Here is a 69,264-nt window from a genome sequence, read left to right on the forward strand (position 1 = left end):
TTCCCTAAACTTTGAATGAGTGAAACCTTAAAATATTCTTAAATTTTTAGATTTTTTTTTGGACGCTAAATTATATAAATTTATCATCGTGAATTTGGAAAGAATAAATTTAAAATTAAATTTTCTATTTTAGTGTTAAAATTTATTATTGCTCATTAAGAGAGTTTCTCCCATTCTTATTTAAAGTTTTTTATATTTAATAAAATATTAAAAATATTAAAAATTGTTAAGATTGAGGAACGAAATAAATGAATTAAAACTGTATTAAAAAGTAAGAATAAATGAATGAATGATTAGTTGAGTCACGAGTAAATAAATGATTTTATTACTAACGATAAAAATATTTTTTAAAAAAATTTCAAGATATTAATGATCCGAATTCATATATATTTTTAAAATGTGGTATTAACAATTTCATCTATATAATAACCGTATTTTTTATTTTTTTTAATAAAAAGAAATAATGGTTACTTTTTCAAGTTTAAAAAAATTAATAAAAATTTTGAAGTCCCCATTTTTACTTTTGAAACCGTTTTAAAAATTTTAAGGATATTTTTTAAATAAAGTTTAATATATATTTTTTTTTAAAGTTCAAGTATATTTTAAGAAAAAGAATTAAGATATTTTATTTGAAATCTCAATAATTATTATTATTATTTTTTGTGGCCAAAATATACTATTAACCTATTTTACTAAGTTTTATCAATTATCTCGTGGTTTAGGAAATCTTCGAGACCGTACCTTGATAGGAACTGACAATAAATCAGTGGAATTGGTCCTCACTAGTGATATCGTATGATAATGTGAAATGGGTAATTGTTATCATATGTGTCATTCATATTAATGTCTAAAATTTTGTAACAGATTGTTTTGTGTACATAGCAATGTAATGTATTAACATCATATTCACGTACAACATATTTTACGAAAACATGTCTAACCCAACCTTAAAGTTGTCTATTAAGAGACTTACTTACCTTAAAAACAACTACTAGACAAATTTGTCTTCTTCAATAAAGGTTCTCGCTCAACCCAAGAGTGATTAAAAAGGGTCAACTAAAAAGTTTGTCACCAAACACAAACCCTAATCCTTCAACAATAAGTTCAAATTTACACAAAAACAAAATGAGCTAAAACCCAAATCACATAATTTAATAAAAGGCACGAAGCTCGAGAACCAAAATTGAAGTAAGTGACTTGTTGATTTGACTTTGAAGATGTTCGAAACAACAAATTTAATGTCTAAAGTTTATGGGTCACTCTCGAAACCACAAGAACATTACGAATTCTTGATTGATAACATACTCACCTTACATAATAAGCAAAAATGTAGTGGCATAAAAAAAAAATATATATTGATGAACACTATGCTCACGAGTACCATAATTGCTGCAAGTAATTGTTGGAGAATCTTTGTTAGTTTGTCAAATTCAGATTCAGAATTGTTGGATGATGAAAGTCCCAATAATCATAGGTTTATAATCAAGAAATACTCTCTCCATTCGTATGAAGCCTTTTGGGGAAGCCTAAAGCAAAACCATCCGCACTTATGCTTAAAGTGGACAATATCATACCATTGTGGAGAGTGTCTAACAATCAAGGAATCCTCTCATTAGTACGAGACATTGAGAGTGTGAAGAGTGTCTAACATGGTATCAGAGTGTCTAAAAAATGACTAAGGCTCCAATCTCTAATAATTTTAAATTTACAAAAATATTATTATTTTCAAACAAACTATCTAAAAAAAAAGTAATAATCATTTGGTAAATAATTTTTAAAAAATAGTAATAATTTTTTTCCAAACATAATTAGTTTAAAACACAATAAATAATAATGAAAAATTACTTTTTTAAGGGGTAAAAAAAAAAGAAGGATAAAAAAGGATAAAAATTGATTAGAGATAAGAAGTGGGTTACTTTTAGAATGCCCATTTACGCCATGATTAGTAAAGACTAGAAAAGGCAATTCCTTTCACCCAAACAAACCAACAAACTTCATTGAAATTACAGTTTTACCAAAAGGGAAGAAGAAGAGAGAGAAAAAGGGGAAAGGGGAAATGGAAAACGCCATGGCTGGAGCTCTCAGATCTTGAAGCTTTGAGGCCTAAAAAGCAAAGGGGTCAGCCTGGTCTTCCATTCGCCACTCACAAAAAGCACCCATTGCTGCTACCTTTACCTGGGGAACAGACCAGGAGGGTCATTTTCGTCTTTTTTAGAGAGAGAAAATGATGAGAGAGAGATTACCAAACTGCCATTGCCATTGTTGAGTTGTATCTTGTTGTGGGTTTGCCAATTTCAGGGACACCAAAACCAACTCGAATTATTTCTGTCTCTCTTTTTATCTCCCCTTCTTTTCCTCCATTTTTTCTTACCTTCTTCTTCTTCTTCCTCTTTCTGGGTTTCCCTCTCTGTTAGTATTAACAACAGAGAAGGCTGGAGAAATTTCTTTGAACAATTTCATAATGCCGCCATTTTAGCACCTTTCAACTGGGTTTTCTGTTCTTCTTCTCTTTTACAGGAAACTTTGTCATTTCATCTTACGCCGCCGCCGCCATGTCCGCCATGTCCACCATGTCCACCAAATCTAAGTAAGTCCTTTGCACCAATTTGATGTGGGTTTTGTTTCTGAGTGATCGATCGCCTTTTCTGGGTGTAATTTTGATCCCCATTTCTTAATTTTTCATGGGTCTTCTGTTTATAGCGGTTGCTAGGGCTTATTTGGTTCTCTGTTTTGAACCGATGCTATTTCTTTCTCTGCGTTCTGGGTTCTCTGTTTTTTAGACGCTGTTGCACTATGTCCTGTTTCTGGATTTCTTTGTGTTAACATATTGTAGTTGATTCTACCGTGGTTTCTTCGAGATCTCATTCTCTGTCGATTAGATCTACTTGGAAGAGTGTTTAGGCTGTTTTTTTGTTTCCAGAGTTGGTGTTTCTGCTGCGTTTTCTTGTTTAAATCACCATTTCTGCTTGTTTCTGATTGGAATTGTTCTTAAGGATGCTGAATTATTTCTGGAATTCTGCTTTCCGTGGATGTTCTTTAGAAATTTGAGATGGGTTTTTGTGGATTCTTTGGTTTCTGCTCCATTTCTGTGCAGTTTTGATTAGTGCATTTTGAATGTTTTTGATAGATCTTCACCTGAAACTCCCAACAAGACATCCCCTGCAACGCCTAGGGTGAGCAGACTGAATAAAGGGATAGCTAAATCAGAGTCTGATTCTCATTCTCCTTTGCAAAAGTCTCGTCTCTCTGTCGATCGATCTCCTCGACCTGCAACTTCGAAGCCTGCAGTCGATCGTCAACTGCCGAAAGTCGGTACCCCACCTGATGTAAGTTTTAGTTCATCAGAATTGCCAATGTTGTTGTGTTGAAAGTGAATTCATGAATGCTAATTGTGATATCGTTCTGTTCTTCTTCAGAAAGCACTGCCTCGAGGTACAAAGATTTCAGAGGTACAAACTCAATTAAATGATGCGCAGGAGAATCTGAAGAAGGCAAAGGAACAAATAGATTTGGTTGAAAAAGAGAAAGAAAAGTTGAGCAATGAATTGAAAGATGCTCAAAGAGCAGCAGATGAGGCAAGTGAGAAACTCAGAGAGGCGTTGATGGCCCGAAAACAAGCCGAAGAGAGTTCCGAGATCGAAAAGTTCCGAGCTGTTGAGATCGAGCAAGTAGGACTCGAGGAAGCTCAGAAGAAAGACGAGGAATGGAAGAAAGAGATAGAAGCTGTAAGGAGCCAACAGGCATTGGATGTTGCTGCTCTTCTCTCTACTAGTCAAGAGCTTCAAAAAGTGAAGATGGAGCTAGCGATGACTACCGACGCCAAGAACCAAGCATTGAGCCATGCTGATGATGCGACGAAGATCGCTGAGATTCATGTCGAGAAGGTGGAGATTCTCTCAGCTGAGCTTGCGAGTTTAAAGGGATTGTTAGACTCAAAGCTTGAATCACAGGCAAATGAGAGTGGGGAATTGATAATGAAGCTTAAGTCAGATATAGCATCTCTGAATTTGGAGCTTGAGAAAGCTAAATCCTATGCTGAGAGAGTGAAGGACAAAGAGATCTCCATCGAGCGACTTAATCACGAACTAAACGTTGCAAGGATGGCAAAAACATCCTATGAGGAGACGATCATGGAGAAAGAAGCGTCCATTGAACAGCTTAATGTTGATCTCGAAGCTGCAAAGATGGCTGAGACGTACACACACGGTTTAGTCGAAGAATGGAAGAACAGAGCTGAGGAGCTAGAAACACAATTGGAGAATGCTAATAAGATAGAACGAGCAGCATCGGAGTCTCTACAATCGATGATGAAACAACTCGAGCTAAATAACGATCTACTGCATAATGCGGAGATCGAGATTGCTGCTCTAAAAGAGAAAGTTGGTTTGCTGGAAACGACAGTTAAAAGACAAAAAGAGGATCTAAAAGAATTAGAACACAATCTTCATGTAAGGAAGGAAGAAGCATCTGAAATGGAGAAGTTGACTGTGTCATTAACGTCACAATTGGAAACTCTCAAGGAAGAGAAAACTCAAGCTTTAAACAATGAGAAACTTGCAGCTTCCAATGTACAAAGCTTATTAGAAGAGAAAACCCGACTCTTAAACGAGCTAGAAACGTCCAAGGACGAGGAGGAGAAGAGCAAAAAGGCAATGGAGAGCTTAGCGTCGGCATTGCACGAAATCTCCTCCGAGGCCAGGGAAACAAAGGAGAAACTGTTGTCTTGTCGAGCCGAGCAAGAAAACTACGAATCCCAGATAGAGAACCTAAAGATGGCGTTGAAAGCTACCAATGAGAAACATGAAAACACGCTTGAAAGTTCAAACCACGAGATCGATATCTTAACGAGTACGATTGAGAAATCGAAGAACGAGCACGAGAAATCCAAGGCTGAGTGGGAAAAGAAGGAGCTTGAGCTGGTGGAGGCTGTGAAGAAATCAGAAGCAGATAACTCTTCATTGGAGAAGGAAATAGATAGGCTTGTGAATTTGCTTAAACAAACAGAGGACAATGCTTGTAAGATGAAGGAAGAAGAAGCTCAGCTCAAGGATAGCTTGAAGGAAGTCGAAGCTGAGGTTATTTATTTGCAGGAATCGCTTGGGGAAGCGAAATCCGAAAGCATGAAACTTAAGGAAAGCTTATTCGACAAAGAAAACGAGCTGCAAAGCATTCATCAAGAGAATGAGGAGCTTCTAGCAAGGGAAGCTGCTTCTCTTAGAAAGATTGAGGAGCTATCCAAGTTGCTTGAGGAAGCTTCAACCAAAAAGAACGATGAGCCAACGGATAGCGAGAAGGATTACGATTTGCTTCCGAAAGTGGTCGAGTACACCGAAGAGAATGGCAAACGAGATGGCGATAACCCGAAAGTGGAGCTCTCAGTACCCATTGTAGAAGAAAACAAATTTGAGTTTCCATTGGTAGAGAATGAAAAAACAGACTCACCACCAACAACAACACCACCTCAAAATGGAGACGAGAAAAACGAGAAGAAAGACAACTCGGTGAAGGTCGAATACAAAATGTGGTTCTCACAAGAGGGAGGAGAAGCAGAACACAAATCCATCGACAAGGAGGAGGACGACGACTCGAAAGTCGAGAGCAGGGAGAGTTTCGATCAGACGACGAACGGTGTAAGCGTGGAGAAAATAGAGGACGGGGGAAACTCGCCGTTAAAGCAGCAGCAGCAACAGAAGAAGAAGAAGGCATTGTTTAAGAAAATTGGATATCTTCTGAAGAAGAAGAACAATGTGAATCAGAAACAGTGATGATATATATATATATATAGTAGTGTGGGAAGTATATGGATAGTAATATATGGTTATATATAATGATTTGCTCTGGTTTTTCTGAATAGGTTGAAAAAGGATTTGTTCTTCTTCTTGTTCTTGTTCTTCCACTGCTGGGCAGATTGTTGTATGTTGTTGGGATATTTGTTTTGTTCTTTGTTCTTTGTTCATTGTTCATTGTTCATTGTTTAATGGCTGCCTTCATATCACTACTACTGATGTAGAATCTCGTGAAAAAAGAGTGAGTGATTACTTCAACTTGTATTATTATTCATTCTTTTGTTTGTTTATTATGCAAATCGGAACTGCTCTGTAAATTTTTTTTTTTATTGTTTATGAATTCAAACCGTTTGTTTTCCATCTTATAAGATTCCATTCGGTTCTCTCCCTAACAGACGCGTTTTTGAAAGTTCCACATCGAGTTTATTACAAAGAATGTTCTTTCCACTGGTATGAGGCCTTTTGGGAAGCCAAAGCAAAGTCATGAGACCGCTTAAAGTGGACAATATCATATTTGTTAGCCTGTTTTCCAAACACTATGCTAGATTTTCTAAGAATTTTACTAGAATGCATGTAAGGATAGTCTTCACTCTTAACAAAGAGTAAGCAACATGACGATGTCGTAAGAGAGTAGGAGAATGTCGGGCCATCAAACATCTAATCTAGATGCCAATCCTGGCCTAGAATTTCTACAAATTTATCATAATCAATTTTAAATTCACGGAGCGCCAAAAAAATATTTAAATAACATAAAAGAAAAAAGAATATTGACAAAGAGAAAAGAAAAAGTGAGGCTTCAATCTCAAGGCATCGCTTTTTAAACGCTCATTGGTGCGCCGCCGGTCCCAAAAGCCCTTATCTTTCCGTCTCCGACATTGCTTTTTAAATAATATATGATAATTCATAAATTATTTTTTATTTTTTATCTCTTTTTTAACCTTTTTTTTTTTGTTAAGATATTTGGTTATTTATTTATTTAATCCTTTTTTTGGTAATTTTTTAAAATTAAATTATAAATTTAGTCACGGTGTTCATATGATTGTAAGTAATAATTTGAGAAACTATTATAACATTCATAAGATCCCGCATTTTAACGTAAAACCAGATCGTTACTACATACATGTGAAAAAAATTAACTAAATTTAAAAATTATACTATGATTGATTATCCCCCGACCATGATCTCCCTTGCGCTGGCTTAAAAAAAAATCATTTGAAAAAGTTTGAATATTGAAAATACCCCGTACGTTACTCCACAATTGAGGTTGATAAATGCAAATATATGCAATATGACTATGACTATCGTGACTCGTGAGAGACTTAATTTATACTTGAATTTTATAAACAAATTATTTATTAGATAATTACGAGTACTTAAAGTGAAAAATGAAATTATATAAGTAAAACAAGTTATATCTCTAATCTCTAAGAAATTTTCTTTTTAGAGTCTCTTACCCGTCTTGATCTTGTGTTTGAGTTAGCTATAAAATTCAACCGTTAAAGTGAGAAAATAAAATGTGCGCCCTAAAATGAAAGTAGATTTTAATATTTTTTTCTACGTAAATGAAACATTCATTCCCGATAGAAACTTCCTCCATAAGATCTAAAATTTTCTTTACAAGATCTTTTCGATTATGATTCAAACACAGAACCGAGACTTATAAGAAGAGAGAATGTGCTGAGATGATTTTTGGCTCGATGAAAGCGCTTTAGGAGAACTTTTATCAAATTTTGAATAATATATTTGAATATATTTACGGCCCATTTGAATCTCATTAAAATTTTAAATATATTTTTTTTATTTAATTTACATTAAAAATTTTAATATTTAATATATCAATTACAAATAAATATATATTTTTTTATATTTAAAATATATTATACAAAATATTAACTTAAACTCCACAAATTAACTATATTTTCTCCTTTTATATTTAAATATTTAAATTTAATATTTTAAAATTGGTTTGTTTTCTTAATAAAAAATTTAATATTATTAGAATTTTTAAAATTTAAAAATATTTTTGAGATAGTTTTATTAATTTAGTATATATAAAAATATAAAAATTTAACCTAAAAAAAAATTGCATTCGGCGCTCTGCAAATTTTCTGGGAAAGTTTCATTTCTTTCACAAAATCATAGTTAGGAACTTCAAAATTGAGCGGAGCGACTGATTATCAGAAGAGCGAGAAACCCCTGTTCTTGAGCGGATGATTGCAATCTCTCTAGCTCGCTCTGCATTTTCCGGCCCCAATTCTTCACAGCCCTTTTTCCGGCTATCACGACATGTAAGTTTCTCTCTCTCGCTCTCATCTGAATCCTGCACTCATATCTTGTTAATAGAAATCGTTTGATAATCTCCGTCTTTGATTATTAATCACTTGCATTGGTTGGAAATGTTGGATGAAGAAAATCCCACCTCGGCTCATTTAGGGGCTAATTTAGGGAATGATCATGAGTTTATAAATAAAGAATACTCTCTCCATTGGTTTGAGGCATTTTGGGGAAGCCCAAAGCAAAGCCATGAGAGCTTACGATCAAAGTGGACAATATCATACCATTGTGGAGAGTCGGGTTCGCCTAACATGGTATCAGAGTCATGCCCTAACTTAATCGTGCCAATAGATTGGCAGGAGAGTTGTGTTCGTCTAACATGGTATCAGAGTCATGCCCTAAACTTAGTCGTGTCAATAGATTGGTAAATCCGCAAATGTCGAACAAAGGACTCCAAAAGAAAAGGAGTTGAGCCTCCTCGAAGGCAGTAAAAAATGACTAAGACTCCAAAGGAGTCAAGCCTCGATTAAGGGGATGCGTGCTTTGTTCGAGAGAAGGTATTGGATGATGAAAGTCCCACATTGACTAATTTAGGGAATGGTCATGGGTTTATAAACAAAGAATACTCTCTCCATTGGTTTGAGGCCTTTTGGGGAAGCCAAAGCAAAGCCATGAGAGCTTATGCTCAAAGTGGATAATATCATACCATTGTGGAGAGTCGTGTTCGTTTAACAGGGAACACTTCCAATTGGCTAAAACTAAATTTCTTCGAAGAAATCTCTTAATACTCTTTTGTTTTCTTTGTGCAGAGTCGGTCCTGGAGCTCCTATGGTCTTAATTCTGCTCTAGCTGGGAAAGGGATTTTGGTTCAGGACCAGGCTTTTCTAAATTTGAAGTCCACTGAACTATTCCAAAAGGGTGCAACTCTTGCAGGTAGCTTCTTAAGTGTTCTGTTCTTGGTACTTTCATTTTATTGCATTTCTGTTTCTTATATCGTTTCTTTCTCTTTTTAGAACCCTTATCAGGGCTTCCCATTCATGTTAGGGGCCATGCACTTCGAGGGTCTTCAGAAATATCCAAGCCACAATTCACTAAACTTTTAAAGCAGGCATGCCCTTTAGCTTTTACCAATCTTTGTGTCTTTTTCTTATCAGCTGGCGGTTCTTTTTAGGTGAGATGTGACGATAATAGATATCTTAAGAACCATAGTGTTGATGAGATGATTGGATTAGTATGGTTACAAATAGCAACACAATTAGGAATGCCTCTTTGAATTTTCTTTCAGAATTTCCTTTTGTCTCTAATTTTGGTGATCTTGTGTTAAATGGGGGGTTTTTTTTTTTTGTTTGGTTGTTCTTTGAAGATGTGTTTTTAGTAGGAGTGCCTCTTTGAAGAAGGGTGCCATTGGAGGGTTGGCTGTTAGCTTTGTTCTTCTATCCTGCTATGGGGTTTCCATGTTTTGGTAGGAAGGCCGAAGCTTCTATCTCGATCATAGCTTAAGAGAATTAAGAGTCTGGTTAAATTGGTGCTTTAGTTTCAGTTTGGGCTTTATGGCCAGTAATCTTGCTTTGAAGGTTGAAGTGATTTTGGTATACCATGGTCTTTTGTTTGTCAGAAGCTCTGCTATTTTAGCATCTACGTGATACAATGCCACTACAAGTGTACACACGTTACACTCGTGGCAAAAAGAAGCAGTCACTTATGAAACTCATTAGTTGAATTTTTCTGTATGCAGTTTTTTTTTCAGTTCCCGTATTGCAAGGAGTCCACCTTCATTTCTATTTTTAGTTATTTTCCTTGTTTTAGGAGGATGATTCTCCATGATTGGGTGATGGTATCATTGATGTAGCAATGATTATTATACAACATGCATAAATAATCATAAGTATCAATGAAGATGGTACCTAAAAATTTCCAATAAGGCCAAGCAAAGCTGAAACCTTATTTTGATCTGTCAGCATATTCAACTCTCATTAAAATTTGATTTTATTTGTCGTGTTAGGTAACGAGTCACATTTCTTCCATCTCAAATATTTATGTTCATGATGGTGCAATTGGATCAAGATCAAAATGTAATGTGAAAATTCGAATGATAAGTGATGGTCCTTCTTCAATATTAGCATTTTCAAATATTGTATGGGAGACTACAACCCGGGCAATTTCTCACGATTCTTGTCCTCTGACAGTTTATGCTGCTGAATCTATAAGGTACTTTTTTCTTTCCTTTTTTGATAAGTAACAATTTATTGAAACATGGGAGGATGTATTGGAGAAGATTGAGGAAAATAAGATATCCTCATCGTCCGAGAGGTTAAATAACAAAAAATCTCTTTTTAATGTTTATGAATGAAGAGGAATGATACAAAGGATGAAGAGTTCTTCATTTATAGCCGTTGAGTTTCACTTTTACCATGTAGCCCAGGGGTGGGAAATACAATTGGTCTTGGAGCTGGAGGAGATAATGGATTCATAGCTGCTGATATTGAGCGTTCAATGCTGATATTATGTGGAAAAGCTTTCTCAGATACAAATGGAACTAAAGAAACACTTGTTGCTTTATCCGAACCTGTGATATTTGCACGCGGAGGACTTCCTCTTCCTGCAAGGTAAGGTATACTTTTTGGGCAATTTTTTTTCCCTGCTTCACAACCTGGTAATTGAGAATCGATACTTGCACTCAAATTGACGATGAGCTTCTCGAGCCTTATTGGTTCAATTTTTACTTGTGTTCCATACCCTTTCTCAAAGAGATTGTAAATTTCAGGCTTTTAGTTTCTGGTGATTCTGTGGTTTTGTTGTTCGCCCCTGAAGACGTTATTCAGAACTGTGCTGCTTTTCTGGTATCTAAAGATGCTGGTGTTGTTCTTTCCTCCGAAGGTGTCATGCCATTTTTCCGAATAGGGAATACGAATACCAATGGCCCACATATCTTCAAATCACCTTCAGCTATTGTTCTTGTAACTTCTGATGAGTAAGTTTCATTTGAAATTTGTTGCATCATGACACCATAGAGTACAGTATCTTTCATTTATTGGCTCATGATGATTGACATGCCATTTTTGATACACTGCCATCGCCCTTTCTATGTTAGAGCACCACAGGTAAGGGCAAAAGGATTTTAAAGGAGGATGTAGAAACCTGGTGATCTCAAACTTGAAAGAGCAAGGATCCAACTTAGGAGTCCAAAGCACGAACTAATAGGCCAATGGTTAGATGTAAGTTTAGGACATATGCCTATCTAACCCCTGATAGAGGTTCATCGAACCCGTAGAGTGAAGAAACCCGTCAAAACGATAGAGTGGTAGAATTGACACTCAACTTAGACCGAGTATGTAAGATCCTATATCAGTTGGAGAGGGGAACAAAACATTCCTTATAAGGGTGTGGAAACCTCTCTCTAGTGAGCGCATTTTAAAACTTTGAGGGGAAGCCCAAAGAGGATAATATTTGCTAGTAGTGGGCTTGGACCATTGCAAATGGTATCAAAGCCAGATACCGGGTGATGTGCTAGCAGAGACGCTAGGCCCCATGGGGAATGGATTGTGAGATCCCAATTGGTTGAAGAGGGGAACGAAACATTCCTTATGAGGGTCTGGAAACCTCTCCTTAGTGGATGCGTTTTAAAACCTTGAGGGGAAGCCCAAAAGGGAAAGCCCAAAGAGAACAATATCTGTTAGCGGTGAACTTGGGCTATTACAAAGTAATGGGGAGCCATAAAAAAGATTGCAGTCCTTGAAATGGTTAAAAGACTCTCGTGGACCTGAAATTTTCCCATTGGAAGATTACCCACAACAAATCCTACAACCTCAAGTTTACTTAGCTAAGCCTCATAAGGAGGAAGGTCAAGTCCCAAGCCAAAGCCGATTACGTGCAAAGAGTTGGAAGGCCTGCAACTTATTTGGTCGAAACGAGGAGAAACGTTGAATTTGTTAGCTCCTTGCAGCAGTTTGTGGCCAATGACTATTTTCAATAAAGATAATTGTTATATTTTTCAGTTCTTTTGATATTGACTGTGTTGCAAATCAGAACATTCATAGTGTCTATTAGTTTGGTAACTTTAGTAAGCCATACAAAATGAAAATGATGCAGTGGTTTGTGTTAGCAGCTCTAGAACTATTCCTTCTGCTTCAAAGCTTTCTCCTGGTCAGGCTGCGTATCACTTTTTGGCTGGGCATCAGAATGGTAAATTTGTGGCAGCATTCCACAAAGGCCCCTCATCTATTGACCCATTGGAACTGGGCAAGGCTTTACTGTGCATGGTAAAACTTGAAATTTCTTGATTCTCTTTTTTACCAACCATTTCACCTGCCTTCATTACTATGGTGCAGTTAAAAGAGCAGCAAATCCCATCCTTTCTAGTCAATGCCAAAGGAATAGAAAGTGGTATGGAGAAACCTATATATTTTCTCTTGTTCTTTCTCTTCAAAATTTTATTGGTTATCACTCTAAATTTACCAGAAAAAACTTGACATTCTTGAAGCAGGAAAGGATATTGTCACTCTAGTGGAGTCAGCTCTATCCATGAACATCCCACCCTTTCAAACTGAAGGTAGCTCACCGATACTTTACCTCGTCCGTTGTGGCATCATCGTCGTCGTCTAAGTTATGCTATTTCATATTTTCAGGTGGTGAACTTAAGAGAAGGTACAAAAGCTTTGTAAGTGAAAAATATCAACAATTGCCTGAGGATTTTTCCTTCTGAAGGTGACCATCGCATTCCTTTCATGTAGTTTATAGTATTCAATTTGTTAGTGGCAAGCAATTGGGTAGCGTTTAGAATACGTGTCATTTTCGATGTAGGTAGTTATTGTTCACAAATAGGCATTGGATTTTCTCGATACATCAATTCATACTCTAACAGTATGTAGTTCAATAAGAAAGTGATGAATGAGAGTAAGTGATGAGTGAGAGTAGCTAGATTATTAAAAGACCATCGTCTTCTTGTATCAATCTCTTCTGGGTCATACCAATCTAACAACTTATACTTAAGTTAAGAAAAATATGAACAACTCATTTCACATCCTTTATAAAACAATCTATTCAAACGTTTTCATGCATCAAATAAGATATTAACAAAATCGTGTCATTTTCAACTCATTTCACATACTTTATAAAACAATCTATTCAAACGTTTTCATGCATCAAATAAGACATTAACAAAAACGGGTCATTTTTAAACAAGTTTCACATGTTATAAGCAAAATATCTCGACACAGTCAGAATCCATTTTAATGGTACATTTTACATACTTTATAAATAATGGATATCAACAAAAACAAGTCATTTTCAAACAAGTTTAAGGACATTACGTTGAACACCACATGTACACTAGATGTGGATAGCGAATAAGGATCATAAGTATTAATATGATCATACTCGATTATACTCGAGCTAGTTCACCACACATGTATCTCAAGAATAACATTTTACCACACACGTATCTCAAAGAATAACATTTTGGTAAAGAGATGGTCACTTTTATTTAACTTTTTTCACAACTTTGACAAATTTTATACTTTGTGATTAAAGTGATGCATAAATATTGAGAAATGACAACTAAAATGACAACATATATTTTTGTAACATATTTTAGATAAAAGTTTAAAAAGCTCTAAGATCCTTTTTTTTTTTTTTTATTCTCTATTTAATGGTAAAAAATAACCAACTAATTTAATTTAATTTCTAATAAAAATTTAAAAAGCTCGTCATTTTTCCCTTCTTTCTTCTTATCTTGGAAAGCTCACTTGGAATACTATGAATTCTTTTCAATCTTGTACGAATGCTGAATATTGACTCAATCTCGATGAAAAAAGTATGAACGTGCACAACTGCATCAAAAAAACCTCTATTCCTGAAGTAAATTCTAGCCACTCTTTCTCGGCTCATATAATATTCGAAATTGAAACAACTGTCAAAAGAATCAATGGTATACTCGTTTGCCTGATTTTGCTGAGCAACAATTAGACACTGTCAGTATAATTCTCTTATAAAAAAATCGTTCCTTCTTTAATGAAATCACATAATCAAAATCGAAAGGAAAGAGATGGCACGAAACCACTCATTTGATAGGGAGAGGAGCGAAACCACTTTAGAATTCAATTGGGTGAAGGAAAAAGAACCTTTAACCTATTTCCCTCGTGAAAGAAAAAAGATGGTTCAACCCTCGTTCAAGAAGTCCCTAAAGAAAGGAGGAGGTTCAGGAGTGAAGGAGAATGAATGTTTCCTTAAACCTTCCTTCAATCACAAAACACTTTCTATATATCTGCAATCTCAATCAAAGATAGTTCCATTCTGTCTTAAACGATCTAAGGTTACTCAACTCTCCAGCCCCTCAAGACACAAGGCACATTGGAGAGTTCACTAGGTCTGTCGCTCTCTTAATATCAAATAGAAGTTATTAAGATTAGCTGCTATTATTATAATATGTAATTGAATTTGCTCGAAGATAAGAGCAAAGAATCAAATGAAAGAGCTCATTCACCTATTTATTCAAACACGGTAAACTTTGGGACCTTTTCCTTCTTTCACAAGGGTTTTTTTATTTTTTATTTTTATTCAAATAGAAGTTCTCGCTCTTGAACCTATTCTTTATGGTCTGACAATTCCATTGCCTCCTTCTCCGTTATCATCATGGGTCATTTTGACATAACATTCTCAACCGCTTAGGAGTCGAGAGCCTGGAGGAACCAGGCTATTTCTCTCGATCTTTATACGCAATATCTTAAAGTAGCAGAGTGGTTACTTGTAGTTTCTCTCTTCCTAGTGTACTCGTGCAACACCGCTTATGGCACCTCATAGTTATTGTATGCATAAGGGTAACGAAATATTGATTGTACGGTTCTCTCGCAATTATGGTGTGTAGTGATAGTTGTGTATGCATGTGAAAGATTAGTTTTTTGATTAAATAAAACATTAAGCAAATGAGTAATTAACATAATTTAGGAGTAATTGAAGATTTAATAAAAATATTATAAAACTAGTTGGTAAGGCAAATAATTATAAACTAAGATTTATTATTATTATTATTATTATAATTTCTACTAAAAGGGAGTCTACCATGTAACATGGTAAAGAAAGTATATTAAATTTTAAAATGGATTTATGTTTATATTAAATATTAAAAAAAAAAATTATGGCAATTAAATTTATTTTAATCCTTAAACTTTCACATTTATTTTAATTTAGGTTTTAAAATTTTGAAATATTCAATTTATTTTTTAACATTAAAGATATTCATTTTAATTATTTATTCCAGAAATGAAGATACAAATTTGATGAAGTAAATATTAGATTATGAAATAATAAAAATGATTAAAATGTGTATTTTTATTTATTTATAAATTTAATGACTAAAATTGAGAGAAAGTTGACCTTTTTTTACCCATATTTTAATAGATAAAAAATTCAAAATTTTATTTAGTAAAATTCATTATTTTTTTTAAAAAAATGGTAAATATGTTAGGAACGTATTAGAAAAAAAAGATGAAAATTTAGTTTCTATATTTTTAATATTTAGGGACGTAATTATTAGATACAATCGAAAGTTTAGAAATTAAAAATGATTTAATATTAGAGACGGATTTTAAATATAAAAAAAATTATAATTTAATCTAATATTAATAGAAATTTTTAAAGGTGTGAAATATCTTTTTAGTGGTTTCACTATTTAATTATTTATGATGGAAAAATATTAATTTTTCGATATCGTTCTAAAATATTGATGACGTGATCTCATTACGTGACGATATAAGTTGACAAAAAATAATAATATTTATATAATTCAACGTTGAAAATTAATTATATTAGGAGGAATCTAAAAATACCACGAGCGGATAGGGAAGGCGGCCACTTTGATTCCCATTTCATTTTTATTGACTTTAAAATATGTATAATTGTAAATAAAAAATATAATTGAAATTTTAAAATATTTTCCAACTGAGCCTCCAAACAGACTCCATGCACCCGCGCTCCACCGTATAAATTACGCAAACTCGGAGCGTTTTTGGTCACCGGAGTTGTTCATTTTCTCGACTTCCAAACAGCATATCTGCAGCAGAAGCGGCAGCCATGGCTTCTTCTTCTTCATCGTCGTCGTCGTCGTCGTCGTCGGATGGCTTTCGTGTAGGCTATGCTTTTCCCCCAAACAAAGAGCGTAATGTGATTCGTCCATCTCTGATTGACTACGCAAAGCTCCATGGCGTCGACCTGGTCCGCATCGATCTTCAAACGCCGATTCTCCACCAAGGTCCGTTTCACTGTATCATACACAAGATGTACGACGATGCTTGGGTGGATACACTTCAGGATTTCGCCTCGAAGAATCCGGACGTTGTTGTTGTGGATCGGCCGGACCGGATCGAGCGACTCTACAACAGAGTATCGATGCTGGATGTGGTGAATCAGGTGAAGGTTTCAGACAGCGGCGTGAAGATCGAGGTGCCGAAACAGGTCGTTTTGAATCGGAAGGATGGAGTAATCGATTTGATTAGGGATTTGGAGGTGAAATTTCCAGTGATTGCGAAGCCGTTGGAGTCGAATGGAAGCGCGAAATCGCACGAAATGTCTCTGGTTTACAATCGACGCGGATTCAAGGATTTGGAAACGCCAGTGCTTCTGCAGGAATTTGTGAACCACGGCGGGGTAATGTTCAAGGTTTACGTCGCGGGAGAGCAATCGGTGTGCGTGAAGAGGAAATCGCTGCCGGATGTGGTGGAAACAGAGGAGGAATTGGAGAAAAAAACAGACGGCGCGATGAAGTTTTCGCAGATATCTAGGGCAGAGGAAAAGAGCGAAAAATGCAATTGCGGCGGAAAGAAGGAGGCGGCGGCGGAGGAGGAGATCGAAATGCCGCCGGAGAAGGTAGTGACGGAGGTGTCGAGAGGGCTGAGGGAAGCCATGGGGATTAGGCTGTTCAATTTCGACATGATTAGGGATCGGAATGGAACGTACTACGTGATCGACATAAATTACTTACCAGGATTTGCAGTGCTGCCGGATTACGAGGCATTTCTGACGAAATTCTTCAACGAAGTTATGCAGAAGAAGGTGGTGGAAGAGGAGAATTCCGCCATGGAAGACGAGAAAGCAAAACCACGGTGCTGCTGTTTCCATGAACGTGAAAGTCAAGCCTCCACGTTTGAAAACGACTTTTGTTCACGTGTGCTGAATTAGCAATCCAAACATGGACAAAAGCTTGATGGAATAGTTTAACCTTTTAAGTATGGAGCCACCATCCATCAAGCTATACAATATCAAAGGTAAATTAGGTTCGTTTTACGAGGGAGAAAGACTACGATGTCACCTTAAATACACATAAACGTACTAAAGATGATGTGCCAAATCTTGCTTAGACGACGGTGATGTAAACTCTAGTTTCATGACCTTCGTCGCGAAGTCAACCGTATCTTACCTTTATCTAAAATAAATAAAAATAACTCTAGTTTCAAACGGTATTGTTGGAGTAAAAAAAAATGCAAACACATGCAACATGATCCATCATTTTGAAAATAATATGACATGACTTTAGGTGGCTTTCGAGTTCGTACATGTAATACTTTTTTATACAGACACAGGCACGCCCATATGAATCCACTAGACAAGATTGAAAATATAGAAAATGAGTCCAAATAGTCCACCCAAGCCTGATAAGCCGTTTGGGACCGTCAGAGCATGCGAAGGCGACTACAAGTCTAGTGCAAGAATTCAAGCCGGACTGCGAGCCGCAATTTGGGGAGTGTTCGGGCATGCGTGAGCTATTGTAGGACGCACGACGTAGGTCTCGGCTTGGGTTAGTGTGCGGTTCGTGGGTTGTTGGTTAGTCGAGGCGTGGGTCACATGCATCTGTAGTTGGGCTTGGGCCTTTGGGTCGTCCATTCGTAGAGATGGAGCAGGCCGCTTCTTTGCGGCTAAGGCACAACCAAGGCCATATACTCTTCAAATGGCTTAGTCATTGTGACGTAGATATCATCATCGGTGAAAGCAATCTTGAAGATAGGATAAATAACAAAGACTCATAAGAGTTGAAAATTATTACATATACCAACAAAGTGAACCTTCATTTTCGGTGGTTCAATCATAGGAACTCCTACGTGAAACGTGCTTTGGTTTGTACAAGTTTAAATCAGGTGGCCTCTTGAAAATTTTCTTAGGAAACACGTGAGTATTCAGGAGATGTAGTTTGTGAATTTAGTTGGTTCATGGATTCTTATGATTGAGTTGGGTTGAGTCGTTTAAGTTGATCTACAGCCTAATGTTTAAATCCAACTCAATCCAATCCCCGAACATCGTTCACCCAACCGACATTGATATCACTTTACGAGAGATAAGTATGAAAGACATCCTAAAGCTAATAACTCGATCGACTTTTGTGTTGATATTTGGCAAACACAAGGAGGATTTCCAAGAGATGAGATGGAACAAAAATGGAGGGAATCATAGACCAAACCCCAACCTTTTCCTTGTTTGGAAAATTGAGACTAAATCCAATAAAAACAAGATTCCTCATTCATATCAAAAAAATGTATTTTGATCCTCTACAATATTTTGTATTTTAGTTTAAGTAACGATGAATAAAAATTTATTGTGTTATCGTAGTCTTAATCAATATTTTGTAGCGTGTTTCGATTGTGAGGTATGAACAAGTTCTCTTATCTCTTCGTCTTCTAACATATCGTAATCCTTCATCTAGCCTCCGTCTTTATCTGATTCTGATTTCATATTGTGGTCTTTTGGTTTGTGTACTAGAGGTCAAAGAAGTTTAGTTTCTACGATTGTTGATGTCAATTTCACTCGGTTTATATCACGTATGGTGACTATATCGTTTAGGGTTTATTTGGCACGTAGGTTTAATATTTAAAGCCCGAGTTTCTATAGTCTCGAGAGTAAATGACACGCAGGTTCGATACTTAAAATTTGCATTTCCGTAACTTAGAGATGATGACACGTACGTTCATTATTTAAAGTGTATTTAAAGCTTGAATTTTTATATTCGTAGAGCAGACTTCTAATAACTCAAAATTAAAATATAAAATAAAATAAAAGTTGTTCCATGTTGTATGTGTTTGCATTTTTCAACTCGGGCTATTTATTGAATATTTCTTAAAATATTCAAATCAATGTATTACTCTTACATTTCAGATAAAGGTAAAACATTCACACCACATCATGATGAAAGCCATGAAACCAGTGTTAGAGTAGTTGCATTTTGTCGGTCACAACATTATTTTATTTAAATTTCACTTTATTTATTTTTAAATCTGACATTGTTTTTGAAATACTTTAAATTAACGATTTCACACTTAATAATCATGTCGTGTATGTAGTGACAACCTTATTTTTAATCGAAAAATTGGGTCGTTACAAGACTTGAGGGCATAGTGTAGCTTGGGTTTGTAACTCGAGTTTTATAGCTTATGTTTGGTTATGTGTAGCACGGATTTGGATAGTCTAATTTTTATTATTATTATTTTTATTCAATTGTTTAATTTGTCGTATAATTTGGTTAAATATTGTCGTTTATATAATTTACTAAATATGTATATTTAATAAAAAATTATGCTAATATGACATTATTTTGTATTAAAAAGTAAGATCTTCATTATTTATTTATTTTATTTTATTTTATTTTGCAATTTTACTCCTATAAGTAATATTTATTATATTAAAACGTACCATAATTGAAAATGGTATTTAAATGCATTATTATTTATATCATTTTAAAATTACCAACCTCTAATTTTCTTACTTAAATTACCAACGTCTTTAATAACATGTACAAAAATTTAAAATAAAACCTTTTCAAACGAAGTCATAGATTTACCCGTTTAATTTAAAAATAAGAAAATAAAAATAACATAGTATTTGGTTTGAGATGCTCCCTCACGTTGTGACACACATATGTGCCACAAAGCAGCTCACTTAGACCGTAGGGTTCAGGAGTTATAAAGAGCTAACATCATGCCTCCTCGTACATTTTAAGCCATTTTCAATCCTTCTACAATAGACAACATTTTGGTTAGCAGTCATACGACCCTGTAAATCGTTCTTTGAATGTCCGATTGACACAAAATTTGGTGAACCTTCATCTTTCATACAAACGAACTCAACTCCAGAACCTCATGTCGAAACTCGTATCGCCAGCCTTCTTTGAACTTGTCTTCAACACTCATGTGACCTCGTTCTTTCAAACCTTGCATATGCCTCGACTTAACTTAAATGCATACTCTTGGTGTGTTAGATGATGCACAGTCTGCTTCGATCGCATCATCACACTTCTCAATTTTGGCGCCTCTTGTCTGTCATGCGTGTGGGGTCACAACCTACTTTTTCTCAATGATGTTGTGACACTCTCCTCCACTAAACCTACTATCGTCCTCGATAACTTTCTCGGGGTATAATCATATCATCGATTATGACATCGTGGATGACGCAAACGGAGAAACCGATCACTAATCGACACTGCCACTGCCATACACTTGTCTTCCAACTTTCACTATATAAACCTCCACTTCCCTCTTCCTCCCTCCGCCAATTCCTTTCAACTTTTCCCTCCATTTTCCCAATTCCCAAACACCCTTTTCCCATTTCTTCAATCCCTCCCTCCCTCCATGTCTTCCCCGCGCTTCCGAATCGGCTACGCCCTTTCCCCCAAAAAGGAGCGTTCATTCATCCTCCCTTCACTCATCGACTACGCCAAACTCCATGGCATAGACCTTGTCCGCATCGACCCTCTTCTCCCTCTTGTTCATCAGCTCCCCTTTCACTGCATCATCCACAAGCTTTACGACCCCTCCTGGGTTCAAAAATTACACGATTTCACTTCCCAATTCCCTGATGTCATCATTATTGACCCACCTAAGCTAATCTCCCGCCTTCTCAATCGTGACTCCATGCTTCAAGTCGTCAATGACGTCAAAATCCCTAAAGGGGTTGAGCGAATTGAGACACCCAGACAAGTTGTGGTGAATGATTTGGATATCATAATCAAAGATGGGTTGAATGCATTTCGCGATTTGGGGCTCAAATACCCTGTAATCGCCAAGCCCTTGGAGTCCGATGGCTCTGCAAAATCGCATCAATTGAGCTTGGTGTCGAACGATAACGGATTAAAGGGATTAAACCCACCAATTGTGCTGCAAGAATTCGTCAATCATGGCGGTGTTGTTTTCAAAGTGTATGTCGTCGGGGAGTGCGTGGTGTGCGTAACGAGGAAATCTTTGCAGGACATTTCGGCGGAGGAGGTCGAGAAATTGGAAGCGGTTTCGAGGTTTTCGCAGATATCAAATTCAGGGGCTCAAGAGGACGACGAGGGTAATGTTGAAATGCCATCTTTGGATTTTGTGATGCATGTGGCTGCTGGGTTAAGGGAAGCAACAGGGCTTAGGCTTTTTAACTTTGATATGATTAGGGATAGTAATGATCTGAATAGATATCTTGTGATTGATATTAATTACTTACCTGGGTATGCCAAAATGCCTAACTATGAGCCTTTCTTGACCAAATTTTTCTTGGATATTGTTCATAAACCGAGTGATGGGGTAGCCTTTAGTTCTTCCAATGTCAATGAAAATGTGGTAATGTTCTGTTGAATGGGAATGCAGTAACCAAAATAAAAGTATCGCTTTTGCTTTGATTTCATTTAGTGTTCTGAAATTTTCTAGTGAATCTCGTTGGCTGACTGCAATATCTAATATATAGTAACTGTAACATTCTAGGAATTTACGGTGTGTTTGTGTGCCCAAGTTCACCGCTAGTAGATGTTGTCTGTTTTAGCTTGTTACGTATCGTCACTAGCTTCACAGTTTTAAAATGTGTCTATTAGGAAGAGGTTTCCACACCCTTATAAGACCCCTCTCCAATCGATGTGAGATTTCACAATCCACCTCTCTGGCTGACGACAATACATAACAGACTAAAACAGACAATATCTACTAGTAGTGGGCTTAAATTGTTACAAATGGTATCGGAGTTAGACACCGGACGGTGTGCTAGTGAGAACGCTGGCCGCAAGGGGGTGAATTGTGAGATCCCATATCAGTTGGAGACAGGTCTTATAAGGGTGTGAAAATCTCTCCCTAGTAGACATATTTTAAAACCGTGGCCCGGTGTTTAGCTCTAATCCCATTTATAACGAACGGCTCAAGCCCACCACTAGTAGATATTGTCCGCTTTAGCTTGTTACGTATCGTCGTTAGTCTCATGGTTTTAAAATGCGTTTAGTAGGGAGAGGTTTCCACATCCTCAAGACCTCCTCCAACCAACGTGGGATCTCACTGTTTATGCTATCGTAAGCAAATTACAAGTGCCTTTCCCGCAAAACCCGTCTTTTGACTCCTCCCAAACCCTATGATTTCAAGGGAAAAATGCTTTTGGCAGCCCATAACATACCCTCATCCACGAATGTACCTCCTTATCAACTAGCATAGGTTAGCCTCATGGTCGGTCATAACCTATTGGTCAATCCATGGCGTTGCCACCTACCTAACATTTAATATCTTAGGTGTTTTCTAACCACCAATATAGTAGGATCAGATGAGAGTTGTTCTATAAGATTAGTCGAAAACGAAATCCTTAAACCAGAATTTGATCACTATGCTGTTTACCCGGTTCGTTCTTTACTGTCGAGAATATTACCCACATTTTTATTTATTTCCCCGATCGACCAAACCGCTCCCTAACAGGAAGTTGTTAGTTCCCTACAAATTGCAGCATCTTCCTTTGTTCAAGTAAATGTACAAAAGAAGCAGACAGATTAGTGGCCATCAAAATCTTGCCACTCTGGCAGAAAGAAATCATTTACAAGAAAAGATAGGTGACAACATGGAGATGACTGATAGCAATAAAGCATAGTTGTATGGTTTCCAATATTCATGCCAGATCAGCAAGGAGAGCATGAGCTGGAGGATGAGATCAGATATCACTTACTGTGAGTTTGACAAATTCCCTTTACCTTATTCATATGTACAAATAACATTAAATTTTCAGAAATGAATGATGATGATTGTTTGCTTATGGAAAAATGCGTGGAATCTCTGCCTACCCTTTATTACAGATTTGATTGCCATTTCCAAATCTAGGGAAGCTTACTACTATGATTGATTCTTGAAAGTTGTAGTGCTTCATTCTAAAGTCACTTTAGTTTCATTACTTCTCCCAAAATTATATGGGTCGTGTTTGTCTATGAGAATGAATGTAACAACTTAAACTCATCGTTAACAGATATTGTCTGCTTTAATTCATTACGTATCGCCGTCAGCTTCACGGTTTTTATAACGTGTCTATTAGGGAGAGGTTCCACACCCTTATAAGGAATGTTTCGTTCTCCTCTCCAACCGATGTGGAATCTCACAATCCACCCCCCTTAGGGCCCAACATTCTTGCTGACACATCGTCTGATGTCTGTCTCTAATACCATTTCTAACCGCTCAAACCTATCACTAATAAATATTGTTCGTTTTAGCTTGTTATGTATTGTCGTTAGCCTTACTGTTTTTAAAATGCGTTTGTTATGGAGAGGTTTCCACACCTTTATAAGAAATGTTTGGTTATTCTCTTCAACTGATGTGGGATCTCACAATCCACCCCTCTTAGAGCCCAACATTCTCGTTGCCACACCGTCTTATGTCTGGCTCTGATACCATTTGTAACAGCTCAAACCCATCGTTAGCAAAAATTATCAACTTTAGCTCGTTATGTATTGTCGTTAACCTCACGTTTTTAAAATGCGTCTGTTAGGGAGAAGTTTCCACACCTTTATAAGAAATGCTTCGATCTTCTCTTCAATAGATGTGAGATCTCACAATCCATCCCTCTTAGAGCGCAACATTCTCGTTGGCACACCATTTTATGTCTGACTCTGATACCATTTGTAACAACCCAAACCCATTATTAGCAAATATTGTCAACTTTAGCTCATTATGTATTGTCGTCAGTCTCACGTTTTTAAAACGCGTATGTTAGGGAGAAGTTTCCACACCCTTATAAAAAATGCTTCGTTTCTCTCTCCAACCAATGTGAGATCTCACACTGGATTCCTCTTCAAGTCAGTTGGATGGCGTGGATGGTTGCATGAATTTGGGTAACAACTACCAGGGAGAAAGAAAGGAAATTGCACCCGGTTAGGAATAGACGTAAACTCCAAAGTATAGAGGGTAGGGATAATCGTCTACCGTACCAGACATATGTTTGGACACTTTGATTTCTTCGATAAATAAAACGAGGAAAAACAAATGATAAAGACATATTGAAATTGATAGGTAGGCTAGATTTGGGAAAACATCATATATTAAACAACATCAAACTTGGGAAAGTAGGTGGATTAGTTAGATTTAAAGGTCAACAAGCTACCTACTGATTCAATTCATGGAGTCCTTTAATGAAGCTACCTCAGTAAACTTGTCAACTTTGTAATAATGGAAGCTCATCTCACTCTTTGCCATTGTTAGGAGTACAAGAATCAATTATTTCACATTGTTCAACACATGGGTATCATCAATTCTTTGAATGCTTTAAAAATAAGGCAACTACATATGAGCTATCTTCATTGTTCTATTCTTTACATTTGTGTGATGGTTTAAACGAGCTACCGTATGAGTAAATGAGACTACATTTAGATGAGAGTAATATCGATTATATGAAATTATGGTTAAGAAAGACTTCAAATAATTTGATAGTTGCTATCTGTGAGATCCCATATTGGAGATAGAAACGAAACATTTCTTATAAGACTGTGGAAACTTCTTTCTACTAGACGCTTTTTAAAATTGTGAGACTGATGGTAATACATAACGAGCCAATGCGGATAATATTTGTTAGCGATGGACTTGGACGTCGGTTGGAAAGGGGAACAAAACATTCCTTATAAGGGTGTAGAAACCTCTCCTTGACAATCGCGTTTTTAAAATTGTGAGGTTGACGACGATACATGATGGGCCAAAGCGGACAATAGATGCTAGCGCTGGACTTGGACTGTTATATTATCTATACCAACAAAGTGCAACTCTGTTTTTTTGTTACTCTATCCATGGTTAGATTAGAGCAATCCTGCGTTGAGTGGCATGTTATGAATTTTCCTAAAAAATACTTGAGGACAAAACATGTTCAAAGTTAAGAATCTGTATGGTAGATAATGTGATCATGTTGTGATTGGTGTACAAAAATTTCGGGGCCATCAGATACTCAATTTAAATTCTGAATCTTGATCAGAATCTATAGTTTTAAAAATTAGGGGAATACTTGTCCTCACAAATTGTCAAGAATTTGTAAAAATCGTTGAACTACCATGACACCGTCCATGGCGAAGGCGCAAAAACAGAAAACGACAACTAAGTAAATACGGCTTTAAACTCAAAATAAGTTAAAGTACGTATGATCAAATTACTATAGAACCCAAAAAAATAATTATTTATTCATATTCTTAAAACTTACTCGACCACATGTTTCCAGTAAGAATTTGATTCTTCATCGTTTATAAGATCTTCCCATTCATCTTCTACAACGGTTGGTATTTTCAAGCATTCAAGAGAAGTTGGAATCAAGTTCATAAGTGAGCTTGAACTTTGACTCATGTCATAAGGAGTCTCCGATTGATTGCTATCGTTTCGGAACCCTAACGTGTCATCCATCGCCCCGTCGCAGTCTTCACATGATAGCGGCTTCTCAGAGGGCTCAACGCTAATGGGTAAGGTTTGTAAAGAAGAGATTTGTTGTCCATTGAAGAGGCTATTGTAAAGGAAGGGAGAAGAAGGGATTGGAAGTTGCCATAGATTTTGGAGGAGCTGAGCCTTTGCTAGTTGAGTGATTTCTGAGTGTAGCCCTAATGGATTGTCCCAAGGAGCTGTGGAAAAAGAAAGCAAGTGATGAAGATTTGAGAGATTGTTGAGATAAGGGTTAGTTCTTGGCATGTGGGTGATAGGATCAATGCCCATTTGTAGAAGCTTCTTCTTCAAGTGAGTGTTCCAAAAGTTCTTAATCTCGTTATCTGTTCGTCCCGGGAGATGTCTCGCTATTATCGACCATCTATGCAACACAAAACAAAAACAAAAACAGAAAGTTCTCTTGACCTCGAAATCAAAAGAAGTTCATATATACATTTCACGATCATATTTAAAAAAAACTTACTTGTTTCCGAGAACTCCATGAAGATTGATGATGATTTGTTCTTCTTGATCAGAGAAATTTCCTCTAATGATATCAGGTCTAAGATAGTTTGTCCACCTTAATCTACAACTCTTACCACACCTGTTCAAACCAGCAAGGTTTGGAAGAGATCTCCAACTCCCGTATCCATGTTTCTCAATATAATCCACTAGTTTTTTATCTTCTTCTGGCGTCCATGGCCCCTTCTTTACACCATTCTCGAGCGTTGGCGACCTCAACATCATGCCCCTTTGAAAGATTTTGAGCTTTTGGAAGATTAGAAATTGACCATATGTTAGAAAAATGACTAGGAAAGTGCCTGTTTTTATAGTGTAGAAGGGAAAAAGTGGTTTGACATTTGATGCTTTTGATTAATTTTGTCCTTTTTGTTTTGACTAATTGTTTCTAATTATGGGATTTGTTTATCATTTTGGAAATGATCTCACTTTTAATCTCTATTCTCATTTACGAATAATCGTGTAAATCAGTTCATGTAAGCACACGTAAACTCATTTAGTGGACGTATATATATCCTCTATACCTGACTATGAGCTAGTTCATGCTTACGTTGCCAAAAACTAACATAAAAGAAAGGAGCACATATAATATCGTAGTGTACATGTTCGTATGTAATATATTAGAGAAGTAGTTCATGCTCGAGTGACATAGAACATGCATGAGGTTTAGTATTAAGAATCATGATTCAATGATATGATGCACATAATATTTCCTTACTTTTCATAACACAATCTTTTTAGAAGACGTATGCATTATATTTGTGATATTTAATTCATGCATAGTATATCATAGTGTCCCGCAGAGCATAACGTGATCGTATTCACATAACAAACATGAATCGAGATGCACTCCAACAATAATCTCACTTATAGTTTCAGACTCAATCTTTTTAGGCTAAATGTTCCTAAACTTAGTTTCACATGATCTAATTTTACCTTCGATATATCATTAGTTCAGAAAATCGAGCTTACAGTCTATCAGTGAGCCAACATCACTTAATTATCTTAAAATTAATCCTAAAACGTGCTAGATATTATAAATTGTCCAAAACAATAGTTATACTAACATTTTCTAGCATCAATTCGGTCGAAAATACTTCTGAAACGGGATACTTTTGTTATATAATGAAATAAAAGGGTATAGTTTTCTAATTTAATTTATATTTAATAATTTTAAGAAAAGGAAAATTATGATATTTTTGAAAAGCATATGGGGTAGGTTAGTTTATGAATTGATGATTAGTGATTTGTACACGCATAAAATTACTTATATTTTTCTTTGGTCGGAGCCTACCTAATTCTCACACACTTTAATACGAACTTTATAATATAATATATATATATATATATATATATATATATATATATGCTTCATTTTTATTTTTGTTCTTACAATAATGTCATAAGTCCACAATTACTTCTCAACCAATCTTATGCATATGATGTAAATTTAATCTAACACTTACCTCATTATTCTTATTTTCTTATTTTATGCCATGACGCCATTAATATAACATGATCTTGTGGGACCCGAACAACAGAAAAATCAACCCAATCCAACCCTCTATTTTCGGGTTGGGTCAGGTTGGATTGTCGGGTTGCTTTTTTAATTATTTTAAAAAAATCTTATTTATTCTCCGTACATATTACATTAATAACTAAACTCTCATACATTTCAAATATTAAACATTTACCCGTCACAATATGTTACTAACATAACATTGTTTACAAACATGGAATATTCTTAATCTTTTTACAAGTAGAGTAGGGTTGTGTTGTATTGTAACCTTATTTTCAAGTTGGTGGGTTGACATGGTTGAAAAAATGTCAACCTATAAATTGAACCAAATTTTTTCATTTTTCAAAAGTTGAACCCAACCCAACTTTTATGGTTTAGATTGAGTAGGGCAGGTTTGTAACTAACCAAAAATTTCTAGTTAACTTAAGGTCGCCACGGTATATATATTATGAACATTGAATGCATAAATAATTCATTTAAATTTTCATAAAACGTCACATTCATCTTAAGTAGAAAATTTTAGGTTGTTACAGTTGGTATCAGAGAAGAAACAATATGACTAAGGTACGTTCATGTAACGATATGACTGTGATAAGTATAAAAATGTTAAAACTATAATAAGTTAGGTCGTTACAAGGTTGATTGAGTTATCGGGTTATATAAACACCCCGGAGGTAGAATTAGGGTTTGTTTCTTTTATAAAAACGAGTTCATGTACTTCTCTTTAAAAAAAAATTGTTGCTATTATTGTTTTTACTTGCATTGCAAGAGATGGCTTAACATTATTGTTTGGTAGAGATGAAGAAAATTGATAGATACCAAATCATTTAGAAATTTAAATAAATTAAATGAAGAGAGATCAAATAGATTTTGGTCATTACAAAGACAATCAAACAAATTTCCTTAAGTTCCTAAGTCGTTGTGGAAAATCATACCATTTTGTGAAAATTATATTATTAGATATCCAAAACATTCCACATTTTCTAATAAGTCTTCTAGAACCACTTTAAATACATTTTATAAATCATTTTAGTTTAGGTATATGTTTCGGTTTGAATTAAGAGGTCAAAGATTCGATTCTCTAGATCATACTCTTATTATCTTTTGTGGAGATTTAAAATTTTTGTAACACATCGTGCCCAAAATTTGGTATTTGGATTCGTCATCTAATAACCCGACATTCTTTTATATCACCTGTAACATGATCATGTTACTTACTCCTTGTTGGATTCATCACCTAATGACTTTGACATTCTCTTATATCATCTGTTTACATCATTTGTACTCATCGTTTCTAAGAAAGAAGACCATCTTAAAAAAAAGTCACCTCAACATATTTTGTTCTCACTCACACTATTTCAAGAAAAAATTGTACCAAAACAGACTTGATTTTGAAGTTCCTATGATTAAGCCATAAAAAAGGAAGGTGCAAATTATTGATATAGATTATTTTATTGATAGATAAAGCTTTCGGAGCTTTTGATATTAAGAAAAGCATATATTATCTATTCCTAGAATCTAACAATGTCTTCACAAGGTGACATCATTGCCTTCAATAGTCAATGTGGGCGTTGGATGGGGCATTGGATTCTTTCTTGTTTTCATCGTTTAAATTTTATGTATTAGGAATATGGATGTGGGACTCATTCCTTTCTCCAATCAATGTGGGACTCCTACTAAATTCACTCTCCTTCGAGACTCAACGTCCTTACTGGCACACCGCCTCGTGTCTACCTCCTTCGAGGAACAGCTTCCTCGGTGGCATATCGTTCAGTGTCTAGCTCTGATACCTCTTGTAACAACCCTGCCTATCGCTAGCAGATATTGTCATCCATAGGCTTTTCTTCTCGGGCTTCCCCTCAAGGTTTTTAAAACGCGTATGCTAGGTATTATAAAGAGTGTTTCGTTCTCCTCCTCAACCGGTGGATCTCACAATTTCAATATATACTTTGGAAAATTACTTTCCAAATAGTTAAAAAATATTTTGAAGAGGGGTAGAGAACAAATAATAAAAAATAATTATAGAGTTAAACAAAAATAAAATAAAAATATGTATATAATTTTACTATATGGACAAATATTTCTTTTTTAAAATTAACAATAAATTTGGATGGATTATATTTAACCCAATATAGTTGTTGGAGAAAAATCTATGAATCAATCAAGTTTATAAAGTTTTTGAGTTGATCAAATTTTTTGGGTAATTGGACGTTTTGAATAATTCTACACCCCACAGTTGATCCACAAGTTTCTTTGCCTCGTTAGTCAAGCTAAACCGACTACTTCTCTAATGGAAGGAATTTGAACCAACACGTAAAGAAAGCTACGGAGACTGTGTGATGTTTTTTCAATGTAATCTAATACTTAAGTTACATCGATAGATATCAAAATCTAACTTGCACTTGAAACTTATTCTAATTGACACTTAAAACTGTGACTCGAGTTCAACACCTATTCAATTTTATTTTAAAGACTTTAGTCTTAAAAGGTGTAAAAACTTCGAGAATTAGAAGTTGGTAAGATTTGAGTTGCACCTCTTGGTGTGACGGTTTATAGTTTTCAAAGTAAAGAAATTTTAGGATTCGAGCCTGGTTGATTTTTGATAGAATAAAATGTGTTTATGTTTGATTTTAAAAGTGATATTGAGGTAAGTTCAATTGAGTTTGTCACGAGCTTGTTTTTTTTGTTTTTTCACTATAAATTAGGTAAATATACATCTGATAACTAGTCCGAATCAAACTAGAATTTTAGAAATTCGGGTCGTTATACAAATATTTTATTTTAACAATAGCTTTTATTTTTTAATTTTAGATTAGAAAGTTGCACTTAATGGATCATTAACTAATCACACAATAATCTTCGTTAGAATAAATATAATAAACAGTTTTATAAATAAATCTGCAAAAGTCAATTGTAAATTAAATAATACTATTTTGAAAGAGAAGTTGAAAACGATTTAAAATTCAAATACATTTTAGAATACATAAATGAGGATAAAGATAGTATAATAATAATAATAAGATAAGTATGTATACATGTATAATTATATTGTAATTAATAATTAACGATAAATTGAGATCGGTTCGAGAGAACCCATGAATCAATCAAATTCATATAAAATTTACTCACTTGAACTTCCAACCCGACTCAAATACGTTCATAATTTAACCCAAATCATACAGGTTGAGTTAGGTTGATCAGATTTTCTGGGTCGTTGTTTTTCAGGTCATCAAATTTCTTTTAACACTCGTAATAAATATTTCATGCTCTAGTGCTAAAAAAACGTCAAAAAAGAGGGATGAACAAATGACTCAAGAATTGACTTATTTCGAGTAGACTCATGAAAATGCAGCTTGGATTATCGTAAAATAGGAAGGTTTGTCTCTCTTAGCTTACGAAATAACTTCATTTAAAGACCATCGCTGGGACATGAGAAATCACTTTTCTAGTTTTGCCGTTTGTATTAGATTAGATTACGCTTTGGGGTGTAGCACATAGGTAAGACAAATCAGTCTTGGACATAAAACATACCGAATTCAAATGATCGATAAATTTTATAAAAACAACATAAAATATGTCGAATATTCATAACTTAATTAGTCAATAGAGTAACATGGGACAGGTCAGCTTAAATTTTATAATTAAGCTCATAAAGAAGATGAGAATAGACTAACCATATAATTATCTTCAACTAATCGCAACAAATATGAAAAATTAAGGTAAATAATTTATAATAATGCAAAAATCTTCCAAAGTCAACTATATACCACGAATGAGATAACGTTTAAGATAATAAATATTTTCATATAATTTGTTTAATGAAAAGATTATAGTATACTATATCATACTTCAACATTTAAGTAACATTATACTATCAATTGGCCGGACGCCATGCCCACGCTACCAAATATTTTTTTAAGTTGATTTTAAAATATGCAACGATTTTGTCTCTATCGTGAAAATTATTGATAAGATTTTCGATATAATTAGGGATAAGCTCTTGATGTTTTTTGTCCTCGGCCAGAGCCCACATAGCTACGTCCTCATATGTGTTTTCAATGTCAAATCGTCTCCTTTTCGTTGTCGTTCTTCTTCTTTACTTCCTTGCTAGCTCTATTGACTCGGTTTCTTTCAAAATCGATCGGTTTAAAACCAATGAAAGTGATACTCTTTATCAAGGAGATGCTATGCCATCTGTTGGAGCTGTTGAATTCAACAATGTTAAGTATCTTTGTCGCGTTGGTTGGGTTATCTATGAAGACATTGTCCCAATTTGGGACTCGAAAACAGGAAAAGCCACTGATTTCTCCACCCATTTTAGCTTCATTATTGATACCACAATTGTGCCAAATTATGGTAATGGATTAGCTTTCTTCTTAGCTCCACCAGGGTTTCAAATCCCTCCAAACTCCGGTGGTGGGTTTCTTGGCCTTTACAACACAACAAATAGTGATTCAACCCTCAACCAAATTGTTCATGTTGAATTTGATTCTTTCTACAATGAAGAATGGGATCCTCCATATGAACATGTGGGTATCAACGTTAACTCCATTCATTCTTCGAATTCCACGCGTTGGAATGCTAGTTTACATAGTGGGGATATGGCTGATGTGTGGATCTCCTACAATTCAACCACCAAGAACTTGAGCGTGTCCTGGAAATACCAAAATTCTTCGTCTACTTCCTTTGAAAATACCACCTTGAGCTACCATATTGATCTCACGAAGGTTCTTCCTCAATGGGCTACCGTGGGGTTTTCAGCTGCAACGGGCTTGAATGTAGAGAGACACACATTATTCTCTTGGGAGTTCAATTCAAGCTTGGATTTAGAGCAAGGAAGTGAAGATAACGGGAATAAAGTCGATATAATTGTCGGTGTAACCGTGTCAATAGGAGTATCAATCATCATGGGAATTGTAGCATTTGTTGTAATTTGGAGATTGAAACAAAAGAAACGAAAATTAGAAGAAGAAAATGGGAACGAGGTGAACTTGACATCGATTAATGATGATTTGGAGAGAGGGGCTGGACCGAGACGGTTTTCTCGCAAGCTTCTCGCCATGGCTACCAACAATTTCTCGAACGAAAGGAAGTTGGGTGAGGGAGGGTTTGGTGCAGTGTATAGAGGATATATTCCTGATCTTGGTTTGACCATCGCGGTGAAGAAGATCTCAAGGGGTTCGAGACAGGGACGAAAAGAATACATAACAGAGGTAAAGATCATTAGTAGACTTCGCCATCGGAATTTAGTGCAACTTATTGGTTGGTGTCATGATAAAGGTGAGTTCTTGTTAGTTTATGAGTTCATGCATAATGGTAGCCTTGATTCTCACATCTTTGGAAGGAAAAGCCCTCTTGTGTGGGGTGTGAGGTATAAAATTGCATTGGGTTTAGCCTCCGCGTTGCTATATCTTCATGAAGAATGGGAGCAATGCGTAGTTCATAGAGATATTAAGTCGAGCAATGTCATGTTGGATTCGAACTTCAATGTTAAGCTTGGAGATTTCGGGTTGGCTCGATTGATGGACCATGAGATGGGTGCGCAGACTACTGGATTGGTAGGGACTTGGGGATACTTGGCTCCGGAATACATAAGCACGGGTCGAGCGAGTAAAGAATCAGATGTGTTTAGTTTTGGAGTCGTTGCTTTGGAGATAGCAACAGGAAGGATGTCGAGGAACGCCATGGAAACGGGTTCTCATAAGGGTTTGGTGGAATGGGTTTGGGATCTTTATGGGAATGGAAAGGTTCTTATGGGTGTGGATGAGAAGTTGCAAGCTGATTACGACAGAAAACAAATGGAGTGCTTGATGATTGTCGGACTTTGGAGTGCTTATCCGGACCCTAATCTTAGACCTTCAATACGACAAGTGATTCAAGCTCTTAATTTTGAGACGACAATGCCAAGTCTTCCAGATAAAATGCCAGTTGCTGTGTATTATGCTCCTTCCACATCGATGAGCTCAAATGAGCCTCCAATTACATCAAGTCTTGACATGGGTCGGTGAGCAACGATGATCGTTGTAGCTGGATTCTAGTACATTATTGTCCTATGAACATGTTTATGGTTCAATTATGTTGTTTTGTTTTAGTTAAAGTATGTTTTTGTTAGGCTGTCTCTCTAAAGACGTGTTACTAGTTGAACTTATTGTAATTATATATTCTAATTTTAATTTATATATGAAGTCTAAGTAAGGTATATGAATGAACTGAGATCATAATCAAATGAGAGCGATTCTAAAGATAGTACGACTAAAAAAAGCTTAAAAGAATTGAAAGTTACTATCTATGCTATCAAGATGCATATATCTTTTTGGTGGTTTAACATAGGAACTTTCTTAGGGAGCGTGTGAATGAGAACAAAGAAAGCATGTGAGTGAGTTTGAATTCCTATTTCGGGTGACTTCTTGAGAATTTTACTAAAAAATACGTGAGTGAGAACAAAATATTTTGAAAGGATCGATGTTAGTCTGCTGGATAGTTTTCACTTTTAGAAGCGAGAAAGGATCGTAGTGGTGGATGTTTTCGACAATCTGTAGTTAGTGTCTAAGGAGGTAAAGTAGCGATTTGTGGTAAAGGATGGTGAGTGTTGGAGGGTAATGGCGAGAGGGAGAAACTTCTTTAATCTCGGACGACCTTCTATGTCATCGCTAAAAGTCTTTCGTGTTTGACAAAGTTGAAGGCAATGACCTTGTGAAATAGAAGGACCATGTAACACAATTTTTGGAAAAATCCTTGCATGTATGTTTTGTAAACGAGTTCTTTACTACAAGTGATCGATTATGTTATCTTCGTATTTGAGCATGTATGATTGTAATGAGTTAAGAATAGGACATTGGAGTTAGGACAATTTTACGTCGACTTAGGTCAAGATGCCTCCTGTAGACTAAACACCCTAGGATCATGAGCGACGATAAGAGGTTTATACCCTAGAGTTCTCAAAACCAGATTCATCTCGAGGAGCTAACCTAAAGAGTCTTAGAGATGAGAGACCAAAGTTTTAATTGCTTAGACATCCTAAGAATCTAGTTAACCTCCACAATACCTATGGATGACTAAGAAACCTAATCAGGCCTTTTTACAGTGCGAACAATATCACTATAATCTCCACCTCCTATCTCTTCCGATATACCATTAGCATTATTGGCAACTTAGATAAGATCTAATAGTTGTTGGGTTTTATGTTCTAAAACTCATAGTTTGTAAACAAAAATATATTATATTTTCAATAAAGTTATTATGGTTGTTTATTCAGTAAAAATTGTTATTAAATAAAGTAAACTTTACAATCATTAATCTAAATCCAATAAACTAAGAACACTTTGGCTATAGTATGATTACTTGAACTATATGTAGAGACATAAGAGTTGATCAAGTTCAAGTATATAGTCAAAATGATCTATAATATAAGGATAAGGCTGAGTACCTTATTCTGGGGATACTATGGATGCGGCCCACTTTTGTATATGATATAAACAATGTGATCACTAAAATTGTACATGTGGAGACATGTGAGTGGGGGCGTCCTATGCAATGAGTATTGCATAAGATTGGACCATGAAGAAAATCACTCTCACTTTATAATGTTGTTTACTGTTGAGAATGATTTTATTTTCATTCGATGACCTAGATAACTTATCTTAATCCTGAGCTAACCATGAACTCTTGTTTATTCGAAATTATCCTTAGATTTGCATGTGTGAGAGTGGCTCAAATTCGCCGACTCAATAGGCCTCCCATTTCAAGGGTAAGACTGGGTAAATGGCTGGGGACGTAGGGTGCAAGATGGAATTCACTCCTACCCACTTTTAGGGATAGAAGAGAGGTAGTTCCCTTAAGTATTAAGTACTGACTCCAGGCCTTGAACAAGGGGCTCCACCCTCTCATTGGCCTGAGAGGGGTTCGGTTTACTGGTTGAACCATAAACCAATTGTTCACTAGAGGATCAGTGAGACATAAGAAACAAGAAGTAACTTCAGAGGTAAAATGGTAAATTAACCCAGCTCTAGTTACGAACAATCTGTGAAGGATCGACTTACTAATCATGGTTATATCAAATGTACAAAAATATATCTATAGTGAGGGGAGTGCAACTACTAGGCTATAGTGGAATGTTCTAGTAGTTAACGAATGTTGGTTAACAAGGTTAATGAGTTTAACCGGTTAATCTTGGATCGTTGGAGCCCATGATCTATAGGTTCATTAGGTCCCTCTGCTAGCTCATATCGGACTAAACCATAGAACAGTGTGACGAGTGAGTTCGAAGTGCTCGAATTCAAATTAGGGAGAATGCGCTACATATATACGATATATTTAACCGCATTTTTGTTTTATTTACGAATTAAACAAAAAGAGAGAATCTGAGATATTTAAATAAGATTTAAATATCTTAATCAAATATGTGTCGGAATTAATTGGGATTGGCATTTGAATTAATATTAAATATTAATTAAATAGTTTAATTAATCATTTAATATTATTTCAATTTGAAATTAATAATTCAAATTGATCGTTAGAATAAAAATGAAAAAAGTCAAAATGTTGATTCATTTAATGGAAAAATCCATGTTAGTGGAATTTTGAGGTGTCAAAATTTGGTTTAACCAAATTTGCATGCGCTAAATAAACCCCCACAAATTTGAGTGGAATTTTGAGTGTCAAAATTTGGTGATCTCAAATTTGCATGAACATGCAAACATGACTCTATAAATAGAGGGATCATAATACATGAAAGGGGTTCTGGTTGTAAAAAACCTTGAGAAAAACCTCTCATAAACACTCTCTTCATATATACAAAATCTCTCCCAAGTTTAGTCACTCACTGGATTCCACAATCTCGTTCTAAGGCTAGAGGATAGTGGAAAAGATACTAGTGGTGGTTTGAAACGGGTTCGTGAGGAAAAAGGAATTTGAACTACAAAAGGTTAGTATTCAAACTCATTAAGTTTTAATACTAATGAACATGCTAGTTATTTACTAAAATTAATGTTCTAAAAGTGCCTAAGATCCAAATTGCTTCCGCATGTGTTATATTAACACCTTCAATAGTGCCCATGCAAAGCGGTAGGATTGTAAGAGTAGTATCATCGAGCTTGGCCTAGGCCAGATAAAGAAGAGCATCGAGGCGATTAGGTGTCATTGTCTAGTTGAAATGGTCGGGAGTCTTCTCAATAGGGTCTTTGCACTGTAAACCCATATTGAAAAGGGGCCCAAAGGTCACTATTAAACACTATTTGTGAGAAATACAAACACTTTTTATTAACACCAATCGAGAAGAGATTACGAGACACTCTATAGAAACTATTGTCTCTATGCTTTGGATTTCTTGGGATGAAAAACCAAGTAGGGTGAAGGGTATTGACCCGTCAATCTATTACTAAAAAAAATTAAATCTATTCTTTAAACCATCTAAATTTTTTTTCTAAAATATTTAAATAGTTTTCCTAAAATAAATATACAACACGCTCATATAATTATTAGGTTTGACCCTGTCCGATGATATTTTAACACTCCACCTCACCACTAGCCCTCATTTGTAGCACCATGTTAGATCCGTTGAGACGCATCCAAATGAGGCTTTGACTTTGCATGTACTCACTAATGATTCCAACTCCATTTTCTAATTCATTTGGTTGGTTCATATAGATCTTCCGGTCCAACTCTCCATGCAAGAAAGCATTCTTCATATTCATCTGCCATAATTTCCAATTTTTATTTACCGCAAGTGCTGGAGGAACTTGTACGATAGTGATCTTTGCCACTAGATTAAACATTTGATCATAGTCTAGTCCATATTGTTGAGAAAACTCTAGAGCTACGGTTTGAGTCTTGTATCTCTCGATTGATCCATTTTATGAGACATTATTTTGTAAACTCACTTGCAAAAGATGAGTTTAATATCTCTTGATCTTGACACTTGCTCCAAGGTTATAATTAATTCCCCTATTGCCTGCTCTCAAGCCCTATTTTGTGATGCTTCTTTATAAATCTCTAGTTCTTTAACCTCATCTTCTATAATAGTTGCGCTAGCATATTTTAGATTTGGATTTTGGATTTTTTCTGACCAACTAAGTTGTTGAGGTGCTATTTTCATTTTAGTAGGTTCGCTTGGTTGAGTCACTTCTTGCTCACCAATAGTAGTGTCGCTTGGATCTTCAGGCACATCAGCACTTAAGCAAATTTGTACATTTTGCTCCCTCGTCTTTTGTGGAAGAATTTGTTTAGTGTTGTCCAGGTCCGATAATACTTCCTTCTCCGAGGACCACCCTACTTCCATTGCGTCACTTTGTTCGTCAGTCATGTGGCCTGAGCATCCTAAATCAATGATCCAGTCAACCTTGTAATCGAAATGTTCTCCCATCATTGCTATGACCGCTAGCTCGTCTTCTTCTATGATACATATTGCCTCTGCATCCCATTCCTCCTCCATCTCCATGTTGGAGGATGTCACATTGCTTTTGAAAGACTTTTTCTTTGACCAAAAATTCATGGACATATGGCCTTTCTTCTCGCAATTGTAGCAAATACGATCAAATCTCTTCCCTTGAGAGCTCTTGTTGTCATTCTTCTAAGCTCTCCTTGGTGGTGTAGTTCTTTGGTGGCTTTTCCTTTTTCAGCATTTTTGTATCCATGTGGTTTATTGTTGTTCCGGCTTTTACTTGTGTAGAGCGCTTGTTTTTCAATCTTCTTTTTCACTATTTTTGTATCTATGGCTTCTTGGCTGACTAGAAAATTTTTAAACGTAGGAGAACAACAACAATAATAAATCTTCTATATTCTAGTCGCTATCTGTGAATAATGATCCTCTTCATTCGAGCTTCTCCAATGGCAGACTTCAAGTCTAGTTTAGTAATCTCCCAGTAGATCGACTTGAATTTGTGGAAGTACTGAACAATCATCATGTCACGTTGTGAAATTGATAACAAGTCGTTCTTCATAAGTTGTAGTCTCATATTGTGCTTCTTTGAGAACCACGTCACAAATACTTCTCATGCTTCTTTTGGTGTTTTGTCATCCCAAATGTGTTCTAACATCTCTTGTTCAATTGTGGTCTTCAAGGCAACCATTGTTTTGCCTACTTTGATTCTCCATTTGCGCAAGACACTATTAGAATCCTTCTCTGGCGACGTAGTTTCACTCCCACTAGTGATCACCCAAAGGTCCTGTCCTTGTAAATAGGACGTCATTCATGTTGACCACATGTTGTAGTTGTTGTTGTTCAGTTTCTTGATATCACCTATCTTGTTGGCTATACCTCAGTAATGTCTAACAAGCTCTTTTGACACAACGTGTAGAGTCACAGACTACACACGACACAAACAAAAAAAAAAAAAAAACTCACTAATAATCTTAGAAATCGTTTCTGATCTAGAAGATCAGATAAACCTACAACTATAAAGTATACAAAGAGTTCCAAGAGATCGACAACCTACACCAACTTCACTCTGGAAAACACTCATACCTTTTTATTAACACCAATCTGGAAGAGATTACACGATACTCTATATCATTGTATCTTAGACCTTGTTTTACACACAGAATACACACCACGACAATAATATACTAGAATCCAACTACAATGGAATCATCGTTGTTCAACGACCCATGTCAAGACTTGACGTAATTGGAGGCTCATTTGAGCTCATCGATGTAGAAGGAGCATGATACACAGCAACCGGCATTTTATCCGGAAGACTTGGCATTGTCGTCTCAAAATTAAGAACTTGAATCACTTGTCGTATTGAAGGTCTAAGATTAGGGTCCGGATAAGCACTCCAAAGTCCAACAATCATCAAGCACTCCATTTGTTTTCTATCGTAATCACTTTGCAATTTTTCATCCACACCCATAAGAACCTTTCCATTCCCATAAAGATCCCAAACCCATTCCACCAAACCCTTATGAGAACCCGTTTCCATGGCGTTTCTCGACATCCTTCCTGTTGCTATCTCCAAAGCAACGACCCCAAAACTAAACACATCTGATTCTTTACTCGCTCGACCTGTGCTTATGTATTCCGGAGCCAAGTACCCCAAAGTCCCTACCAACCCAGTAGTCTGCGCACCCATCTCATGGTCCATCAATCGAGCTAGCCCAAAATCTCCAAGCTTGACATTGAAGTTCGAATCCAACATGACATTGCTCGACTTAATATCTCTATGAACTACGCATTGCTCCCATTCTTCATGAAGATATAGCAACGCGGAGGCTAAACCCAAGGCAATTTTATACCTCACACCCCACACAAGAGGGCTTTTCCTTCCAAAGAGGTGAGAATCAAGGCTACCATTATGCATGAACTCATAAACTAACAAGAACTCACCTTTATCATGACACCAACCAATAAGTTGCACTAAATTCCGATGGCGAAGCCTACTAATGATCTTCACCTCCGTTATGTATTCTTTTCGTCCCTGTCTCGAACCCCTTGAGATCTTCTTCACCGCGATGGTCAAACCAAGATCAGGAATATATCCTCTATACACTGCACCAAACCCTCCCTCACCCAACTTCCTTTCGTTCGAGAAATTGTTGGTAGCCATGGCGAGAAGCTTGCGAGAAAACCGTCTCGGTCCAGCCCCTCTCTCCAAATCATCGTTAATCGATGTCAAGTTCACCTCGTTCCCATTTTCTTCTTCTAATTTTCGTTTCTTTTGTTTCAATCTCCAAATTACAACAAATGCTACACTTCCCATGATGATTGATACTCCTATTGACACGGTTACACCGACAATTATATCGACTTTATTCCCGTTATCTTCACTTCCTTGCTCTAAATCCAAGCTTGAATTGAACTCCCAAGAGAATAATGTGTGTCTCTCTACATTCAAGCCCGTTGCAGCTGAAAACCCCACGGTAGCCCATTGAGGAAGAACCTTCGTGAGATCAATATGGTAGCTCAAGGTGGTATTTTCAAAGGAAGTAGACGAAGAATTTTGGTATTTCCAGGACACGCTCAAGTTCTTGGTGGTTGAATTGTAGGAGATCCACACATCAGCCATATCCCCACTATGTAAACTAGCATTCCAACCCGTGGAATTCGAAGAATGAATGGAGTTAACGTTGATACCCACATGTTCAGATGGAGGATCCCATTCTTCATTGTAGAAAGAATCAAATTCAACATGAACAATTTGGTTGAGGGTTGAATCACTATTTGTTGTGTTGTAAAGGCCAAGAAACCCACCACCGGAGTTTGGAGGGATTTGAAACCCTGGTGGAGCTAAGAAGAAAGCTAATCCATTGCCATAATTTGGCACAATTGTGGTATCAATAATGAAGCTAAAATGGGTGGAGAAATCAGTGGATTTTCCTGTTTTTGAGTCCCAAATTGGAACAATGTCTTTATAGATAGCCCAACCAACACGACAAAGATACTCAACATTGTTGAATTCAACTGCTCCAACCGATGGCATAGCATCTCCTTGGTAAAGAGTATCAGTTTCATTGGTTTTAAACCGATCGATTTTGAAAGAAACCGAGTCGATAGAGGCAGCAAGGAAGTAAAGAAGAAGAATGACAACTAAAAGGAGACGACTTGACATTGAAAACACATGCGAGGAAGTAGCCATGTGGGCTCTGGCTTGAGGACAGAAAACATCAAGAGCGCATCCCTAAATATATCGTTAAAGAAACTAAATTGTTTTTTAAGTGAGTTCAAAGATTTTAATTTTTAATCTAATTTTAAAATGATGTGATGTTCAAGTTTCAACTTCTCCAAGGAAAATGGTACTATTTTATTACTGAATGTTCAAGATTGGCTTAAATGGTGGATATGTATGATAAGTATACTATAAAATTTTTGTTAAACAAAGTATATGAAAATATTAGTAGTCTTACACGTTATCTCATTATTTGTTGATCGTTGACCTTAGAAGATTTTTTACATTATTAATTGGATAAGATAAGAAAGGTGGAGGTGCCCTTCTGTCAAGACATAATTTTATCCGTCTTAAAGCCAATCAACGTGAACCTAAAGATATTTGCGACCTTCAACCTTGGTTTTTATTCTATATTTCTCTTGTGTTGGGATGACCTAAACTAAAATGAACCACAAAATTAGACAAGTGACTCCACCTCTCTCAAGAGTGGTTTTCAAAATGCTGTCTATTGGGATATGGAGCCTATCTCCCATGTCTTAACCAATTTTTATAGATAGTAAAGTTGTATGTGAATAATGGTCATATATAATAAACGACTATTTATAGTTAAAAGCTAATGGAGATATGGATCCTTATGAGAAATGTGTTAGGATCAAATAGAAACAAGTTAGCTTCACAAAGGTTACTAGACAATTGAAGAAAGTGCGATTGAAAATGGTCCATATAGACATTTGGGGACCATCTCCAGTTCCATCACTTGGCGGATCAAAGTTCTACGTCGTCTTCATCGATGATTTAAGTAGAAAGGTGTGGATTTCCTGAAAAACAAGTCAAATGTGTTTGCCATCTTCAAGAAGTGGAAAGCTAAAGTTGAAAATCAAACCGACTTGAAAATCAAATATCTGAGGTGTGACAATGAAGGAGAGTATGACAAGTCATAATTCAAAGCATTTTTGTGCAGTGGAGGGAATTAGATTAACGAAGACAGTTCCCAGTAAAGTAAAACAAAATGGTGTTGCTGAAAGAATAAACAGAACATTGAATGAGCGGGCAAGGAGTATGAGGATTCATTCTTGATTGCCAAAGACATTTTGGGTCGATGTTGTAAATACAGCAGTCTACTTGATCAATAGATGGTCGTCAGTACCCTTAGAGTTCAAGTTACTAGAAGAAGCATGAACAAGAATAGAACTCAAGTACTCTCACTTGAGAAATTTTGGTTGTAATGGGTATGTTTGTGTTGATTTAGAGAAGAATGACAAGCTTGACGCTGAGCCTGTGAAGTGCTACCTCATTGGCTATGATTCTGACATGGTCGGGTATGAGTTTTGGGATGTCAAGAACAAGAGAATCTTGAGACATTGTGACGTGACTTTTAATGAAAATGTCATGTACAAGAACATAAAGTATAAAGGTTCTGGGACAATGAAGAAAGTGGAAATTGAGGTTGAGTTGCAAAAAAATCACTTAGTGATATTGTAGCAAATACTCAAAAAACTCCTGAGACTGTTGTTAAGGTACCAAAGGTGAAGCAAGTGACACTTGAGCAGGTGTTGAAAAGATCATCCAAAGCTATCAGAGTACTAGATAGGTATGTACTTTCATTACATTATCTATTGCTGACTGATGAAGGGGAACCATAACCCTTTGATGAGACCCTACAATTGGAGGATACAACCAAGTGGGAGCAAGCCATGAATGATTGGATGTCTAGGCTTCAGAAATGCGTCGCTCTTTCATCTACTGAAGCTGAGTACCTGGCAATAGCTGAAACTGGAAAGAAATGATATAGATGAAAAACACTATCTAGAAGAATTGGGCAAGAAGCACGAGAAGATTCTTAGTTGTTGAGACATGGAGTCTCCAACTTATTCAATTGTTAAGTAAAACTATATATGGAAAATTGTCTTACAGAATAAACGATTATTTATAGTAAAGAGCCCGTAGAGATATATATGATATATATCTATTAAACCTAAATTGAAATTATATATATATATATATATATATATATATATATATATATATATATATATATATTTCACGTTTGAGTCATAACCCTTAGCCAATATTCCTCCTCGTATTTTCTCTCTACTTCTTTTTGTTTTCATTCAAATCGAGTGTGTGCATTGTTGTGTAATCCTAACAAAGTTGTCTCTCATTCTATAATAACTCAAGCAGCAGATCCAGCCGCACTTTCCAGTACGGCTACCTTATTACGACTTCACTCCAGTACAGCAGCTCCATGAGCTTGCACGTATAGAGTCAATTCTTAAGTCATTGTTCCTCCTCTAATTTAGCGTTTTCCAACTACTAAAGCGTGAAATATTTATTGTTTTATTTTAGTATTTCAATTTTTTATAAGCAAACTATTATTCTAACAAATGACAAGGCACAAACTTATAGCCGTTCAATTTAGTCCATAAATTTTAATTTAACTTTCACAAGACTTTCAATATTTTAAATTATAAATGTTTAAAGTAAGAATAATTTTTAATTCTCTACATTTTTTTTTATTTCCAAATTTAATGATTTTACTAGTAGTGAATTTCAAGATAAATAGAAAGAGAAAAATGCTTAAAATATTCCAGGAAAAAAGTCAAAGTCAACCCAAGGGGTATTTTAGACATTTGACTAACTAAAGAGATTAGGATGAAGAAAAGAAAAAAAAAGGACGAAGTTCGAAAAAATAAATAAATAACCTCCTAGGGGCTTCGGACCCCATGACTTGGAGATGTTTTCTGGTCGAACATCCTTCATGGAATTTCAAAGGATGTCAAACAATATAAGTCTAGCCTTCGATTTGTGGTTTCTGAAGAATAATAACTTTTGTAAATGGTTCGATATGAGCTAAAACGCTATTCTGAACGAGTTTTATAAAGAGGTCTAGGAGAGAAACCACTCAAAAGATAGAATTTCGATCGAGGTCGAACGATAAATTTCTAGATTTTTGCACTACTTTGTATGCAAATATCAACCCACGGTCTAATTCATCTAACTCAATAGCCTTCAGCTTCAGCCCAAGCCTAGTCAGCCCAACTCTAAAACTCAACACAGCCCATTCAGTTCACCCAGCCCGCCAGTTCAGTCGTGTGGCTCGTGTCTGTGCGTGTAGCTTAGCTCAACCCGACTTGGTCAATAGGCAACCCTTCGATCAACCGCCAACGATTCGGTTCAATTGAACTAGTCTAACTTAAAAGATTCGGTCCATTAAACACTTCTCAATTGCTAGATGTGTATGCATTTGGTTGTTTTATGAATTCATATGCAATTTGCATACAAGTATGCATCAGCATGCACATGGACCTACTGGATGGACTTATTAACAAACCTCTTAGGACTAATTATGGGCTAACACACGCCCATGCATATCAAACTAGGCAAAAAGAGAGACAAAAATAATATATTGTGAGTATACACATCTACATATCTGAAGAAGTAAGCATATGACATGCTTGAGGTCCCACGTTTAAGTTAACAGTTACAGTAATATGATTGCACAAATATTTTCATACCTTTCATAACTTTAGCTTCTCATGGAATGTGTACTAATAATCATGGTTTTTCTATTATACTTTATAAACATTCGAGTTCGTGATGTTTCATATAACATATATATAATCATACAAAGTCATGATCGAACATATATGAATGCACACATCCTAACAATTTTTTGCAGACGTCACTATAGACCATGAACTTACTTCTTCAAGGAATGTTATGAGCACTGGAGCTGAAACTAGCCTACGTTTGAGATCTTGAAAACTCATCTCACATGACTCGTTCCACACAAACGGATTTCCATTTCGAGTCAAATGTGGTAATGACAAGTCTATCTTGAAAAAAGTATGGTATTAAATATCTAAAATATCTTGTCAATCCCAAGATATTGTGTACTTTAGTAATACTAGTGTCGTGTCTACTTGGTAACAAATTTTCTTAGATGGGTCTACGAGCCCCATCTCTTGACACCACGTGACCGAAGAAAGAGACCTCAGACAACCGACATTTACATTTTTATTTATTGATTCTCGAACTAATAAATTTTTAATAATCTAATCATAAACTAAGTTCTTCTATCTCAAACAAGCTTTTTCGAACAGTAGAATGGAGAAGGTTAAATAATAAGTTATATTGGAAAATAATAAATTTATAATTAGATTAACTATACGATGATTACGAAGGACTAAAAATATTTTTTTCCTCAAAAAGTTAGAGTGTTCGGTGACAAAAAAAAAAATGTTAATTCATTAATAATCATTCTCATAAACCAATTTAAAAGTGATTATAAAATTATAAAGTGATTCCCGATCAATCAAGATAAAACTTAAAGATGGGATTAAATTTTTTAATAACGTTTTATTTAGTTAATTATACTTAAATGAGATTAACTCGAACACGTCGTCCAAAAAATTAATATTTCTTAGTTGAGAAGTAAGCTAATTAAATCAAAATACATTAATACATTAAGTAAATAACTAAAATCTTATAAAATTCAAATATCAAATATTTAAAAGTCAGTAGCATCCCTAACCTCAGCAATAAATATTAATTGTTTTTTGGTTGACTTGAAAAAAAATGTCAACAGACAAATTAAATTAATTTTCGATTTTTAAAAAATCCAACTCAAACTCAGATAAAATTGAAAAAAAAAAAAAAAATCTAGTTATATGAATTCTTTTAATTTTGGAGAAAAACAAAATAATGGTGAGTTGCTTGAAGTAAACGGGTCCCGTTTTGGTTTGGGTTTGGAGTGAGGTTCGGGTTTAGGCTTTTAAGCAAAAAGATAGAGGGAGATTCGGCAGCACCAACCAAAGCTGAAAGGCATTTTTCTCCATAGCCCTACCTTTTTCTCTTCTCCATATTCTCTCTCACTTTCTCCCAGAAGATTCCACAGAAAGAAAAAGTGATCGGAGAGCCAGAAACCAACCTCCTATATCCGATTTGCTAACAGCCGCAGTTCAACCGGCCGTAGATGTGATCGACTTGAAAAATCCAGCTGCAATCGGGAAAAGTCATGGTGAGCATTCGATTGAAATCGATTCTGTTTTCAGATTCTCTGATCGATTCCGCTCTTTCTGTTTCCTTTTCTGAAATTTCTTGTGGTTCTGTGTTGAATTAGGAGCGAATCGGTGAAGACGGTGAGAACGAGGAGAAAGGAGAAGAGGAAGAAGAAGAAGAAGGAATAGGAGAAATTGAATGGCCGCCATGGCTGGAACCTCTTCTCAGCACGAGCTTCTTCGTCCAATGCAATCACCACGCCGATTCGCACAAAAGCGAATGCAATATGTATTGCTTGGATTGCATGAACGGAGCTCTCTGTTCGCTCTGCCTTAATTCTCATAAAGATCACAGAGCTATTCAGGTACTTCCTGTTCTTCTTTTCTGTAGATTCTTTGATTCTTAAATCGAATTCTGTTCATCTTCGTGATCATGAAGAACTTCTTCATTCTTGGATTGGCTGAAATTGATTTTTTAACTTTTAATTATTGGAAATATTCATTTATTTTTCTTAATTTTTGGATGAAGCAAATTTGGAAATTACTGTTTGTTACCTACTAAAAGCAACAAGATGCCAAATCATAACTATATAAACTGTGAAGACTCTCTTTATCTTTATCTTTTTTTCGCTATTTTATTGTTTTATTTTTCCCTTTCAAATGCTAAAAGCCAAGTTTGGTATGGTTGGTAGATTTTAGAAAATTACTTTTGATTGCGAGGCAAAAAGTAAAAAATAAAAAATGTTTTCAGGAGACCAAACAACTTCAAAGTCTCGTAAAAAACACGTTTAAGTTTTCATTTGGATATTAAATTGGATCTAACAAGTATATTGAGTTAGAACTTTGGTCATTTTGTTAATGTTGTTCTAATATGAGCTAAAATAGAATCATATGTATTATATATAGATAAGAAGATCATCCTACCATGATGTGATAAGAGTGTCTGAGATACAGAGATTTGTGGACATAACAGGAGTTCAGACTTACATCATTAACAGTGCCAGGATTGTGTTCTTGAACGAGCGCCCTCAGCCACGCCCTGCCAAAGCTCTCACCAATACCTGCCATGTCTGCCGCCGTGCCCTCCTTGATTCTTTCCATTTCTGCTCTCTTGGTTGCAAGGTTTTTCTTCCCACCTTTCCTTATTTGATTGCAAGTTATGGTTCATCTGCTCTGCAAAATCATCTCTCTTTATGCTCCTCATTTCTGAAATCTAAGCATCCTTCGATCTTATAATCCAAAAAATAGTATGATCTATTGTTATTTTCTTTTAGTTTAATAATGAGTAGGATCTGAATCTCTAATGTTTAGTCGATGATTTGTGTCTTAATTAATCGAGCTACTCTAAATTGTCTAAAAAGATCGTTTTTATTATGTGTTTAGCCATAACTATGATAAAGGAATAAGAATTTTTTTTAAAGATTACATGATTATAAAATCTACCCTTTGATCAGATGCCTGTGAAGTAAAAAACTTGTAAATCTATAGAGAGAATAAAAATATAAAATTGATATCAAAATCATGGTGTAATTAAAGATTAATGAAAAATAAATTTAATTATGAAAATTTATATTAAAACTAAAATATTTAGTAGCTTTTAACCCACGGAGATGATCTAACATACTTAACTGATCAAAACATTAATAACATTTTCGAATTTGGACGGTCTTCGTTTCGCTATATCTTGTTGAATATAAGAAAACAAGTTAATGATTATTTGAACGTATTCATTTGACAAATTTAACCGAATTTATTTGTCATAAATACAGTTAATTGGCACATCAAAGAGTTTGGACAAAAGGGTCCAAGCGGTGGAAAACGAAAGCTCTGACACAGAGAAATCAAAGACTACAAAGAGCAACAGAAGAAGACTTGGGAGCAAAATCCAAAGCTTCTCGCCGTCGACGCCACCGCCAACGGCGGCGATTCACAGAACCGCCAAGAGAAGGAAGGGAACTCCACACAGGTCTCCGATGGGAGGACTCCTATTAGAATTCTAAATATTTATTTTTTTTTTTTAAAAAAAAGAAAGCATTAAATTAAAATACTTAAAATGACGAAAATACCCCCCTACAGCCACCGACACAGAAACCCAGATTATTTCTATCATTGCAGCATCTGAGCCTTCGGTGTTTGGCCTCCAACGGTCAACGGAGGCCGTTGCTGTGAAAGTTACAGCTCTGTGATGTAGAGTGCATAAAAAAAAAATATATATATATATTTTTATTGTAATTTAATAATTGAACACAAATTAAATTAAGAGAGAAAAATAGAGGTGGGCAAAATAAAAGAATAATGATATGGTTGTGTATAGTCAATGTTAAATGTTTATCTTATTTGAAAGAATTTAATTGAAATAATTAAAGTAGCATTACATTTAAATTATTTTCTTTAGCCATTTATATTTTTCTTTGTGCTAAATTAACTCACATTTATCTAATAAACATGTTTAAAATTTAAAACATAATTATTTCTTTTTAATTTAAACTCCGTTCCCTAATCATTTTGTTTTTTTGTTTTTTTCTTTTTTCACTTAAATTTTCAAAAAATTAAGTTAAGTTTTGAAAATTAAAAAAAAAATAAATAATTTGATTGCAATCGAAATGTTTTGGAAACCCATTATAGAGAAATAATTAAAAATGATAAGAAAATGGATACAATTTTAAAAATAAATTGCAGGATAATAAAACCAATTGAGGCTTAGTTTAAGATTGTTTTATGTATTAATAAAGTGAAATTAAATGGTACTATTTTCTCTTATTTTAATTAATAAATATGAGAAATGAGAAAGCAAGTGGATGGATATGAATGCTTTGTAGATGTGACACGTGATATGTCGTCATAACATACAAACTCAACCGGTAAATACCGGTATTAATAAAAGGGAGAAAAAGACATTTATCAACCACAAAAGTGACCTGCTAAAACAGTAGCCTGTTTATTCTTTTTTCTTTCTATTATATACTCAATTATTATTATTATTATTATTATTATTATTATTATTATTATTATTATTATTATTGTACTTTCCAAACTCATAAATGTGAAACCAACTTTGGCCCAATTTTCGTGGATCTTGTGTGAACTTATTCTTAATGTTGAAAATTAAAATAAAGTTGTATTAATAGCGTGTTGAAATTGAAGAGAGATTTAAAAATGTTCGTAACCCAATTCAAACCGAACGGTTTGAGTTAGGTTGATTGGATTTTTTCAGATCATTGAATTTTTTAAATACTCTAACAATTCATTTAATGATGAAAGTGTTGAAACACTCTAGAAGTTGAATGCTAAAAGAAACTTTCGTCTGTTGCAAGTTGCATGCGAAGTACCACATATTCAATAGGGTTCTATCATGTTTATGATAGCTTGGCCACATGTGTAGGGCACCTCACACGTCTTATCCCGGGGAACCCCATGGACAACGAGCATAATAGAACTCAAGTGGATTTTGAAGAAGAAATAGTGTTTGAGGTTCAAATCTTTACCAACTTTATTTTATCTAAAAAAAACTTCAAATAAAATAATTAAGTAGAATTTGACGTTTGGCTATTACATTAAGAAAAGTAAAATTTATGGTCTATCTCATTTTTAATTTTAATTTTATCGTCCATTTAAAATAACATTTGGGCAAAGAGCGAGACCTGATTGTGGCCTCCCTAACATTTGGTCTCGCTCTTTGCGGTCGATCGTGCCTCTTCCACCTTCTACGATCACGCACTCGATTGGACCATTAATGAAAAAGAATGTGGTAAAATAAGATGAGATGCGTGTTTTTTATGTTTTAGGATGATTTATGAGGAAAAATTGAAGGGAAATCAAAGGATTTTTGTGAAGATTTGGAGGGAGTTTGTGAGAACTAATTAAGGGTTTTGGTTCATAGACAATTGTGGAGACAATTTTGGAGAAGAACCACGGTAGATATCGATTAAACTCGTCGGAGTATGAAGTCAGTTTTTGCCTTAAAAGTATGAAAAAAAAAAAACTTATCTAGTCAAAGTATCTTTTGGAAAGTTGAATGATTCTTCTTGATTCTTATTTCATTACATTCGTCTCCATGAGTACATAACAAAAACAAAAAAAAGTTGTCTCTAATAGATAAGACGTCTGGAGCTGAAGACATGTGTAAGTGTAGAGATGAACTGACTTGGTTGGACTAATCCATTTAGACCGATTTATCCTAGTTTGGCCAGTTTCACCTTTTTATCGTTTTTCAAACTAAATTAAAATGTACTAATATTTCATATGATTTTAGGATCTAACTTATAAGTAGCTAACTAAAACTTTTGTTTAGGGTGGCACCCTAATAACTACAAGGTCACTCCTTGCACCATATGTGCGTTGATTAGGATAGTTTCTTAATAGTCGAAAGGTTACTCCTTGAATATAACGATATAACAAAAGGATAAAAGGTAATAGTAGTCTTAAGATACTATCTCGACCAAGAACGATTTTGGTACATGCAAGAAGGCAGTAGCCTTCATATATTGAATATTTAAATATTCGTGTTTCCAACTTTTTTTTTTTTTTTTTTCAAGTGAAGTCTGACTTCATATGGTTTGTAGCGGACATAATACAAGTTCAAGACTATGGAACAACCCTGAATTAGAGTGACGAAAAAGTTTTAGTTTGAAAACTTTGAGTATTATTTGAGAAAGATTATGTGATTTAATGTTATTTATTTATTGATGTTTACAAATTCATCTGTTAAATTCTTAATTTTTGTATTTTGTTTATAGCTACGACTCATTTTTTAAGTGTAAAATGGTAGGTCATCATACTCTAGTTCTTCCAATCACATCTTTGAGTTTGCATATTAATTGGGTAGTGAAATTAGTTATAATGGTTCAATCAATTTGGTTCTACCCGATTCAGTTCGATTCATCTAGTTCAGTTCGATTCATCTATTCTAACTAGTATTGATTTGGGGTGTTTCTAGGAAATGAACACAAAATTTGTGAGCCAATAAGGGACGGGTGAAAGAGACTTTTGATTGCAGATTTTTGTAATTTATGTAAGTAGGACGACTTTAAGCATAGATTAGTTGTATCTAATTATTATATCTCATGTTGTATGGATTTTAAATGATAGTCCATGCATGTGTTATATTATTAAAAATCTAGTTATGGGACCTCATGTATGTACTATTTGACATGTGACATGTTAAGATTGTGGCAATTACCTGTATTTTTATCATGACGATCGTGTCTCGAAATGGCTCGGCTTCACTAGCTGGGAGTCAATTCCGATTAATTGAAGTAAGACCCACCAAGTCTAACGCGCACATGTACCTAGTAGAATTGGCACTTTCATAGTGCCTTGAGTTTACAAATTCAATTCCTAATTGGGGTAAAGCCTACTAAGACTCCTACCTGAGTACCTTAAAAAATTAGCATGCAAAGCCTATTGAGATTCCTACGTGTACTTTAAAAAATTATTACATTTTAGTACGTTTCGCACCCCATTAGATTAATACTCAACCTTTACAAAATATTTTTATTATGTATTTCTTCCAGAGATTATTTTGTTATAAATATTTGTATATTTCTTTTTCGAGTTTTTAATTGATGATCTCCTTCCCCCCTTCATATTCAAACCGACATACAAATTGCGCCTCCCCAATCTCAAAAACTCAAGCGGTTTTTATAGTCGTAGCCAATTCAAATTGTATATCTACTAAGAAGCATAAAGATCGATCAATGTTCAAATTGCAACTCATTAAGATGTCATGGACATTGTTCAAAATGTATGCCAAAATTTGGCTATTTAGACTATGTTCTTATATTAATATTAAACTCACAAATAAAAGGTTATGAACATAAATATGGACAACAAAAACTACCTTGGAATTCAGTAGTGATTTAAAAAGTTCTAAAAAGTGGTAATATATAACCTTAAAGATAGTTCCAACAATGAAACTGCAACATCCAATTCTCATTTTGATCAAATACAAAAAACTTTGAAATAAAAATTGAGGCAAATTGTCACATGAGATGATATGGTGTCTAAGATGTACAAACTTCAAACCTTGAGCAGTCCATGTTTAAGCAGAATTTAAAAGGTAGCTTCAACCTCAGGATCAGCTTCAACTGGCACAGCTGGAGTGTTCTTTCCACCTCTCAGACGTGAAGATACATTATCAATGGCAGAATTCAATTGGCCTATTTTTGCATTCAACGTCTCTCTGGTTTTCTGCTCCTCAGAAAATTAGGGTTTATTAAGATATTAAACATTGATAAGTTACAAAATCAGTTATGTCTTTTATCTTTCTAATAAGATACCGAGATTTTATTCAGAAAAAATGTAAGAGCACAAGAGCATACAAAAGAGAGCCCACAAAAGGAGGCAACCTACATGAAAGGCCTCCAATCAAACAAAATAAGACCTAAGATCTTAAGGGGTCAAAGGTCACAAGGAGACCTCTCAAGCACTCAAAAGATTCTATTGTCCCCACAGCCTCCACATGTTATTTTACATACCCCAGCTTGTCAGAAACTTTCCTCTCGCGAAAGGGAGGATGAAGGATAAACTACTTGTTCATCGTTCTATAATAACTCTGTGTAGCAAGAGCGAGACCAAACTCTACAAAGAACCGACCCCAAACATCATAAGCTAAATTGCAGCACAAAGCATGTGATCAAGACCCTAATAAATCTCTTATAAGGAATGTCCCACCAAGGTAGGAAACTACTTCCTCACCACCCTATCTAAGGTATTAACTCTACCGTGAATAACATGCCAAGCAAAAAACTTAACCTTCTTTGAGATTTTCACCTTCCACAATGAGGCAAAAACAAAATCCCCAAAGGAGAGGAGGAAGAGGGATTAATCATGCAAAGAAAAAAAGGACCTACACGAAAAACCTCCGGTCGGGCTAGGGCTCCAACAACAAGCATCCCTCCTCAAAAAATAACGGAATTCCCCCAACAATGAAAGGAGGTCGACAATGTCCATCGTTTCCCCCATATTGGACAAAGGATGATGGAAGCCCAACAAAGGCGAGGGAAAATACCTAGGATGTGATAGAAAATCGGCTATCAAATGATTATTCATCATAAATAAATGATAAAGATGAGGAAACACAAAGCAGTGGGATCTATCTCCGAACCACTTATCTTCCGACCCAAAAACTCTCTTCCATCCCCACAGAACAATGAACAAAGCAGGAAAAGGTGTACTCCTCAGCAATGTCTTTCCAGGGTTTTCTATATGTGCCTCAACCTCCATACAAGGCCCACTCAAAAGGAAATCCCATATATGCTTCTCGAGACCCTCAGTCACATACACGAGGACCCTAAAAAGAGAACAAATAAATTGGAATCTCACTCGAGACAAATTGAATTAGAGTTAGTCTAGTACCTTCCAAGAAGGAACTCATATTCCAAGATGAAAGCCTCCTATGAACCTTACCCACAACAAGGTCACAGAACCGGATAGGTCTAGGATTATGCCCAAGTGGGGGACGAAGGTTCAAGAGGAAGGAAACGAACCAACTTCACATCCAACCAAGGCAGCCCACCTACTCATCTTCTGCAGCTCACAATTCAAACCCCTCTATTAATCTTCAACCATAAATGGGTTCAAAGAAAGCTAAAAACTTATTCAGATTGAAGAACGACTCTTCATTACCTGAGCAAAAAAAGGTAGCATCATCAGCAAACTAGAGATGAGAGAGGGGCAACTTATCCTTCCCGACTTCAAAACCCTCGATAGCATTATACTCGACCCCTCACAAAAAGATCCTACTCAAAACATCCACCACGAGAAAATGAAAGTGCAAAAGAGGATTCCTGCTGAAACCCTCTTGAAGCACAAATCCTACCCTTCGGTCTCCCATTCGTAAGGATCGAGTACTTAACCAATCTAACACAACTCCAAATCCAAGATTTCTATTTATACCTAGAAACCTTCTTGGCTAGGACTTCATACAAGAAATTCTAACCCACGTGGCTATATGCCTCTTCAAAGTCAATCGTGAAGATGACCCCTTCCTAATTGTGAAATCTGTAGTTAATAATCTCATTTGCAATAAGGGCCAGACCTAAAATTTGTGTACCAGCAATAAAAGCATCCTGAGAATATGCTATTGCCAAAGGAAGCACCCTTCTCAATCTGTTAGCCAACACCTTGGCGATACACTTCTCAATTTGTTATGTCCTTAAATTTTGAATGGTAAGTCTATAGTTTCTACAGTAACTAAATGATACTGTGATGAAGAAACAAAAAGCAAGCCACTGAACATAATAAAATAACACTATGTCATACTCTCTTTTACAGACCATGAACTAAGTTAAGTAGAGATCTAATTGAAATTTTTGGAAATCTAAAGATAGAACAGACAGAACTATCAGAGTTCAAGGATTGGAATTCCAAGCCTTAACTTGTATAAAGGAAACCAAATTGTACTAAAAGAAAAATAATCTACAAAAAGAGAATATCATTATAATTACCTCTAAACCTTCATCATAGTAGATTGGACGCTTTGCCCTCTTAAAACCGTATTCATTTTCATTTAGAAGAGATCTCCTGATCTGCATTACGTGCATACAAGCAGAAGGGCAATAAATAGAATTTCCAAACTATTAAAACCACTTGACACACATTCTGAAATTTGTATGTAACAATGACATATGTGGGGCAAATAAAAAATAAGCCTTCTGAATTTGCATATAAAGATTAGAAGAACTATAAAGGAGTATAAGTGCATTCGTCCCCTCATCCATTTTCTTCTTAACTTCATGAAATCATCTAAACAGATGCATGTTTATGTGAATAATTAAAATATACCCTAGCTGAATCAGAAAAACAATGGTGATATGAAATCCAAATGTTTATGTTAAGATCTTATTTGCCAGAGATGATATGTAAGATTTTAGAACAAAACAATAAAACATTGACTTCACCTGCGGTGCGAAAACGTAAGCTAAGGTTCCAAATACAGCACCCCCAAGAAGAAACCCAGCAACAAAATCCCCACCTCCGCTTCTACCACCATCACTGTAACAAAAAAACAAACTTGTAGTTATTAGTCCAACTGTCCTTACGGAAAAAAATAAAGGAACCATTGGAAATTCATTCCAGGAGTAAATAGAAATGTGCTGCTTTTATAATGTTTCAAATGGGTCATTAAACGCATCTTCATCTAAGTAACCAAATTAAAATTTTAAGAACGTAATTCGTCTGTCTAAAAATCTAGTAGAACTATAGGAAAGAAACAATAAAGATTTACAAAGAAGTTTGATATTGTTAGAATGACGAAGTAAAGTGGACGTGTTAACCATTTTTTCCCCAGAATACCAATCCAAGAGAGATGTCAAAGTCAATATATATAAGACTAACCCATAGGCATACCAGTTAATCCTGAAATATTGGGAGTTGACTACCATTCTCGTTTCTCTCGTTTTTAACTCGCAATATACATCGAGATATTTCATGAAATTATTTTCTTTATGGCTTGAGGATGTCTTGTTAGGTTCTTAATTTGATGCTATTCTCATCAGTAGAGTTTTGCTATTCATGTGAAACAATAAGAAACTAGTAGCAAGAGCAACCAGGCAAAACAACATCCAAAGCTTGAACTTTCAAGTATCCGGAGGGAAGAACTACTACAAGGAGCAAAAAATGAATAAAATGAACCATTATTTCTATGTGTAGTAGACAATTGAAAACATAAAGTACATCGATATATGTAGTGGAATATCTCAAATGCAGAGTAGATTCTGGAAATCTCCTTTAACATCTCAAGGTGCCTTGTGTTCTTTCCATATTGTTCCTTCTATCTCTTTATGGAAAGTACAGTTTACTCCCTAAAACATAATAAAATAGTGCATGTTTGAAACAAAGGAATAGTAGATGGGGAGAAAAAAGAAAATCATTCCAATTTACTCTCTTTTTCAACCATCTAATTTGGGCCGCTGGTAAGGGAAAGGAGGAAGAAGTTCATATTTTCAACTGCAACATTTTTTTTATAAGAACTGCAACATAATTTCTTTAAAGTAAGCAAATGGTTGGTCTTGTGCTGGAGTATCTATGGAAAAGAAAGGTGGCTCTTGCCTCAGAAATAAATGAGGCATGCTTCACTAGAGATGGATCCCTCAAGGTACACAGTAGAGTTCAATTTGAAAACTGTATTCTCATTAGAACTATAGATAGGTATGACTTATAACAAACTACTATGAATGCATTAGAGTAAAAATCCTCAAGCAATGAATCCCGGGCCCACAAAAATCTCTGCTATAAAACTTATTTAGATTTTTTTGATAATTGAGTATACTACTTTCTCTTTCACTTAAGTTTTCAGAATCTTCCTTCCTTTCCTATTTTATATATTCCCTGGCCCGCTCAATCCTATACTCACCCAGCACCCCCTTTCCTGATAAGGATACATGATCAGTATTGCAACTGTATAATACTATTCTTTCGCTAACTTAAATTTTTAGTAACTAAAATCGCTCCAAAAAGTCAGCTATATCTTAAACAATTTCAGAATCATGTAACAATAGAAGTACAACATTATAAGAACAAATCCTTTTATATCTTCCTCAGTTATAATTCATGATAAAATATAGCCGTGAGACTTCAATAAGAGAAAAACATTTAAACAAAATGATGTTAATAACTTCGTTCATTGCATAAAGCAACATAACGTACTTGTACTCAGCACGTACTGATAACTTGTGGTTGGTTTTGAAGCACTTCTGAACTGAGAGTTTTGGTGCATGCCCAAAGGAAATGGACTTAGAGGAGAGATCTGAGGCCTTGATCAATCCCCCTAACCACAGAAGGAAAAAAACGATAAAAAGAACCCAAATACAACTGATTACCTTGTGAACAGAAACGACCTATGCAAAGAGAAATAGAACTAAAATTTGAAACGATCGAACTTCATAAACCAATCGAGATAACCACCTCCAATTTTCGTCCAGAAATTCACACAACAAATCCGAAAAGAACATAATTTTCTCGAGCGACAAAAAACCAACAATCAAACATTCAACAAACCACCTCGAAACTACGAAACGTCTACACAGCAACCTTTATCGAACTCAACGTAATTTAAATGCAAAAGCCATCACCGGGGGTCATGCCTAACAAAGTTTCCAGAGACATTGAATACGAAGTATTTTGCTTCATAAAAACCATCCGTTTCCAGAGCTTTTCAATGCAACCTAACAGGCGATAATTACTAGGAAAAAAATTTGGATCTACTCAATCACTCAACACAAACACACAATCATGTGAATATGCATGCGGAAAAAAATCATCGAACTTCTATGATAAAGAGAAAAGAAAAAATTTACCAGACACGGACAGCGAGGGAGAAAAGCGGGCAGCCATGTGGTTGGAAGAAGAAGGGTAGAGATCTAGAGAGAGAGGAAGAAGGAGGAGCAGGAGAAGAAAGTGTTGGAGATAATCGCCTCATTGTTCGCCTCAATTACCATTTATATAATATTTGACTTTTCCTTCCAATTTTTTCTCGAGTTAAATTGTCGATGAATTTTATGTAAATATTATGCAATTTCTAGAAAAAAAAAATTTAAAATTATTTACATTAATAAATAAATAATTTATACTTTTTAAATGCCTTATACCATATGGACGTGTGAAAATATCAATGAAAATTTAATATTATGGTGATTTTCTTTCAATACAAGTAAGATTTTAAAATTTTATATTGGCATTTCTATTATAACATAAAAGAATAAAAACAAATTTTAAAAAATATTTGTATATTAATTACAATAAATATTTTATTTTTTTAAAAAATATTTTGCCATATACCTTAAGATCGATGTTTCTATAAAAATTTCTACAAAAATGAGAATTTTGCATTTTTATTGAAAACAATGTTATTACATTAATTAACAATTTGAAATCATTTTTTTATCAAAAGCTACAGGCTTTTGATTTAGTTTTTGATGCACCAAATACGGACAAACAATTCTTAATTATTGGTACCATACTGCAACAAGGACTCGGTGTCATTATGTTAATAAAAAATTGCTAGAGGGATGTTAACAAATTGATCTACTACCAAAACGAGACTTCATAAGTTCAAGGAAACTTTATGCCGTTTCTTGAAGAAAACTTTACAAATCGTAAAGGTCTTACTAACAAGCTTTAATAACATCTAACTTAACGATTTGAAAAGTGTTTCTTCAAACTTTGCTCGACCATGTACAATTCAAAAAGGTAAATACTCTTGAATAAATAGAATGGTTGTCCTCAAACTCGAATATGAATAAAGCTTATGATTCATCGAGCAGGGGATTTCAAATATAAGCTTCTAAATCATTGGAATAGAGAGATTACGGTCGGTGATCTAGACGATCTACCCTTACCATGAATTGTATTAAATTCGAAGCTTTACGAACCCATCGCTAGTCTCCAAGAGAAATATTTTCCCAGTAAACTCGAGAAGCTGGGTCCTTAATATGATCAAAGCATATGAACAAAAGCTTAGAACATGAACTACACAGCTCAGCTCTGTCAAATCTAGTAGCAAAAGATGGAAACCTTATTAAAGGATGATCCTAATGCAGCAAATCGCCAGAGTAGTGTTAAGGTGAATATATGGGTCTCTAACACCCGCGACTGTTAACAAGCAAATATTATTTCTGTTTCCATTCTACTTATATATACAAACGGCCGCAATTCTGATCTTAAACTCAAAAGTGCTCAAATATGATGTGAATAACTAACAGCATAACCCAGAAACAGAACAAGGTGAAATAATTACTGGTATATACTTTTGAGGAGAGGAATATGAACAGATGGAAAGCGGGTTCTTGCATAAGAGAGCCCTTGAAAGATCAACTAACCTGGTATACATTTTGTCGATCGAATCCAAATTCGACAACACAAACACGAGCGTAACTACAACATCATGCCTATTTCTCTGACAAACCCCCGAAGAGAATCAGTGAAGTGTTCACATGCCGCCGATCGGGTAGAAGCTGTTCTGATTTCGTAACGGTTTTTGTCGATTGCTGCTTCTCTGGGAATGGGAACGACAAAGACAATGTTAGGGATGCAGAGTCGTCTTCTTCTTCACCATCAATCATCTTTTCTGAGGACTCACAGTGGTTATGTTTCTCATCCACTAAATCCATAAAGAAAGGGATCATACTCTTCTTTTGTAGTTTAGTCTCTGCCCCCAATGCAAGCTCAAGGTTCGGCACTGCATCATGATATCGGTCCTCAGGTTTGGATGGAAGATCTAGGTGGTGATCCTCTATTTGATGTGATTCCACAGGAAAGAAGTGCTTTTCAGCAGTTTCAAAATTTTCTGGAATAACATTCATATCACAAACTTTATCACCTCGCTTTTTCTGAAATAGAAACATGGGACCAATACCACCTGAACTACAACTATTGTCATACGAGTTACCAAAGCCCGTCTTCGTCTTTTTGCTTACATGCTCTTCATCCAGCACTATACAATCCGCCTCATCCCAAGAAGTACATTGACTAGCACCACTAGAAACTGGAGCTCTCGACTCAAATATTTCGATATGTTGGCGTTTTCTGAGATGGGAGTCTAGACAATGGATTCCTTCGGTATTTAAATCTCTTTTCAAAAGACCTTCGGAGTCTGAATTCCCTTCTACTGTCTGGAGTGTAACTTTCTCTCCTTCACAAACCAATCTATCTAAGATTTTCTCTCCAGTACTAGTCTTTTTCACGTCATCAATGGTCTTGATTAATGTTGGCATATCTTCCGCTGCACCAAAGTCCAGCTTCACGTTCTTATTATCATGAACTCCTACAATTTCTTTAACTTGAATGGATGGTTCAAATTGCTCGCCTTGTATGCTCTCTGAACGACCAGATTCCTTCTGCATAGTAGAACATCAGTGCATCTATTAATCAAAAGGGAAAAGGCGAGTTAAGAATCTAAAAGAAACAACTACACCAATTGAAAAAAGGAATGGGAAATAGAGATGTATACCACAACAACAACAACAAAAAAAAAAAAAGGAAATGACAAAGAAATAAAAAAGAATAGTGATACCAGGAATAGACTGGAGGAAAGAAAAGGGAACGAAAGAAAATAATCCAGTATTCAGTTATATTTTCTACGATCAGAAAAGAGATTCCAATTCACAAGTTGTAGCCAGATATCCAATGGACAACAATAAAACACATTCTAATCCACATTGTATTCATCTCCGAAATAAGCCCACCTAATCATCAATCAATTCACCCATATAACTGATGGGCAAACTTAGGATCACATTAGATTTTCAGTTCATCCAAGCACCTCCAAAACTTCTGCTAGAAAGCCTTCACAGTTTGCTGGTTCTGGCAGGCTAAACCAAGGTCTAGTCAAAAGAAACAAATCAACAACATAGAAAATAGCGATCTAATCTGTTAGGAGGAACTAGGATTATAAAATGAAGAACGGGTGAAATATAAGGTAATTTATAGATACTAACAAGAAGAAATTAGAAAACTTGACACATGAGCAAAAGACAAACATCATCCCAGTTAATCATTATACAACAAAAGACTCATAAAAGTTTAGCGAAGGCAAGTTCCAAAAATTTTAATCTCGACTCAGTTCCATGAAATAATTCAAAATAATATCTACTGTTAGTTTCCATCACCACAAGTAACAAAATGGAAATGGCACATAATATCAATTATATCAACATTATAAAAACAAAACAAAAAATTACTAAAAGAGAGAACTTTCATATATTCTTGTTGCTTTTGTGAAAAAAATCATTAATTAAACCCAAAATTATTAATTTACAAACTAAAAAAATTTAACCACGCAGGAAAAAATAAAAATAATTAATAGATAAACAAAAGTGGGAGTTTTCCAATCACTCACCTTGCTACTCGAAATTTAAAGACAAAATGGGAATTTTGTCCATTTCATTTTGGGACTGGGGGAATTCAGTATCCTAATTTTAGCCTGTACTTATAGGATTGGTGAAATGGTGTGGGGAAAATGAAAGGATTCGGCTTCAAATTATTGAAAACATTCAAACTTGTGAAGGAGAACATTAGATGTTAAAGCAAAGCAGTTGGGAATCTAGGGGATAAAAGGGTGGTAAAGCAGCACCGTGGACCTGGATATTAAAGAGAAACCTGTAAGATTTGACAAAAAAGGAAAGTAATCTAATGATGCAGTTGGAGAAAGACAATATAATCAAAGCTTTCACGAGCAGTATATACTGGTTCAAAGAAGCAGGATGTTCACTCGTACTTCAGTGCAGGCACTTGGGAACTCTAAAGTTCCAGGTCCAGATGGAAGTTTGGCTGATTGCCTTAGAAAATTCTAAAACATGTTTAAAATATGCTTTCTTAGAGATGCTCCAGGACTTCTTTTTTTTTTTTTTTTTGGGGGGGGGGGGGGGGGGGGAAGNCGTAATATGGTCAATTGGGAGTTTTCTGTTGGCAGTGATGAAAAGGTATGGATTCATGAGTAGATGGCTTTAAATGGATAAGAGGATAGACAATGGATACCAGATTCTTGGGTTTCATCAACGAGAAGCCTAGAGGGTGATTTGAGCATCTAGGGTCTTGAGGAAGGAAAGAAGATCCTTTGTGTTAGCAGGGGCCGAGTCAAATGATCAATTGGGCAATTGAGAAACGTAACCTCAAGAGGTTCAAGGTGAAGAAAAAGCTCATTTTATCTCATCTTCAATTTTCCATCAATGTATCCTTGATCCTTTTGACAGAGTCAAAAAGTTGGTTGAAGAAAGGGGATGTGCAGCTTGCGAAATTCCTTTACCCTACATATTTAGGTGTACCTCATGAGAGAACCTAGAAGGAAGTAGAGGGAAGGATGCTAAGAAGATGGGAGTTATGGAAAAGGTTATGCTTGTCTAAACCAATTTTGAACCATGCCAGAATTTCCAGCCTAGCAGCCAATATGATGCCGATTTTCCTACACCAAGAGAGATTGCTCAAAACAGGAAGAGGAAGATGCGATCCTTTGTATGGGAAGGAAACACCATTGAGCCATTTAGGGAACTGGGAAACAACTTTGTTGCAAATTGAAATTGGTGGATTAGGTGAAAGGAATGTAAAAAAGACGAAAGATGAAAGATGCGTAGCTCACAAGATGGATTAGGAAGTTCTAAAGAGAAGAAAAGTGGTACCAAATCATTATATCGAGAAACCAACGTATTGGTATCTTAACAAATGAAAATCTGGTTGTCAGAAAACTCCTTGGAGGAACCTGATTAATTTTTGGAGGTTTCTGTTTGTTTACTTTGGACTTTTGTAATTATTATTAAATTTGCTTTAAGAAAGTAATAATCGAATTCAATTGAAATAATAGAAATGCCTGACTGGTAAGCCGTAATAACATATACAATTAATAGATATTTTTTTGTAACAACGGCATAATTAATATTATAAGACAGACGAAAAATAATATCCTAATCAACTAACTATTACCGTGGCAACCAAGCATTAGCTCTACAAGTAGTGTGTGTATATATATATTTAAAATAAACTATATGTTACTGCAGGTGACACATTAATGAAATGGACTGCTTTAAGCTACTTCTACAAACTCGAGGTTAAATGTCCATTTTTTCAACCTACTGATGTCCAATAGATGCAATACAGAAAAACTCCATGACTAAAAGTGTAATAAAAAGTAAGTTGGTAGTCATGCATTTAAGAAGAACATCCAATTGACAAATTCAACAGCCTACGTGTGTATGCAAGCATTGGTAATGATTGTAGATTAAAAATACCATCAAGAACAACAGTTAAACAGAAAAAAAGAAGGGAGACAAGGGTAATGACGACCATAGCAGGTGTGTGGCATCATTGCATGATTGTTGACTGCTATGCTAAGTTTGTGTGTGCATGACTATCCATATACTTGAGAGAGAGAAACATTTCACTTGCACAAAGCTATATGAAAAAATATCCAAAAAGAAACATTACCATGGGGGCAGAGCTAGCGGATCCTTGACAAAATTCCATACTAGTAGATAACAATGGCGATGCTTTTGGTACGACAAACTGATCAACCTGATGGCCTGAATTTTCTAGGGAATTTAATTGTGTCTGGTGAACAGAAGTTTCACATTTGTGACCATCAGCGCGAGTTGCGTCAGAAGTTTGGCCGGCCAAACTGGATGCTTTGCCTGATTTGGGACTATTACAAACAAATATTTCTTCATCTACATACTTGGCCGAACAAAAATCATCAGTCTTTGTGGCTGTCGTATCAGGGAAGTTCTTGTCTAAAGGCACGGCTTCTGTACTAGGGATATTTGAAGTCTTCAATGCATCTGAACAATTTACTTTCTTCCCCCTAAACACACCCCATAGGAAAAACAGCATATTCCAATCTGCAGGAAGAGGGGGCATAAGGAGAGAGAGATTGAAACATATTATCAATATACAAGCTCATACAAAGAAGTTCAAAAATTACAAACATGCAACGAAAACGATAATTTCTAAAAAGATAACTACCAAAACATGAAGTGTGCATCTAAGACAATACTAGGAAAATAAAGAAACCAGTAAAATACAACTCCATCCTTTCATTGTTTTAAACATTCCAAATAGAATTATAAACCATGGACCATATAGATCAAATCGAGTTAAGCTGGTTTGTATATACGGTGAGCTTTCTAGAGATAATAATGTTAAGCTATATTATATAATGATCATCTTCATTTTATATTAAAATTGACGTTACCTTTTTCTAAACGTTTTCAAATTAAGGATCAGTTCAACTCCACTAAAACTAGTTTTGTTACTTCACTCTATTAAGGATTTTGGCCATCTGACAACTGCTCAAATGTGGAATGGCAAGAAAAGAGATTGACCTATAAGTAACCTAGGAGTGATGCTAGGTGGAATTTCAAAAACTCAGATTTGCCTCACATTTCGAGATATTGTACTTGACTAGCAGTAAAAGGTTCCATCACCTCAAGAAGAGGCTCGCTAATTCGGTGTAAGAAACCCTTTCAGACCCACTTACTTGCTCTCTGCTTTTCCAATTTCAAATGCTAGAGAAAAAGAATAGATAGATATTTCTAGGGTTTCTCCTCTTCTCTCAGCCTCCTTACTTCATCTACTCGTTCATCTACTCTTCATCAAGGTGCTTTCTATGTGCATTGCTGTTTGCTGCATTTTCACCAGAGTCATAACTGCACTGTGCTAAGTGAATACTTCTTTTAGAGAACTCCATTAGGACTTTCCTTCGGCAATTCTTCTCTCCATTTCCCACCAGACCATATTCCTACGGCTTTCAATCTCTGACTTCAGATCTCCTACTCCCTGTTATCTTAAATCCAAACGACGTGCTTCTCTGCCATTGTGTTAGTGCAGTTTCAGCTAATCAAAATTTATCCATATGTATATTGTCTGTGTTCCACTCTAAGGTTGGTTACATTGTATACGTTTTTGGTAAATAATAGACATATTCTCACACATTCTCAATAATAGAGATTTTTTTTTTCTTTTCTGCCACATCAGCATCATAATTAGTATTTTTTTTTTTAGGTAACTAGTGGTCTTGTTAACTCAGGAACTAAAAGGAAGCCTCACTGAAACCATAGAGGGGAAGTATATGATTTAGAACCTTAGAAACCAAAAGGAAACTAAACTCAAGATTACAGAACCAAAAGGGTTATTTTTCCCAAGAATTCTTGAATATTTACGCCATAGAACCATAGTGGTTTGACCTACTGGTGATTGAAGCAAGATAAGAAAGTTCTTTTTGCTATATTTTATAGAAAGAATAAAAATTGATGCTGCAGTCTGCACTACGGCTTCTTGGTGCAAATACTCTTCCATATTTCATCATTATATTTATAACTTATCCTCTTCATTATCTAGTTGGGGAACTTTTTTATACCTCGCTTGGATTGGGGTCCTTCCCCTCTGGTTCATAATATCAATGAAATTGTCTCTTTTCAAGGAAAAAGAAGGGAAGTTTATGGAAGAGAAATTGTTCAAACTTCAGGGTGACCACTGACCACCTAGGATGTTAATGACAAGTGATTCCTAAATGTGATACAATCAAATAGATTGATCCATGAAGTTAGTCAGGTTGTGTGTGGTTTAAATACTCATGATAAAATATATATAAATATAGATATATAGATATAGCTATAGATATAGCTATAGATATAGATATAGATATAGATACTCTGCAACATTTTTCTTAATACAAAATAAACTTGTATTAAAATGAATGAAAGAGCAAGGAAGACATGCAAAAACAAAGGCAAAAAATGAATAAAAGAGCCTCGAGAACCTAATATACAATCATTATAAAAATTCTAAAGGGTTACAAGCCTCTAGTTAATTTTAAGGATTAAGAATTCTTGTTTTGAGGGAGCAGGGAAGGGTTTAGGGTTTATCACCAAAAAAGTGCCCGAGGACTTCAGTAACAACAAACAAATAATCTGGGAAAAGCTCCTCCAGACATCTCAATGAAAGAGAACTCGAAAGAATGTGATGCAAACTCTTCTAGACCTGCTTTCACATACATGATACACCTCTATGGTCCAATAATTACAGAGAGAAGACCTCTCGATGAAGTTGATGATGCCAATACTAGCATAATAACAAGCTAAAAGAAATATCTACCCTATATTCTTTCGGATTTTGAACTTCAAAGCCTGACAAAGAAAGGGGTAAAAAAGTGAGAGAGGGAAGCTCGAAAGTGACAGAAAAACAATTACATGAGAAAGTTCCTAAGGACTCAAGAGACAAACATCTATTCTTATGTCCATAAAAAGGCATAGTCCATGATAAGAAAGAGAAGGAAGAGCATATTAATAATCTCCCTTGGATCAAGATTCTTGCATCCTGGAAGTTATGAAATCTCCCCAAAGTAAAGCACAAAGGCAATACTGACAATTTAACCAAATAAAGATTATAAAGTTGAAGGACAAAAGAAGAAGAATAAGGCCATGTTCCATCCAATGGTCTCCTTTGGTGAGCTCTCTTTTTGTTTACCTTTGTACATTCTTTTATTGAAAATGTTCATTGAGAAAGCTCGGTTTCTTATAAAAATAAAAAATAAACAAAGGTAAAATGTCCTAACCAATCTTCCAATCCAAATCGTCTCGTCAAATTAATGTCCATATTCACTTAAAATGATTCAAATGGAAAATGCCCTAGCCACTCGGGTGCAGGGGGAAGGTGGGGATTTAATTGATCAATGCAATAGAGGCTTTGGCTTGGGAAATATGGATAGAGAGGAACTATCAAACCTGAAATGAAACAGAATGTGATTGGGAGGAAGTCTCCGATGTGCTCAAGATACCATATTCTTCTTAGGTTACCATTTTCTATCCTTTATCGTCTTTTTCTGTTCTCCAATATTAAAAAAGCTGGTTTAGGTATCAACCACTACATCAAATCCTATTTTTCCCAAATTATAAAATACAAAAACAGACCTACACCTTAAAGTTCTCACTCTGTATAAATCGGGGCGTTGAACAAGAAGGTTCCATAGGAGGAAGAAGGCACACCATGAGATGTTAGAGATAAACAAAATGTCATCCACAAGCAATTGAAGAAAACATAACACACAAAATAATAAACCAAACATTCCTTCTCTAATTTATACACATCTATGAGGATTCATATAATAAGTAGAAAACCTCTTCTAGATATTTTCAAACATCATGTAAGAAGGACAACTTGGGGACAATCTGACAAACAATTTCAAATACCAATTGGATAAGAAGCCACTTATTTTTAAATGATAAAGAACTCAATGAATTCTTACGTTGTGAATTTTCAGGGAGCTGATTTGAAGGGAATATCAAGAGCTCAACACCATCAAGGTTTCCTTTGAGTGCTAAATCATTCTTGATCATATGATCCAGTACATTTCTGTAATTTCTCTCATAACTAGAATCACAAAAAATACGGTCAAAAGAAAGATCAGAGACTTGCATGAAAGCCAAAGGAAAGATTAAGAATGGAAAATGTTGAAAGTGACACCTGTGAATATCGCTTGCAAAAAAGTACAGAGCAATATTATCTTCTTTAACACCACAGTCATGAAATTGAGAGGGCCATGTGCTCAAGCGAGGTACTTCTTTCAAAGAAATATTGTGGGGAAGTCTGTTTGCCACTTCAATAACTTTTGGTGATGCACAAGTTGACAGATGAGCCTGAATTCCATCACAAAAATCTGGAAGTTTCCCACCGCTATGCAACTCAAAACCACCCCTTCAAGAAAGCAACAAAAGGTATTTTCAATGATTCGCAGTAGATGATAAAATCTATAGTAGTATGCTTTTAAAGAAAGAGACTGAAACAAATCAACCAAAATCAATGAGGAAACTCAAATGAGAATCTTACTGCCATATATATTCATACTCCGGTATCACTGACATCTTCAGCAAAAGTGAGGTTGTTGAACCACGACCCAACAACTCTTTCATCCTATCCTTTTCAACAGGAATGGTAGTTGAAACTGTATCCTCCAATTTTGAAGGAACAGGAGCCTCAAGATTGAGCACGACAGGTGGCTTAGAAATACTTGCAGCTGGTTGCCTATGAAAGCTAGTAGCAGAACTAGTGACAGTTGCCTTCCCTTCGTATGCTCTTTCAGCAGAAATCTCATTTTTTAACTTGTTTGAAACTGGAAATTGATCTTGATGCACTATATCACTATTTGAAACCGTGCTTGATGAGGAAACTTCATCAGATTGGTCACTAAATTTTCTCCTTTTATATATTTCAGGTCTTCTAAGCAATGCTGCTTGAATTGCGGCCTTCAACTTGTTCTCCTCACATGTCTCCTCTCTAGAGCTACTTGTATTATTATCAGCAACATAAGGACTACCACTAATACAAGAATCTGTAGCATGTTCAGTTCCTTTACATTTTTGACACTGACCACTTTTTGGACTAGTAGCAACAGTAGGCTTCGATAAATTTGCAGAACTCTCCCTATTCTTCTCATCTTGTCCTATCATTTCTCGTGACCTTCCATTATCACTATAAGACGGCCTCTCAACAGTTAGGGAACTGGATAATGGCTCCTCCTTGGGGCTAACATGATTTATCTTTTGATCAACAGAACTGCAAATTCCATTAGTGGATAGGACCCTAACTGTAAAAAAACAAATGAAAATATTAACTAATGCCATTAGCGAAAAACATGCTTGTAAAACTTACAAAACTAGAAATTAGTGAGTAAGAGCATCAGGCCCAAAGAAGCAAAGATGATATTAATTCTATCCACCCATCAGAAACATCATACCTGGACTGAGTGGATTATCTACACCCTTATGAACTAGACTGCTTCTCAATTTGGAGTGAGTACTTGAGACTCCATCAGACTGCATAACTTTTTGATCTCGATTGTTGCTTACAGATGACAAATTGGTTTCATCACGCAATGAGAGCTTTTGATCAACCATCGATGTTGAAACAGAACTTGTTGTAACTGAACTAATCCAGGAACGATCTACTTTTGGTGGATTTTTCCTTTCTAATATACTCCTGTCCTTCACTTGTTTTATACCTTTAGGATCCTGGCCATGAGGAAACTTAGACAGTAGCATTTTAACTTTTGATTCACCCATGACTACACGTCCAGAATTTGGAGTTTTAAATGATTGAGATTTTCCTAAAGCTCTGACAGGCCCCTCCTTGACTTCAAGGAAGGTATGTTCTCTAGCACCCCTTGGCTTTTGGGGTATAAACTCATCAACAAGTTTGACCTTCGGTTTGGAATTTAAGGTGTTGAATGAATTAGACTTTAAAAGAGAACCTGTATGTTGAAACCAATAGGCAAATGCATAAACAATAAAAAATCTGCACAAACATGAGGTGAAAATGTTGAAACTAAAAAACGGACATATACAGTTGCTTATTTACCCTTGAGTGTCTGAAGTCTTGAACCAACAGATGGTGAGCGAGCCATTTCTGAAAGATCACTACTACATTGATCACCCAAACTCTTTGGTTGAGAAA

The 69,264-nt window shown here is 35.5% G+C and overlaps 10 protein-coding genes and 2 long non-coding RNA genes across 26 annotated transcripts in view; 6 read left to right on the top strand and 6 right to left on the bottom strand.

Moving 5' to 3' along the window:
- The first annotated feature begins 2,029 nt into the window (after nucleotides 1–2,029).
- On the top strand, nucleotides 2,030–6,058 carry LOC111499952 (WEB family protein At5g16730, chloroplastic-like). Of its 2 annotated transcripts, XR_002721028.1 has the most exons (4): nucleotides 2,030–2,587; nucleotides 3,128–3,326; nucleotides 3,417–5,847; nucleotides 5,878–6,058. XR_002721028.1 is itself a non-coding variant. In XM_023151701.1 (3 exons), exons 1-3 carry the CDS (start codon nucleotides 2,553–2,555, stop codon nucleotides 5,763–5,765), a joined length of 2,583 nt encoding a protein of 860 aa, XP_023007469.1. In that variant the 5' UTR covers nucleotides 2,030–2,552; the 3' UTR covers nucleotides 5,766–6,056. The 2 variants fall into 2 exon arrangements, 1 of the variants encoding a protein (XP_023007469.1); XM_023151701.1 differs by having other exon boundaries at nucleotides 3,417–6,056.
- Nucleotides 6,059–7,877: 1,819 nt separating this feature from the next.
- Nucleotides 7,878–12,988, top strand: LOC111499963. 2 transcript variants are annotated; one of them, XM_023151718.1, is made up of 10 exons: nucleotides 7,878–8,074; nucleotides 8,870–8,993; nucleotides 9,074–9,168; nucleotides 10,063–10,268; nucleotides 10,478–10,666; nucleotides 10,825–11,031; nucleotides 12,166–12,319; nucleotides 12,389–12,443; nucleotides 12,541–12,609; nucleotides 12,686–12,988. In XM_023151718.1, exons 1-10 carry the CDS (start codon nucleotides 7,997–7,999, stop codon nucleotides 12,760–12,762), a joined length of 1,254 nt encoding a protein of 417 aa, XP_023007486.1. In that variant the 5' UTR covers nucleotides 7,878–7,996; the 3' UTR covers nucleotides 12,763–12,988. The 2 variants fall into 2 exon arrangements, with proteins under 2 accessions (XP_023007486.1, XP_023007488.1); XM_023151720.1 differs by having other exon boundaries at nucleotides 7,879–8,074; nucleotides 12,544–12,609.
- Nucleotides 12,839–13,127, bottom strand: LOC111500000. The gene is made up of 2 exons (XR_002721032.1): nucleotides 13,071–13,127; nucleotides 12,839–13,031 (listed from the first exon to the last, which is right to left on the bottom strand). It is a non-coding gene; the product is annotated as an uncharacterized LOC111500000 (long non-coding RNA).
- Nucleotides 13,128–15,971: 2,844 nt separating this feature from the next.
- LOC111499970 (inositol-tetrakisphosphate 1-kinase 1-like) lies at nucleotides 15,972–17,512 on the top strand. The gene has a single exon (XM_023151728.1). It carries the CDS (start codon nucleotides 16,128–16,130, stop codon nucleotides 17,229–17,231), a length of 1,104 nt encoding a protein of 367 aa, XP_023007496.1. The 5' UTR covers nucleotides 15,972–16,127; the 3' UTR covers nucleotides 17,232–17,512.
- Nucleotides 17,513–20,582: 3,070 nt separating this feature from the next.
- On the top strand, nucleotides 20,583–21,695 carry LOC111499976 (inositol-tetrakisphosphate 1-kinase 1-like). The gene has a single exon (XM_023151739.1). The coding sequence runs from the start codon at nucleotides 20,666–20,668 to the stop codon at nucleotides 21,644–21,646; it is 981 nt and encodes a 326-aa protein (XP_023007507.1). The 5' UTR covers nucleotides 20,583–20,665; the 3' UTR covers nucleotides 21,647–21,695.
- Nucleotides 21,696–25,480: 3,785 nt separating this feature from the next.
- Nucleotides 25,481–26,465, bottom strand: LOC111499982 (transcription factor MYB39-like). The gene is made up of 2 exons (XM_023151749.1): nucleotides 26,178–26,465; nucleotides 25,481–26,075 (listed from the first exon to the last, which is right to left on the bottom strand). The coding sequence occupies exons 1-2, from the start codon at nucleotides 26,438–26,440 to the stop codon at nucleotides 25,481–25,483; spliced, it is 858 nt and encodes a 285-aa protein (XP_023007517.1). The 5' UTR covers nucleotides 26,441–26,465.
- Nucleotides 26,466–31,768: 5,303 nt separating this feature from the next.
- LOC111499956 (L-type lectin-domain containing receptor kinase IX.1-like) lies at nucleotides 31,769–33,930 on the top strand. Its single transcript, XM_023151707.1, has one exon. The coding sequence runs from the start codon at nucleotides 31,790–31,792 to the stop codon at nucleotides 33,737–33,739; it is 1,950 nt and encodes a 649-aa protein (XP_023007475.1). The 5' UTR covers nucleotides 31,769–31,789; the 3' UTR covers nucleotides 33,740–33,930.
- Nucleotides 33,931–39,182: 5,252 nt separating this feature from the next.
- Nucleotides 39,183–41,302, bottom strand: LOC111499953 (L-type lectin-domain containing receptor kinase IX.1-like). The gene has a single exon (XM_023151702.1). It carries the CDS (start codon nucleotides 41,300–41,302, stop codon nucleotides 39,326–39,328), a length of 1,977 nt encoding a protein of 658 aa, XP_023007470.1. The 3' UTR covers nucleotides 39,183–39,325.
- Nucleotides 41,303–46,124: 4,822 nt separating this feature from the next.
- Nucleotides 46,125–48,543, top strand: LOC111499992. The gene is made up of 4 exons (XM_023151760.1): nucleotides 46,125–46,352; nucleotides 46,455–46,697; nucleotides 47,239–47,454; nucleotides 48,102–48,543. The coding sequence occupies exons 1-4, from the start codon at nucleotides 46,350–46,352 to the stop codon at nucleotides 48,330–48,332; spliced, it is 693 nt and encodes a 230-aa protein (XP_023007528.1). The 5' UTR covers nucleotides 46,125–46,349; the 3' UTR covers nucleotides 48,333–48,543.
- Nucleotides 48,544–52,168: 3,625 nt separating this feature from the next.
- On the bottom strand, nucleotides 52,169–57,760 carry LOC111499995. The gene is made up of 5 exons (XM_023151767.1): nucleotides 57,630–57,760; nucleotides 56,980–57,100; nucleotides 55,233–55,326; nucleotides 54,780–54,860; nucleotides 52,169–52,521 (listed from the first exon to the last, which is right to left on the bottom strand). Exons 1-5 carry the CDS (start codon nucleotides 57,664–57,666, stop codon nucleotides 52,384–52,386), a joined length of 471 nt encoding a protein of 156 aa, XP_023007535.1. The 5' UTR covers nucleotides 57,667–57,760; the 3' UTR covers nucleotides 52,169–52,383.
- Nucleotides 52,570–54,770, bottom strand: LOC111499998. Its single transcript, XR_002721030.1, has 2 exons — nucleotides 53,689–54,770; nucleotides 52,570–53,623 (listed from the first exon to the last, which is right to left on the bottom strand). It is a non-coding gene; the product is annotated as an uncharacterized LOC111499998 (long non-coding RNA).
- A 1,130-nt stretch (nucleotides 57,761–58,890) lies between the features above and the next one.
- LOC111499947 overlaps nucleotides 58,891–69,264 on the bottom strand; it is a 14,235-nt gene continuing 3,861 nt past the window's right edge. For 11 of the 13 annotated variants that reach the window (XM_023151690.1, XM_023151692.1, XM_023151684.1 and 8 more), the window contains 7 exons: nucleotides 69,169–69,264; nucleotides 68,549–69,061; nucleotides 67,642–68,398; nucleotides 67,279–67,509; nucleotides 67,061–67,185; nucleotides 63,247–63,656; nucleotides 58,891–60,167 (listed from right to left, as the gene is read on the bottom strand). The exon at nucleotides 69,169–69,264 is cut by the window's right edge and continues 207 nt beyond it. In XM_023151690.1, coding sequence (XP_023007458.1) covers nucleotides 59,220–60,167; nucleotides 63,247–63,656; nucleotides 67,061–67,185; nucleotides 67,279–67,509; nucleotides 67,642–68,398; nucleotides 68,549–69,061; nucleotides 69,169–69,264 — 3,080 coding nt within the window. In that variant the 3' untranslated portion in view covers nucleotides 58,891–59,219. Of the gene's footprint in view, nucleotides 60,192–60,515; nucleotides 60,654–63,246; nucleotides 63,657–67,060; nucleotides 67,186–67,278; nucleotides 67,510–67,641; nucleotides 68,399–68,548; nucleotides 69,062–69,168 lie in introns of all 13 variants that reach the window. The other 2 variants (XR_002721027.1, XM_023151695.1) reach the window with 2 other exon arrangements.

Source organism: Cucurbita maxima, unplaced genomic scaffold, assembly GCF_002738345.1.
Source record: "Cucurbita maxima cultivar Rimu unplaced genomic scaffold, Cmax_1.0 Cma_Scf00027, whole genome shotgun sequence".
NCBI lineage: Eukaryota > Viridiplantae > Streptophyta > Magnoliopsida > Cucurbitales > Cucurbitaceae > Cucurbita > Cucurbita maxima.

Excerpts from the sequence above, each read along its gene's own strand:
- LOC111499952 (XM_023151701.1), top strand. The coding sequence starts at position 2,553 with ATGTCCGCCATGTCCACCATGTCCACCAAATCTAA. Across the intron at positions 2,588-3,127 it reads ACCATGTCCACCAAATCTAA|ATCTTCACCTGAAACTCCCA; the intron begins GTAAGTCCTTTG and ends TGTTTTTGATAG. Across the intron at positions 3,327-3,416 it reads AAGTCGGTACCCCACCTGAT|AAAGCACTGCCTCGAGGTAC; the intron begins GTAAGTTTTAGT and ends GTTCTTCTTCAG.
- LOC111499963 (XM_023151718.1), top strand. The coding sequence starts at position 7,997 with ATGATTGCAATCTCTCTAGCTCGCTCTGCATTTTCCGGCCCCAATTCT. Across the intron at positions 10,667-10,824 it reads GGACTTCCTCTTCCTGCAAG|GCTTTTAGTTTCTGGTGATT; the intron begins GTAAGGTATACT and ends TGTAAATTTCAG. Across the intron at positions 12,444-12,540 it reads TGCCAAAGGAATAGAAAGTG|CAGGAAAGGATATTGTCACT; the intron begins GTATGGAGAAAC and ends ACATTCTTGAAG.
- LOC111499970 (XM_023151728.1), top strand. The coding sequence starts at position 16,128 with ATGGCTTCTTCTTCTTCATCGTCGTCGTCGTCGTCGTCGTCGGATGGC.
- LOC111499976 (XM_023151739.1), top strand. The coding sequence starts at position 20,666 with ATGTCTTCCCCGCGCTTCCGAATCGGCTACGCCCTTTCCCCCAAAAAG.
- LOC111499982 (XM_023151749.1), bottom strand. The coding sequence starts at position 26,440 with ATGATGTTGAGGTCGCCAACGCTCGAGAATGGTGTAAAGAAGGGGCCA. Across the intron at positions 26,076-26,177 it reads CATGGAGTTCTCGGAAACAA|ATGGTCGATAATAGCGAGAC; the intron begins GTAAGTTTTTTT and ends TGTGTTGCATAG.
- LOC111499956 (XM_023151707.1), top strand. The coding sequence starts at position 31,790 with ATGTCAAATCGTCTCCTTTTCGTTGTCGTTCTTCTTCTTTACTTCCTT.
- LOC111499953 (XM_023151702.1), bottom strand. The coding sequence starts at position 41,302 with ATGGCTACTTCCTCGCATGTGTTTTCAATGTCAAGTCGTCTCCTTTTA.
- LOC111499992 (XM_023151760.1), top strand. Across the intron at positions 46,698-47,238 it reads AAGATCACAGAGCTATTCAG|ATAAGAAGATCATCCTACCA; the intron begins GTACTTCCTGTT and ends TATTATATATAG. Across the intron at positions 47,455-48,101 it reads TCTGCTCTCTTGGTTGCAAG|TTAATTGGCACATCAAAGAG; the intron begins GTTTTTCTTCCC and ends TCATAAATACAG.
- LOC111499995 (XM_023151767.1), bottom strand. The coding sequence starts at position 57,666 with ATGGCTGCCCGCTTTTCTCCCTCGCTGTCCGTGTCTG. Across the intron at positions 54,861-55,232 it reads CTTACGTTTTCGCACCGCAG|ATCAGGAGATCTCTTCTAAA; the intron begins GTGAAGTCAATG and ends CACGTAATGCAG. Across the intron at positions 52,522-54,779 it reads ACTATGATGAAGGTTTAGAG|AAAACCAGAGAGACGTTGAA; the intron begins GTAATTATAATG and ends TCTGAGGAGCAG.